Source organism: Quercus lobata, chromosome 2 (assembly GCF_001633185.2).
Source record: "Quercus lobata isolate SW786 chromosome 2, ValleyOak3.0 Primary Assembly, whole genome shotgun sequence".
Classification (NCBI taxonomy): Eukaryota; Viridiplantae; Streptophyta; class Magnoliopsida; order Fagales; family Fagaceae; genus Quercus; species Quercus lobata.
Window position 1 is genome coordinate 92,069,475 of NC_044905.1, and position 72,089 is coordinate 92,141,563.

Genomic DNA, 72,089 nt, shown 5'->3' on the forward strand with positions numbered 1-72,089 from the left:
CATTGATAGACATCGAATTTCTTTGGGATGGTATTGAGTTTCAAGCTTAACTGTCAAAAACAAACTTGTACGTATCTTACATGTTCAGCCTTTCAACGATTGATTTGCGGCGAAACAGAAATTAACCCAAAAGCCCATTGTCCCTTCGCCGTTCTTCAACATTCTACCCTATGTGCCATTTATCTTGGCCGATCTGTTGAGTTCCTGGCCAAATTCAGTGAGATCTCGACCAGATTCAAAGAGATCTAACAAGCATCCACTGAAAGTGAGATCTTGAATTGTGGAATTCCATGATCATTTCTATCAAAATGCCGTCCAACACACACATATACTCTATAAATACACCATGAGTGTAAATGTTGTGAAATAAGTCAAACAAATGCATCATGGACGGAGGTAGACTTGGACATTGTCCCCCTAATTTTTTTTTTTTTTAAATAAAAAATATTGGTGTGTGTCTATACATACATATATATATATATATATATAACTACTAATTTTAGCAATTTTGTTCTATAAAATTATTACACTTTGTCCCTCTTAATAATATCATTGATTATTTAAAAAGTAATGATATAGTCAAACTTTTCTACAACATTTTTACAAACTATTAAGGTAGTAAATTTTTATTGGTTTGCATCTAGACTCATCACTTATATCACTTTTTTACTTAGCAATAACCACTTAACACATTAGCAATTTGTAAAAAAAAATTGTAACTCTAGTATTTTCCTCTTTCTAAAGGCCATAAAAAAATTTATAGGTACAAGCTCAAAACTTTTTTGTACCTATAAAAAAATAAGAATTTTATAAGAATAAATCCTGCCTTCCTCTTTCTAAAGGCCATACAAAATTTTATAGTTACAAACCATAATGTGCTAAAAAAAACCCAACCCAACCCAACTTATCATAGGGTGGGTTGGACTAATGGGTTGAACAATTTTTTTTAATTACTATTATTATTATGGCGAAAAACAGATTTTCGTCCCTACATTTTAAGGTAATTCCCACTTTGGTCCCTATCTTTTATTTTCACCGCTTTTACTCCATATTTAGAAAAACGCATCTTGTTTTAGTCCTTTTCGTCAGTCCCTAACAGCAAAGTCCTACGTGGCAGACGAAACTATTAAAATAATAATAAAAAATTTTATTTTGGCATTAAAAAATGCCATGTTAGCATCTAAATTAAAAAAAAAATTAATTTATTAATTTTAACTAAATAAAAAAATTAAAAACAAAAATAAAAACAAAAAATCGCATGAATTAAGATCTAAGTGTGTCTTGAACAAGAACACAAATCCAGATCTAAGAACACAAAATTAAAATCCAAAAATCACAAATAACTCAAAAAATAAGATCACAAAATTAAACATAAGATCCACATCAGAATAAACATAAACAAGGAATTAAATAAGAACAAGATCAATATTCCAAGCTCAAAACAATCTTTCCCGAACTATTAACAGGGATCTAAGCATATAGAACAACACATGAACCCCCTAACAAAAGCAACAAAATATCAAACCCCAATAGAGCTGAGATTCATAAATCAAAGCAAAAGAGAGGGTGAGAGACGATGAGAGTTGAGAGAGCTGGAGAGAGGAGAGAGAGGCAGACCCACCACCACGCCACCATCACCAGACCACCTCCACAACCTAGCAACAACCCACACCACAAAACACCGAGGAGGAGATATAGTTGCATCGGCACTTCGGTTGACGCCATTTTCTACATGATCAGCAGACTCAAAATCGGCGGCACCACGGTTGGGATCGAACCTCCACAAGCCGCAGTGAACGCGAGCGAGCTTGATAGATTTATATGACGTGGTGGCACGCATGTGGCTCCGAAGCTGAGTCGTCCCGAGCAGAGTTTGCATCGTCACAACATGTTCCGCTGCTGGACACTTCTATGTCCTCGTGAGCCACGCCATGGAGCTCTCATTTAGAGAACAAAGTGGTTTTGGTTCAAGTAATGGGTTGCATCGACAACTTGTTGCGACGGAGTGGGAGGAGTTTGTGAGGTTTGAGAGAAGGGCTTGTGTTGGTGTATGATCCCATTGGTGGAGAGTGGAGTAGAGGACCAGATTTGCCTGAGGTTATACGACGCGTTGCTTAGATCTGAGGTTTGTGTTTGGTTTCTCAGAAAGTATAAGAAAATTTGGGTTTTAAGTTTTGAGTTTGGGGGTCGAAAATCTGGGTTTGAATTTAGTGTTTGGGGGCCGAAAATCTGGATTTGATTTTTTGTATTTGATGTTTTGGTGGTGTGGGGGTTTGAAATATGGGTTTGAATCTAGGTTTGAATTTAAATTTTTGAATCTAGGTTTGAATCTGGGTTTGAATTTAATTTTTTTTGGTTTTAAATTTGTTGGGTTTATGTTCTTGTTCAAATATTTAATGTGTTCATGTTTAATTTATCAATTTTATCTGGGTTTGTCAAGAATGTTGGCATGAATTCTAATTCTGGGTTTCGGCTCTGAGGTTCAAACTTTTTGGGTTTAAATTCTGTTTTCATGTTTAATTTCTTATTCATGTTTAATTTGATGTGGATCTATCGTTTAATTTGATGTTCTTATTTTCTAGGTTTGTGATTTTTGAATTTTAATTTTGTGTTCTTAGATCTGGGTTTGTGTTCTTGTTGTTCTTGTTCAAAACACACTTAGATCTCAATTCATGTAATTTTTTGTTTTTATTTCCGTTTTTAATTATTTTATTTAGTTAAAATTAATAAATTAATTTTTTAATGACATGGCATTTTTTAATGCCAAAATAAAATTTATTATTATTATTTTAATAGTTCCATCTGCCACGTAGGACTTTTCCGTTAGGGCACTGATAGAAAGGACTAAAACGAGATGCGTTTTTCTAAATAGGGAGTAAAAGTGGTGAAAATAAAAGATAGGGACCAAAGTGGGAATTTCCTGGGTTTGTACGGTTCGGGTACAGGCTTGAGGCCAAGGCCCACATAAGGTTGGTACAACTAACCCACTAACCCTAATCTAACCAGCTAACCCCTAAAGACTGATCCAACCTAGTAGGTTGGATTAGATTGGGTCGATTTTGATGAGTTTGCAGCGCACTTCTACAAGTAGTTTTGAATATTGGTGCGTTAATCAAGTCATGTGTTAACTTAAACCAATGGCAATCTTATTTCCTTTAAGCAAAATGTTGTTGTCTTTAACCAGGAGTGGCTTCCCTTTTAATGAGAAACGACAACGTTTTATATACAACTTTCTCGCTTATCATTAGACGCAGTCATTTTTCCTGTTCTTTCTTTTTCTTTGCTTAAATTACAACTCTTCATGTCTTCGCTCATTCTCTTCCGTTTTAACACCTTAACCTAAGGCCTTTCCATGTAATTGTTGTGCCTTCGCAAGTTTCATCCTTCTTTTCCTCACTCCAACGCAACATTAAATACTGAGTCAGCCATTGAGCTAAACCTTAATGGAGCCCATAAATATGTGTCGGTAAAAGGTGTTAAGCAATAACCATTACCCAATTCTCCTCTTAAAGCTAATTGCCACGTAAACGACCCTACATGCTAGTTGCTACAATTTTAAATCTTTCTCCTTATTTTACTTATCTTACTATTCTTCTGCATTTCCATCGTCTCCTTCAACATTATTCACGACAATTAGCGACAAAATGAGATATGAGACAGCCGTCAACAAGATAGACAATGTCGGCTTAATACAATTTAAGGCTTACCGGCAATGATTATAAGTGGAATTTTTAAATATAAATCAAATGATATTTATTTTATTTTTATATTATTATCGTTTTGTTTTTGTTTAAAAACCATTCCTTTTTTTTAGATGAAAGATTACTAATTTAGTTTTTGTATTTAGATTTTATTAACATCTCTTTTACATTTGATAATAACTAATCCACTCAATCAACACATTTATAATAATTCTCTTTAAATGAAACAATTTATGGGTTTCAATTAGTTTAGAATTCTTTCTCAAAAAAAAAAAAAAAAAGTTTAGAATTACATTTGTACAATATTTTGGGAGCCATCTTGGAGGTGTGAGAAAGAATCCAAAACCAACTCTTAAAAAAGAAAAAGAAAAAGAAATTAATTATCATCTTACAATATTTTGGGACCATTCTAAATTTTTTGGGGGTATAAGGGACCTTAAGCCTGGGCCAAAGTGGCCAAGGCCTTGAGCTGGCCCTAATAAGAGATGAGAATTAGAGAACCCATTATGCTAACATTTTTTAATAAAAACAACAACTCACTGTGATAATAATATAGAAAGACTTTTAATGCATCTGATTTCATATATAGTACAATTGGGTTAAGCATCGGAACTAACTAATGTCATAATTTTCAGATCCGAGTCATTCAATGAATTGTAAAAGGAAGGTTTAAGGTTTTTAAGATCAGATCAAGGTCAAACCGAAATCGAACCTTGATAATGTCATAATTAATTTAATATCTAATGATGCACGAAAATCAATAAGTTGAAATACTTTGGGCTACGGTAATGGTTATGAATCTTGAAAAGAAAGAAAGTACTGTCAAAGGTGACTGGTGTGACTCGGCCAAGGACCTTCCGACGGTTAAATCAGTTTTCTTTCTAGGACACAAGGAAAGAGAATAGTGAAATGGTTAGAACTTACCTTGGGTGAATGGAATTTACTCCTATTATAGAGAGTTAGACGTGCGTCTACTTGTTTGGATCCTCCACCATCATGGGTAATGTTGGTGGTTGACAAAGAAAATGGGTTACATGGGGTGTTGTATGTGGAATTTCTTCCACGTATCATGCAACGTGTCGTATTTTGCTCATGTGAATCTAATGGAGGATTTTCCACAAAATTCACTAAGTATGATTCACTCGTCTATATACATGTTGTCTGTAGATACACTCGTCTATGGAGAGCTTCCTTCATCGCATGACTTGGTAGTTCATGGACGAGCACCTTTATGTCTTTTGTTCTTGGACAAGCTGATGTAACTTCTTTGGTGTTTTGGACGATGGCACAAGGACGAGTAATACTTACTGTTTATCCCCATCAGTTGCCCCCTTGTCCTTGTGTTGTCTGCAAATTTTTTTTTTTTTTTTGAAATTTTGAAATTTTGAAATTTTTTACTCGATTGTCGACACGTGGTGTGATCTTGAAGTTTGTCTATCATGTTGTTTCATCCTTCGAGGAAAATGCCACGCGTTTCCTTTCAATTAGTCACGTTGTTTCCTATGACTAGCTTTGTTGCCTATAAATAGTAGAATTCCTCTCCTACCCTTTCACATTTCCAATATTTTCTTCTTTGACATTTGTCATCCAACACCTCGTCTAGAAGTCTTCTCGCATCCTTAGGCCTTCTTCATTTAGAGCCAAGTATCTTCTCCATCTCGTCTTTAGGTGTTCCTTCAATTTTCAAAATGTCTGAAATCATAGTATCATCGTCTAGTAATAGTGATAATAGGGAGATAGACGAGTATCACGATAGCACTAGTGATAGCGGTTCTAGTAGTAGTAACAGTAGAAGTAGTGACGGTGGTAGTAGTGGAGAGAATACTACGGACGAGTAATATACGTCCGGAGTTCCTAGGGTTCCTTTAGAAGTCCTTTAGGAGGAGTTAAGGATAAGGGTTGCTTCAGGGTCGCGTGCTAGTACCTCATCCAGTGCTCCTTCATCCATCACCCTAGAAGAGGTAGAAACTGTCTATAGTTGTGTTGTAGGTGTCTTTTCTAAGACGGTTGAAAGAAAACTTACCTCTCTTAGAAGTTGGTACCAAATTCTAGATGACTTTAACCCTAGATTACCCATCTGTGGTGAGTGTTGTTGTGATCCTCATCTTGGAGTAGGTATTTATAAGGCCTACCTTTTGGGGGGACTTAGGTTGCCTCTTAATGCCTTTACCAGAGAATCACTTATAGGTTAGGTTTAGGAATTTGTCAGCTTAACCCTAATGCATGGAGGCTTATCATCTCTATGCAGGTTTTGTGGAGAGAAGTGTTTGAAGGGGATCGTCCTTTTACTGTGAACGAGTTCCTTTATTGCTACAAACATTTTGAAATCAGTCAGTCCCTGGGTTTTTATCAATCTCAACCAGGGGTACAAATTGTAGATTGATTAAGTCCCTTCTCTCGTCCGATAGGAACTGGAAGATGGAGTTCTTCTTCATCTTTGGTTTTTGGGTTGGAAACCCTGTTGAAGTAGGTAGGGATGCATTTCTCCCATATATTGGAGAAATAGGGAGCCTTCATCTTGAAGGTATGCTTCTTTTCTACTCAATATTTTTTATCTTTTTTGTATTCGTCTAACCTCCCCCTTTTTTTTAACTGTTGGACGACCTTTTTTGAACAGGTTTTATCTTGAGTGCGTCCAGCAAGCTCGTCAATTCGCTGATAGAAGTTTTCATTCTTTAGTTACTCTTCAACGTCTTGCCACTTAGGGACTTGGGCCTGAGCCGTCTGCTGAAACTTTAGCTCACGAGCTCACTACTTGTAGATGTAAGCTTTTTACTTGAAACTTTTTTCTTATTTGTTTGAACCAAGTTTTAACATTCTTTTTCTTTACAGGGATAAAAACTAGGAAAGAAAACAAAGGAAAGGGCCCAGCGTACGAGGAGACCAAGCTAGAGACCCAATCTCAGCCTCGTCCAGTTGCTGGAGATAAGAGGAAGACCTTGTCCAAGACGATTGACTTGGGAGATCTTCCAAGTTGTCGAGGTCACAAGAAGGCGAAGCATGAGTTGTCCAAATCTAGGGTCTCCAAGCTAGGTCTTGTTGTCCCTCTTGCTTCTCAACAGCTGTCTATTCAAATACATGACTTGGATTCGTCCATCCCTGCTGGAGTCACTCTGTCCAAGCCTATTGTAACCAGCTCATCCCAACCTTCCAGAAGAGTTCCTGTGAACCTACTTGAGAATGAGGATCTTGCTTGGGAAATGTTTCAATAGGCTATGACTGATGAGGACATTACTGCTTGTTATGACATGTACTTGAAATAATTTGAACACTCTACTGTTCTTGATCTCTTCAAGGTATGTTTTGTTATTTTATTTTGATCATATTTCTCATTTATTCGTCTAATCACCTTTTGCAACTTATTTGTATATACAGGCCATGTCAAAGTTCATGGCAGCATCCTGGAAAGCTACTGAGATGGACCAAGAAAGAATTAGGTTCGAAGCAAGGGTTTATGAAGTGCAGGCTGACTGTAGGGGTAAAGCTGAGATAGCGGCTAAGGCTATGGATGAGGTGAAGGAGCTAAAGAACCTCGTCGAAGAGGGTGAATGCTATAGAAAAGGGTACTCGTCTTGATCACCTACAAAAGAGGAGTAACGAGCTTTGCATCCTTCTTGAGAAAGCCAAGGGAGAAGCCATCAAAGAATTTAGGACGTCTAGCGAGTTCACTAATCTTTTGGATAAGAACTACACTGCTGGTTTTGAGGACTTTCACATGGACGTCGTGGAACGCTTCCCTAAGGTTGCCATTAGCTCTATTAAGCTTAACATTGGCACTACAAGCTCTCTCCTCCAGATGAGTTCTGAGGACGTTAATATTGAGGTCGACATCACAACTCAGCCTGCTCAAGACGACCCGACCTCCGAAGAAAATCCCCCCCAGTAGTTGATGAAAGGATTTTGGAGCTTTTATTTATCTTGTTGTAGTATTTTTATTTTTTATTTATTTTATGTGTATGGTCCATTGTTTTGGATCATTTGAATTTGTTTAATTACATTTATCTCGTCCTTGCTTTTAGATGAGTCTTGATACATTTGCCTTCTTAAGCTTAACTTAAGGGTTTTTGGATGATAGTCGTCTACCCTTTATTTATGAATGTTTTATCCATACTGTTGATTTCCAAGTATTTTCCTTCTATGCTTCTCGTCTTTAGACTCATCTTTGGAAATTAACTTGGTTATGTTATCCATGATTTAGACTGGTTGGACGTGTCATCCATGAGAAATGTCGCATGCATGCTTTTCTTTGTCTTTGATCTTTTTTGGACGAGTTTCATTGGGAAATTTGTTCTTTCCCTTGTTTATTGTCTTTTATGACAACTTACTTCCTTTTTATAAAGGATAGCTTATGATGAGACATCCTCTACGTCCAGAGATTTTAAACGTCTATCATTTCATTTGGATGTTGATTTTACAAAATCATAAACACTTAAATTAGGAAATTAAAGCTGCTTTATATACAACTTTTTTACACAACATTGTCTGTGGACTTACAACATTTGTACACAGCATCGTCCATGGATGTTAAGGACATAGTATATAGCATCGTCCAAATAGCTTGTCCATGCTAATACTTAGTCCTTTTTTAGGGAATTTAAATTACTTTATATACAAAGGGACTTAGTTCATGACACCATCCATAACACATGCCAGTAGCTAGTGCTTTTTAGGGAATTCAAATACTTGAAAACATAATACACTGTTTTAAAACATAAACACTGAAAACATAATATAAACAAACTTCTTAATCTCATCCATGCTGACCTTCTTGACGAGTTGCTTTCACTGGTAGTACTTCATCAAATGCTCCACATTCCATGGGTGTTCCAGCTTCTATTTATCTAGAGCCTCCAAGTAGTATGATCCTCCCCTTGTGGAGTTAATAACTCTGTATGGTCCTTCCCAGCTAGGTCCCAGCTTTCCATGAGCAGGGTCCTTAATGGCTAAGGATGCCCTTTTTAGGACGAGGTCCCCAATATTGAACTGTCTCGGCTTTACCAACGCATCATGGTACTTAGTCATCAGGTTCTTATAACGCACCACCCTCTGCTCTGCATCCATCCTAACCTCATCAATGAGATCAAGGTTTAGACGGAGCTGTTTTTCATTTTCCTCCTCCTTATAATGGGCTACCCTATGGCTAGTTAATCCAACCTCCGCTAGTATCACCGCATCACTTCTATACGTTAGCTTAAAGGGAGTCTCATCAGTAGGAGTCCTTACTGTCATCCTATATGTCCAAAGGACACTAGGTAATTCATTTGGCCATATCCTTTTTGCCCCCTCAAGCCAAGTTTTAATGATCTTCAGCAATGATCGGTTTGCAACTTTAGCTTGTCTGTTGGCCTGTGGGTGGGCGGGTGAGGAGTAATGATTTTTGATTCCTAACTGCTCACAGAATTCCCTAAGAGGTGTTTTGTCAAATTGTCATCCATTATCTGAGACGAGTACCCCAGGGATCCCAAAACAGCAAATGATATTCTTTCAGACGAAGCTTCTGATATTTTGCTGAGTGATTTTCGCCAAGGGCTCTGCTTCCACCCATTTGGTGAAATAATCAATCCCTACCACTAAGAACTTCATTTGTCTCGTCCCCATGGGAAAGGGACTAAGGATATCGAGTCTCCACTTGGCAAAAGACCATAGAGCCACTATTGGGGTAAGATACTCTGATGGTCGTCTAGGGATGTTGTTGTAGCGTTGGCACTTATCACACACTTTGACATAAGCTTTGGCATCTACTTGCATGGTCAGCCAATAATATTCTGCACGGACTACCTTATGGACTAGTGATCTAGCCTTCGAATGATTTCCACAAGCTCTTTCATGGACGTCCCTCAGGCCCTAATGGGACTCGTCTGGAATCAAACACCTCAGGTAAGGTTGAGAAAAACCTCTTTTATATAACACCTCATCCATGAGGATAAACTTCGCAGCTCTTATTCATAACTTCCTTGCTTTTTCTGTGTCTTTAGGGAGTAGTCCGCCTTTGAGATAAGACACAATTGGGGTGGTCCAGTTGACAACTCCATCCATCTGATTTATTTTCATAACATCTATGCTCGGAACATATTAGACTTTAACCTGATCACCTACCATCTCATCCAAAGATGCCATTTTGGTTAAGACGTCAGCTTCTGTATTCTCTTCCCTTGGTATTTGTTGAAATTGGGCTGTTGTAAAGCCTTTGATGCATTGCTTAACTTTCTCCATGTATTTCTTCATTTGCTATTCTCTGGCTTCACACATCCCATTTACCTGTCCTATCACCAGTTGTGAATCTCCTTGGATAAGGATTGATTCTACCCCAAGTGATTTTGCCAATTCCAAATCCTGAAGGAAGGCTTCATACTCAGCTTCGTTATTGGTTGTTTGGAATTGTAGACAGACGGCATACTCCAAATAATCTCCTTCTGGTGATTATAAGATGATCCCAATTCCTCCTGCATGTTGTGTGGATGACCTATCAACATGGACAACCCACTACTTTGCCCCCTAATCTCCATCTTGCTGATCATTAGCAAGAGTAAATTCAGCAATGAAGTCTACAAGGACTTGTACTTTACTGCTTCTCTTGGCTTGTATTGCACATCGAACTCACTAAGTTCCATTGCCCATTGGATCAATCGTCCAACGGCTTCCAACTTATTCATACCTTTCTTTAACGGGTGATCTATCAGGACGTTGATTACATGAGCTTGGAAATAAGGTCTGAGCTTTCTTGCTGCTGTTACCAGTGAAAATGCTAACTTTTCCATTGGTGGATACCATCCTTCAGCTCCTCTCAAGGCTTTGTTAGTATAGTAGACGAGCTTCTGTATCTTTCCTTCTTCTCTAATCAAGGTTGAGCTTACTGCATGGGGGGACACTACTAGGTAGAGATACAACTCCTCTCTTGGTTTGGACGGGCTCAGTAGCGGGGTTGAAGTGAGATAAGTCTTCAAGTCTTCAAAGGCTTGTTGACACTCGTCCATCCATTTGAATGCCTTCCTTAATATTCTGAAAAATGGTAAACACTTGTCAGTGGCTTTTGAAACAAACCTGTTAAGGGTTGCCACTTGTCTAGTGAGGCTCTGGACGTCTTTAATATTCTTTGGAGGTTCCATGTTCAAGATTGCCTGGATCTTATCAGGATTTGCCTTAATCCCTCTTTATGAGACCATAAAATTGAGGAATTTCCTTGATGCAACTCCAAACACACACTTGCTTGGGTTCAGCTTCATCTTATATTGTCTAAGTGTATCAAAGGTCTCTTGAAGATCATCCAGATGTTGCCTCTCCTTCGCACTCTTCACCAGTATACCATCCACATATACTTCAACATTTCGTCCAATCTATGGACGAAACATGTGGTTGACCAACCTCTGGTAGGTAGCTCTTGCATTTTTCAACCCGAACAACATAACATTATAACAAAACAAATATTGGCTTTTGATGAAGGATGTTTTCTCTTGGTTCGCCTTGTCCATCTTGATCTGGTTATACCCCGAGAATGCATCCGTAAAACTCAACAATTGATGTCCAGCTATTAAATCTACCAACTAATCAATGCGTGGAAGAGAATAACTTTCTTTGGGGTATGTCTTGTTTAAATCTATGAAATCTACACACATCCTCCACTTGCTATTAGCATTCTTGACCATCACTACATTAGCTAGCTAATCAGGGTAGTATACTTCGCGAATGAATTCTACAGTGATTAACTTTTGGACTTTTTCTTTGATGGCATTACCACGTTCTGGGGCAAACACTCTCTTCTTCTGACAAATAGGCTTGTAAGATGGAGATTAGACGATGAGTAATCACACTTGGGTCAATCACAGGCATGTCTTTATGACTCCAAGCGAATACATCTATGCTTCGTCTAAGAAATTTAACAAGATCTTCTTCGTCTCTTCCTTCATAATTGTCCCAATCCTAGTAAACTTCTTTGGGTTGGACTCGTCTAGTGGCACATCTTCTAACACTTCAACTGGTTCAGCTAGCACTCTCATTTCTTCAATGTTCATTGTCTGTATTTGCTCGTCCATGGCAAGCATTGCTAAGTAACACTCTCTAACAGTTAACTGATCTCCTTGTACTTCTCTAATGCCATACTCTGTTGGGAACTTAACAGACAAGTGGTAAGTGGGCGTTGAGCTCTCCAACTATTTAGAGTTGGTCGTCCAATGATGGCATTATATGAAGATGAACAATCCATAACAAGGAAATTTACTTTCTTATTGATTTGTTGTGGATAAGAGCTAACCACGACTGGTAGGGAGATTGCACCTAATGGTAGAACCTTCATTCCTCCAAACCCGATCAATGGCACATTCACTAGACGAAGTGACTCCTTGTTAATCCTCATTTGTTGAAAGGTTGGATAATAAAGGATGTTTGTTGAACTCCCATTCTCTATTAACACTCTTTTGGTTGTATAATTCGCAATCGCTAAGGTGATGACAATCACATCGTAATGAAGATGGTACAATCGTCTGCCGTTTTTGTCCATGAAAACAATGTCTGGCTCGTCTTCTTTGATCATCCTTGGTGGTCATCTAGACAGTTGAACATTTTGGATGACCTGTAAGTAGGTTTTCTTAGCTTTGGACGAGCTTCCTATAGACATGCCCCCTACAATCATCTTTATTTCTCCAAATTGTGGACATACTAATTCCTCCACTTTGCCCTTCATTAGTTGTCTCTTGTCCTTATGATCTCGTCTAAGAAAATTTTTCAATTTTCCTTATTTGATGAGAACTTCAATCTATTCCTTCAAGTCATAACACTCGCCTGTATCATGCCCATGGTTATGAAGAAAGCAACAATACTTGCTTTTATTCCTCTTACTGGGATCTCCCTTCGGTCTTTCTAGCCACTTCAAGGATGGATCATCTTTTATCTGCATCAACATTTGATCAAGTGAAGTGTTCAGAAGAGTGTAGCTGGAATACCGTCCTGAGGACGACCCTGCCTTTTTGCTGTCCTGGTCTCTTTTCTCCCCCACTTTGACTTTCTTTGGACGAGGACCTTGCTCCGAGTGGTGCACATAACTGTTCTCTAGTTGTTCACCTTTCTTTTTCTTCTTGGCAATAATGGTTTCCTCTGCGTTCATGAAGTTTTGGGCTGAATGTATCAACTCAGCCATTTTCTATGGCTCTTGATCATACAGCTTATGAATGAACAAGTCCGAACTAAATCCATTGTAGAAAGTTGCCAAGAGGATCTTGTCGTTCATCATTTACTAATAAGGCTTCTCTGTTGAAGCAGATGATAAATGAACTCAAGCTTTTATTCTCTCCTTGCTCTATGCTCAATAGACTAGACAAGGAATGTTTTTGCCTTTGTCTATCTACAAAGTTATTAACAAACAACTTACTTAACTCCTGGAACGAAGTTATGGTGTTCGGTGGTAAATTTCCAAACCACACTCTGGCCGGTCCTTTCAAGGTCGTAGGAAAGGCTCTGCACATAATTTCATCTAAAACACCTTGTAGATGCATGGTTGTCTTGAATGTGGCAATGTGATCAAAGGGGTCATGCGTCCCGTCATATGAATCCAGAGTGGGCGTTTTGAACTGGGAAGGCAAGGGATGACTAGTGATGGACGCAGTAAAGGGGGAATCTGTCCTATGGAAGAGATCATCCACATGGTTAACTCTTCTTATGAAGTCTTTCATTTCTTTCGTAGCTTTCTTCATTTGATCCATTTCTCTATCCAAGTGTGGTACCCTACGAGTGACAGTACCTCTGGATTGGTCCCCTTTAGCATTATTCTCATCACCTTCACATCCTGAATTTTGGCCTCGTTCTCCACTATGTTGTTGACGTTGCTTGTTAACTTATCTAGTTAACTCTTGGTTCTATTGCGTCAGTTTTGCCATCGCTGCTGCCATACATTGCAATTGTTGCTGGATGGTCATGGGGGGGTGGTGGTGCGCAATTTGGGAGACTGGAGGCATTTCCACTCTCCTGGTGCCCTGGACTAGTAGCCATTGACCTAGTCCGAGCCATGCAGCATTTTTGTCTTGTGTTGGGAAATTTAGACCCCGGTTGATAGAATTAACACGTTTTAAACCCAAGTTGTTAATCAAATTTATTATGAATAAAACTTGTTAAAACAAACAAACATCAATATCATGTCAAACTCATACAACGAAAAAGTAAATAAGACAAGATATGATAACCTAGAAAAACTAATGAAACAAACTAGTTTCACAGTAAAAACCTTGGGGGAAAACCTTTCTGAAAAGCAATCCACTATAGTAAAGAGAAGTTTCAGATCTAGTAAAAAACCTTTGTCCCTAGACTCTATAATCTTCGTAGATGAACTTACAGTAGAAACCTTCTACCGCTTCAAAACCTCTGTACTCTTCAATATATGAACGCCACCCTTTTTGTACGGATCCAAGTATGTGACTAACCAATGATGCACGGCTCCCAATACGTGACTAACACACCAACTTGAAGAAGATTGTTGGTTGCAAAGTTCTTCACTTCATCAACAATGAATATCAAGAAGCACTTGGTTACAAAACCCTAATGCGCAAAGACGCAGTAGCTTCTTTCAGAGAGAATATGGCATTGGTCACCTTTGGCATGTGTTCACCTTGTATTCTCTTATATGACGGCCTTTAAAATAAGCCTTATATATATCTAAGGTTGTGAGAAAAGAAACCCTACACAAATACATAAGTATGGGTTGAAAATCAGATCTGGAAATCTAAATTTCGTAATTCTCGATAGATAGTATCTGTCGAGCAGTTGTCGAGATTCATTAAACCTTGATAGATACTATTTGTCGAGCAGCTGTTGAGACCTTGATAGATAGCTATTTGTTAGGAATCTATTCAATTTTAATGAACAACCCTTCTTCACTTGTTTCTTGGACATATTTGCATGGCTTCAATACTAGACTTGAACTCTTATTCTTTGAAGTATTAAACACATCCTAGATCTACCCAATTACAAGTAAAGTGCATTTTGTCAGCTAATTCTAAATTGACATATGTTCCTAACATCAAATCACATATGTCCTAACATCTTGGAAATCAGATAAGTTAATACTTAGAAACTTTTTCTTATCTTTTTCCCATTGACGACGCCAACTGATGATGTGTTAGGACATATGTGATTCAATATTAGGACATATGTGATTCAATGTTAGGAACATATGTCAACATTTTATGTAATTGGCTAATCCTTTGACAAAACACACTTTACTTGTAATTAGGTAGATCTAGGATGTGTTTAATGCTTCAAAAAATAAAGTTTCAAGTTCAAGTGTTAAAGCCATGCAAGTCTGTCCAAGAATCAAGTAATGAAGTGCTGGATTTTGAAACTCAACAGCTAGCATCTATCGAGGTTTAAAAGCTGCTGAAGCCCGTGGCTCGACAGTTATCTCGATAGATGGCTATCTATCGAGATTTATGAAACTCAGTTTTTCATCCAATCTGTGGGTATATGTTTGGGTTTTCTTTTCCCACAACCCTAAACATATATAATGATTATTTTAAGGACCTTCAAGGGTTACACAAGTTGCACTAGAGCACAATTCCACAAGTGTAAAGAAAAGTATGACCAGAAACTTAATTTGTTATAGTTCATCTTTCTCTTGAAGAAGTTGCTGTGTTTGTACACCGTAGGGTTTTGTGACCAAGGAGTTTCTTGATCTTCATCGTGTGATGAACTGAAGAATTTTGTAGCTAACATTCTTCTTAAGTTAGTGATTAATCGCGTACTAGGATCCGCACAATTGGTTAGTCATGTATTAGGAACCGTGTATTGAAAAGAAGAAATTGTCACTACAGAACAAGTCCAATTGGGTATTGGGGTAAGGGTTCAATTGTAGGTTGGTATAAGGTACTGAGATTCCTTTACTTGTAACCGCTTATTTTGATAATAGTGGATTTTCGGGAGTAGTGACCTTAAAATCATTCAGTGGGATTTTTGCCGTATAGGTTTTCTCCATTCGTAAACAAATATTCAACGTGTCAATTTATTTTTCGTTGCATATTTAGTTTAATTGGTGATTTATTTGTGCTACCACGCATCTTGCATGTTAATTTGATTAATTAATAAATTTGGCTAATTAATCAATTAATTCATCACAAGGGGTCAATATATTTTTGGCCTATCATGATGCACGAAAATCAATAAGTTGAAATACTTCGAACTACGGTAATGGTTGTGAATCCTGAAAAGAAAGAAAATACTATCAAAGGTGACTGGTGTGACCCGGCCAAGGACCCTCTAATGATTAAGTCAGTTTTCTCACTAGGATACAAGGAAAGAGAATGGTTAAATGTTTAGAACTTACCTTGAGTAAATGGAATTCACTCCTTTTATAGAGAGTTAGATGTGGGTCTACTTGTTTGGATCCACCACCATCATAGATAATGTTGGTGGTTGACAAAGAAAATGGGTTACATGAGACATTGTATGTGGAATTTCTTTAACGTATCATGCAACATGTCGTATTTTGCTCATGTGAATCTAATGGAGGATTTTCCACAAAATTCACTAAGTATGATTGACTCGTCTATATACATGTCGTCCGTAGATACACTCTTCCATGTAATTGTTGTGCCTTCGCAAGTTTCAATCTCCTTCTCCTCACTCCAACGCAACATTAAATACTGAGTCAGCCATTGAGCTAACCTTAATGGAGCCCATGTATATGTGTTGGTAAAAGGTGTTAAGCAATGGCCATTACCCAATTCTCCTCATAAAGCTAATTGCCACGTAAACAACCCTACATGCTAGTTGCTACAATTTTAAATCTTTCTCCTTATTTTACTTATCTTACTATTCTTCTGGATTTCCATTGTCTCCTTCAACATTATTCACGACAATTAGCGACAAAATGAGATATGAGACAGCCATCGATATGATAGACAATATCGGCTTAATACAATTTAAGGCTTACAGGCAATGATTATAAGTGGAATTTTTTTTAAATATTTAAATATAAATCAAATGATTTTATTTTATTTTATATTATTATCGTTTAAAAAAAAAAAAAAAAGAACCATTCCTTTTCTTTTTTAGATGAAAGTTTACTAATTTAGTTTTTGTATTTAGATTTTATTAACATCTCTTTTGCATTTAATAATAACTAATCCACTTAATCAACACATTTATAATAATTCTCTTTACATGAAACAATTTATGGGTTTCAATTGGTTTAGAATTCTTTCTCAAAAAAAAAAAAGGTTTAGAATTTCATTTATACAATATTTTGGGAGCCATCTTGGAGGTGTGAGAAAGAATCCAAAACCAACTCTTAAAAAATAAAAATAAAAGAATTTAATTATCATCTTACAATATTTTGGGACCATTCTAATTTTTTTGGGAGTATAAGAGTATCAGCATTAGGAAATGCTACTCTATTCTATTTTACCATCTCAAAAAGTCACTTTATTACTTATACCATACCATTTTACAATACTTCCAGCATTCCAAAACTATATTATTTTACCATTTTATTAAAATATTGTTTTTTAAGTCCAGAAGCAAACATAAAAAACAGTTTTTTGGTTTGATTGTGCTCGGTCTGTGCTCACTTCCTCTCTCTCTCTCTCTCTCTCTCTCTCTTTCTCTCTCCTTTGTCTCACTTCTTTGTTACTTATTTGGGTTTGATTGTGCTCCAGTTGTGGATCGCGGATCGTGAATTTGTTATATGGGTTTCGTCATGCTCCATGGTTGTGATCTGGTGGGTTTTTGGGTTTCGCCGTGCTCGATGGCGTCGCCGTGTTGGTTTCGTTGTGCTCAGCATCCGGTGGATTTTTGGGTTTCACCATGTTGGTTTTGATCTGGTTGTGATATGGGTTTTTTGGGTTTCGTCGTGCTCTATGGTGCTGGGTTAGCTATGCTGTGGGTTGTTGTGCTGTGGGTTAGCTGTGCTGGTAAAGCCTCAACGATGGCGTCGCCGTGTTGGTTTTGCTGTGCTCGATGGCGTCGCCTTGCTTAGCTTCTGGTGGGTTTTTGGTTTTCACCATGTTGGTTGTGATCTGGTTGTGATATGGGTTTTTTGGGTTTCGTCGTGCTCTGTGGTGTTGGGTTGGCTGTGTTGGGTTGATTGTGCTGTGGGTTGACTGTGTTGGTGAAGCTTTAGCAATGGAGAGACAGAGATGAGAGATGAGAGATAAAGATGAGAGAGACAGAGATAAATATATATTTATATATATATTACAATATTGCTACAGTGCAATTCTACATATAGAATTGCGCTATAGCAGTATTGCAAAAAAATTTGCAATACTTGGGTTTAGAATTGCCTGATGCAGAGCACTTTGGAGCACTTTGGGACTTGAAATACCAAATTCTCCTTACATTTGACATTAGCATTCCCCAATACTGATGCTTTAAGGGACCTTAAGCCTGGGCCAAAGTGGCCAAGGCCTTGAGCTAGCCCTAATAAGAGATGAGAATCAGAGAGCCCATTATGTTGACATTTTTTAATTCCAATAAATAAAAACAACAAATCATTGTGATAATAATATAGAAAGACTTTTAATGCATCTGATTCCATATATAGTACGATTGGGTTAAGCACCAGAATTAACTAATGTCATAATTTTTAGATCAGATCCGTTCAATGAATCGTAAAATAAATGTTTGTGGTTTTTAAGATCAGATTAAGGTCAAACCGAAATCGAACCGTGATGACGTCATAATTAATTTAATATCTATTTAAATATATTAAATTAATGAAAATACAAAATTGGACTAAAATTGACCCTAAATAAATATAAAAATCTATATTTCAAATGCATTTCTTATATCATAACTTTCATAAGATAAATAATAAAAGTTCAATTCAAAGAAAACATAATAAATAAACAAATTTATAATTAAATGCATAACAATGTCAAAGTTGATTTACTGATTTAAAAAAACGTAGTTGATTTAGTTAAATCACTAACCAAACCATATAGTAAACCATTGTTACCAATTTTAAATCTAATATAAAATATTATTAAAATATTAAAGAGTGCAGTTGATGAAACTTAAAGTTACTGTGGTAGTAGTAGTGCTATGGTGGGACACTGGTTCTGTTACTACTGTAATGCATGAATAGAATATCAACAAAACTAAAAACTAATTGCATAATAAATATATTAATCTCATAAAAAAATGAATAAATATATCAATAGATATGTGGATTTGATGTTTGTGGTACACGATAGGCGAGACAGTCAAGGCATTTTGTGGTACTAAAGCTTTATCAAACAAAACAAAGAGGTATTAGCCAAAAAAAAAGGAAAACAAAACAAAACAGGGAGAGGAAGGGAGAAAGTTTCAGAGTCAGAGCCACTGCCGTAACTACAACTGATTAGGAGAGATCAGATCGCCGGTCTTGACTGGAAGTTGCAACGGACGACAAGACTGACGGTTTTCAAACTTAGGCGGTTCAACTGCGGTTCGCACAGTAAACTTTTTTTTTTTTTTTTTTTTTTTTTTTTTTTTTTTTTACGTAAAACAGATTCTGGTTTAAGAAATCAGTACGGTAAAAAAACTGAAAAATGAACTAGTTATATCAAACCGATGGTTCCAGTGATATCATAAATATTTATTTTATAATTTTATAATTATAAAAATAAAAATATAATAAGTTTATTATTAATAATATATAAGTAAAAATTTGCAGAAAAATTATGGGAGTTTTTACATCTTATAATTAGAAAATAAAAATAGCAAAATGTAAAAACATAACATTTAATGATATTTTTCATTTAAATTTAATTATTTTTCTTCAAAATCGACCAACACATATCTTTAATTGAAATCTTAAAAATAAAACGTTTATTATTTATTTATATGTATATTTATATTAATGAATTAATGTCAAAGAAAAATTAAGTAACTTTTAAGTTTATTCACTTAATTAATTAAAAATATTATTTTTATCTCATCATAATTATCCTAAGAAGAAAACAAAAACTAAATTCAGCAAATATCTAAAACTATATCATAATTATCAGATTTATTACATTATAATGTTCTCGAGAGAAGTAGTGGTACAATATACAGGGTGCCTAGTAAAACAAAAACTAAAAAGTAAAGTTTTATCAAGGAATGCTAATATGTGGCTCTCATGGATTGCAAATTACAAACTAAAAAACAAAGGTGTGACTCTCATTGTTTTGTTGTGTATACAGCTAGCAGACCAGCAGAGCACAGTGTAAAAGTAGAGGTTCAGTTGTTTTGTTTATTAATCTCTCTCTCCCTTGTTCTGAAGAAGCAGTTCATTTCAAGAAATTTTCAACCTCTCTTTTTCTTTGAAAATCTAAAGTCCCTCATTCTTTGGGTGTGAACATCTGTGTTTCCACACATGGTATGGAATCTTGATTGCTTCAAGAGGCCAATCTCTGATGCCATGCTCTGGATATGTTTCACTGATTTAGCAAAACCGGTTCAACTATCCTTGTTTCCGGTTTTTTCTTAATTTCCGGTTTTACTGAATAACCAAACCGGATTAGTGTTCAGTTTTGGTTGAACCGGACAGTCTGGTTCGATTTTTAAAATTATAGTTTTTAAAAATAAAAGTTTGTGTTAGCATTAAAAATTAAAATTATTTTACTATTTAATTTATTTATGTTACTATTTATAATTTTATTATATTTTTGGCATTATATATTATATTTATTGTATTATTTTAATTAACTTTTACTTTTATTTATTTATTACACTTTCATTAATAATTTTTTAATTTTAACAAAATAGGCGGTTTCTAACAACAATAAAAACCATTTTGATGAACTGTCTGGGCCGAATTTCAAAACTATAAATTCAATGATAGTGACTTGTAATAAATAAGGTGTGAGAAAAATATTACCCTTACATTAATTCTGTTAACGTTAGATTTAATAGAAATTAATAATTTAAAAAATGTGTAAACTTTTTTTTGGACATACACGAACAGTCTTTTTATTATTTTTATATATATATTCTCTATAGTTTTTAAAGTTAAAAGTCTACATTTGTGTTTGGGTTAGGATTAAAAATTAAAATTATTTTATTATTTAATTTTTTTTTTGTTATTATTTGTAGTTCTATTATATTTTTGGCACTATATATGTGGCTCATTATACTATTTCAATTGACTTTTATTTTTATTTATTATACTTTCATCAATAATTTTTTAATTTCAATTAAATATACTGTATTTAAATAAAAAAACCATTTTGATGAGCTGTCTGGGCCGAATTTCAAAACTATAAATTCAATGATAGTGACTTGTAATGAATAAGGTGAGAGAAAAAAATTACCCTAACATTAATAGTCAATTATTTTTAATTATTAGATTTAATAGAAATTAATAATTTAAAAAATGTGTAAACATTTTTGGCCATACATGAACAGTCTCTTTTATTATTTATATATATATTCCCTGTGTATCTCTCTCTTTGGATTGAGTAAGGTTTATAGAAATGGGTTCCGGGGTTTATTTGGCATCTTTTGCTCTTTTTCATGCTGTGTTTCTTCATCTTCCTCTTCATCACAAAGCTGAAGCTGCAAGTGAGTGCGATTTGTTCGCAGGAAGATGGGTAGTGGACAAATCATACCCACTTTACAATACAGCCGCATGTCCTTTCATTGAGAGGGAGTTCGGTTGCCAGAAGAATGGCCGTCCCGATCTCGACTATACCAAGTATAGATGGATGCCCCTTCACTGCGATCTTGTTAGGTAACCACACCAACCATTCTTTCCTATCTTTTTCATACCTCTAAAATGTCATTTCTTGGAATGAATCTTCGTTGAGTGACCACAATGCACATTGAGAAACAACTTCAGTACCTTGCTTGAATAATAAATTTTGATCATTTCATAAATTTCATCCTTCTTTCTTTTTCTTTTCTTTTTTTTAAGAAATAAACATATAAAACCATTTATTTTATAGTTGGAATGGCTTTTTTTTTTTTTTTTTTGGTTGGTAGAAGTTGGAACGACTTTTGTGAATGTAAAGTAAAACCCAAAAGTTATATTGTGACTATCTGTAATTGCATTTGTTATTTAAATATCGTTTATTGGTTACATAACTTTTATAAACACTCTAGACACCCTTAATTTGTCTCTATGTTTCAAGTGCAATGGCCTTTCGCATTTATTTATTTATTTTAAATTCTCTCAAACTCAAAGCTATTAAAAAAGAAAAACTAAAATATAGAATAAATCTCGTTCTCCCACTCCATGGGCTAAGTTATATAATATATTATAATATTTCATGACTATCATGTGAACATAGATCACATGTGAATATAAAAGTCCGTCGCATGTGGCAACCAATTAGGTTGGGATTCGCATTAGCTTAAAAATTCAATTTTTTTACTGTTTAGTTTATTTTTGTTATTATTTATGAGTTTTATTATACTTTTTGATATTATTTATGAATTATAATGTTTTATTTCAATTATTTTTTAATTTTATTTACAGTATTTATAACAATTTTTTTTTAAATTTTAACTAAATAAATTGCTTCTAAATAGTATCCTCAGTCACATGATTTGCTGAAAAATGTTTGACGGCACAACCAAGCTCTAATTGGCTGTCGTGTCACTTTTTCACAAATCTTTAATTATTAGATTTAGAGGTGGGAAAAAGCTGGGCATTGTTTTGGTTTTTGGCACTGTGGTTATCTTTCTCATAATGACACACATTCTCTTTTAGCATGTGGGAAGCAAAGCTGTTCTTCACTCTAGTATTTTTTTTAAGAGAGTAGTGTATTTATGTTTTTTATTATACCAAAACTAAGTGGGAGAATGTATCATGTATGCTATATTATATTATATGCATTAATTGTCTTCCCAAAATTAGCATATAAAAAAATTATGAAAACTCTACTTTTGTTAGATTTAATGGCCAAGACTTTTTGGAAAGATTCCGAGGGAAAAGCATCATGTTTGTGGGAGACTCGCTAAGCAGAAACCAGTGGCAGTCATTGACATGCATGCTTGTCTCTGACGTTCCCAATGCTAAATACAATTTAACAAGAGAAGGAGATGTTTCCATATTTGCATTTACGGTATGAATATCAATTACTATTTTTTTTTTTTTTTTGCTGTTTTTATTTATTTGTTATCACTAGCTGTGGCCATTTTTGGTCTAATCTAAATACTTAAAATTAAAACCAACACCAAATAATCTTAACCTTGCTTTTTGCTTATGTTTGACCTTTGAAAATTAGATTCTTCTATAACGTTCTTAATTCATCTTTATAAAACAATTTAGTACAAATTTTGGAGTTATTATCGTACTAGTAAGTAGAAAAGGGTAAGGGTAGATTTGTAGAACTAGAATATTATTTTAATTTGATATACTAATTCTCTTCTAAGAATAATATATAAAATTTATGGCTAAAATGCAAATTGCACCTTCTAAGTTTGGCTAAAATTCGTTTTAGTTCTCTAATTATATTTTTGTTTAATTGAATCTTCTAAGTTTCAAATTTATTCAATTCAAGTTTTAAAAAAAAATAAAAAATAACTCTCACGTGAAAAATCTATAAAACATTTTTATTAATTTTATAAATTTTTTCATGTGAGAAAAACAATTTTTTAGTAGCAAAATTTTAACGAAATTGGACAAAATACCTTAATTGAATAAATTTGAAATTTAGAGGACTCAATTGAATGAAAGTAAAGTTAAATGACTAAGATTAATTTTAGTCAAATTTAAATGGTGCAATTTGCATTTTAGCAAAAAATTAATATTCAATGCTCCTGAGCATAATAGTATAGTTATTTACTTAAACTTCTCTCTTACATGGTAGTGAGTCCCACTAATTAAAAATGGAAGAGCATGCATTTATTGTCCTTTCTTAGCATTAATTAGCCCAATAAATGTGTTTAATTAATGAGATCCACAGATTATGTGAGAAGGGAGCAAACATTTATTCTATTCCCTCGATAATTAATTACACTACTTTTATGAGTAATTAATTATTCAATAAAGAGATAATTTTTATAAACATTGATGGTTTGGAAAATGAACTTCATCTATTTATATAATAAAATTATGAGAGAATATATAATTACTATTTATCAAAACTTTTAAACCTAATAGGCAATAGCTTAAGGTTAATGAAGGAATGTTTCGTAAAAAAAAAATGAAGAAATGAAAATTCTTAATCCAATACTTTATGTAGGGTCACGATTCGTGGCGGACCGTAACAGTGTCGGGTTCGCACGTAAAACGGCCCTAACAATATCATTTGTAGAGCGTGGGTTTGAAAGGCTAGGCCTTGATCGAGAGGCGATGGGTTTTTCATGGCGTTCATACAAGGTTAAACGATCGTCACCCCTAGAGTACTTCTCCTGGAGGTGGGCTGGGAGGCTCTCGTTTTTGGCCATTTTTTCCCAGCCCCTTCCCAAAGTTACTTAGTTTTCCTTTTATACTCTCCTGTGTTCATTATCCTTCATCCACGTGTAGGGTCAATCTTTACATGGCTGATACTTATCCCATCAGTCCATCCCCCAAAGTCGTTGAGGGTGGTTGTAAGAGCCAAAGAATGCAGCCCTGTCGGGTTCAGAACATTAAATGACAATAACAGCAGCTTTTCCTGGATATTTTAGATCTTTCTTCCATGTTCCAGTCCTATACCGTTTTTACCCTTCCCTCTGGGGGTACTGTGGGTCTGCCGAGGACTGAACTACCCTCGGCGGTACCCAAAGGCTATTTCGTTGAACTTGGGCCATAATCCTCCTCGGCTTGGGCCTTTGGACTCTCCCTGGGTAGATGGGCCTGACCCATAAATCATTTGTGCCCCACATTAGCCCCTCAAAACCCGGCTGTCCAACCTCTGGGCTGGACAGGGGGGTTTTGGTGACGCCAAACTTCTTCCTACGGCCCAATCCGTTCGGCCTATTAAACATGCTAGCGGCTCCTCATATGCCCAAGAGGTGCACCGGTCTACGAGACAGTTCTTAATTTCGCGCTTGATGCGTTCTTATCGCTTGGGGTATCCAAAACGCGCTTTGAATGATCACTATTTACGAGACTACTTTAATTCGACGGTTTATTTTGATGGGATGGAGAAACGGAACCGGCATGTTTGTGTTGACAGATCCCTTTGGAGATCTGAACCTATTAAATGCCTCCCGCTCCCCCCTCTATATAAGAAGGAAGAGAGGAGGTTATTGTTTTTATCAAGAATCCCTTTTCATCTCCCTGAGACTCTGAAATACTTAGCCTCCCTTAGGATTCGGTTTACCCACTGGTTTATACACTTAATCGTAAAACACTTTACCGTAACAACAAGAGATGCAAAAGCCCCACCCCTCCCAAAAATGCCACGTTCTGATAAAGCTCATCATGGCTCGATCGGGACAAGGATGACGAAGACTCAAAATCAACCTCATCCTTCTTTCAGTCAAAATTCGAAGCAGGGACTCGTCACGTCAAACTTTCGACGTGACTGAGTCGAGAACACCCAAGATCATTACCATCCGGCTCCTCACGAGCGTATCTAATATGACACCGGCGTGTTAGGAGTCAGGGCTGAGGCAGGGGCTAAGTGCTTCTGTTTTTCCCTCTTTTGCTCCCTGGTGCCCTCCCCCGCCCTCTCCTTATAGTCTTCCCAGCACCAGTTCCGACCTGGTGCTTTCTCTTCTCCCTCTTTTACTCATTTTTTTTCTTTTCATTTCTTCTCTCCTCTTCTCCTCCTTCTTTACTCATGTCTTCCATCTTTTTTATTCATCCCCTCCATCTTCGTCATTGATTTCTTTCTTACTATTTCCTTCTTCTTCATTCATTTTCTTTTTTAAAGTGAGTCCCTCTCTTAGTATGAGCAGCAATGAGGCGGAGATTGGAGAAATTTTGAAGACGAGTTTAAAAGACGCTTGACAGTTTACTTTTCTGTACTACAGATGTAATGGTTGTTTAGGCAGTTCACATTTTGTATAGACTCGTTTGAGCCCCTTTTTGTATGTTGTAGCAATTTTTCATATTAATAAAGATTGTTGTCTACCTTATTTCGCATATTATGTCTTTACGTTTTCATAAATTTGCAAGCACTGCTCGGCACAATGATATAGCATCTAAATCAATGGCGACTAAAACCAAAATACTTGATAATAAATAGATATCGCCATAACTTTGATAGAAGTGCTTAGCACAATAAGGCCGACCCGTAAAAAATAGTACTTACCCGGAACTAGCCGAGGAGAGAACCGAAGGCTTGATGCTGTGTGAGAAATAACCATCCGAGGACATATCATCTGCCAAATGAATAACCCTCGTATACGACTGAATGCTGGGGCGTTCCACCACCTTCCTTACACCCTTATTGGCCTTAACCTTCTATGGTGTTTAAGCCATGGACGAAGTGACTTGACGTTTTTATCAAGTAGCCCATCTTACTAAATTCAAACCTAGTTTTCCATCATCCACGTAGTTGGTTTCCCCAGAGGCTTGAGTTCGTGGACCATACAATACCTTGGTTCTGTCCAAAACCTAGTTTTCCATCATCCAGGTGGTTGGTTTCCCCAGAGGCTTGAGTCCGAGGACTATGCAATGCCTTGGTTCTGTCGTGTTTGGTTTCTCCATTGGCTTGGGTCCGAGGACCATACACGGCCTTGGTACTGTCCGACACTTGTAACTTTTATTTTTTGTACTTGGTTCCCCCATAGGCTTGAGTCCGAGGACCATGCAATGCCTTGGTTCTGTCCCTGGGCCCCTGTGCTGAATCGGGCTTGGGCCGCGAATCTATTGGGCCCACAAATTAGGGGGTATTTTCGTAATTTTAGGTCACGCGGTATTTTTCGGGCGTCCCGGTGTTCGAGGTGCGCCTTCTCGAGACTCCTTTATCTTCAGGGCTACAGACGACATTGGAAATCGTGCCAGAGACGTTTTGTCTGTAGCGTTCCTTGAGACGCTGCGTGAATTAAATGCCACCACCTTATCTTTTAACATAAATAGGAGAGAAAGTTGCTCTATCCACACACAAATCCTTCAGATTCCTCCCTTAGTTCATCATGCTTGAGGCAGGGCTTGGGAAAAAGGAGCTCCCTCCGCCACAAATGCGTCATGTCCCCCCGAGACTTAGAGTAGGGAGGTACGGGCCAAGGAGGTGCAAGTTCAAGGGAGCATTCCCTTTCTTCATAGGGGAGAGGGTCTTTTTCCCTCTTTTAGTCAAAATCCGAAGCAGGTTCTGGTCATGCCAGTTTTTCGGTATGTCCAAAGAAGGAATTTCCACCATCAGCACTGTCTGCCTTGTAGCAGGCAAATTTTTGTGGGGGCTTCCCAACCTCAAGCTCCTAGCACCTTTTCTGTAGATGGTGTTAGCCTGAGGTCAGGTTCTTTGGCTGCCTGAGTTATGGGCATGCAGAAGTGTCGATGAATAGTTTCCTTAGATAATAACTTGGCGCAGTAGCCAATCTCTCCTCTGAGCTGTCCCCACGACCTTATCTCCACTCGCTTGTATTTTCCTTTACTTATGTAGTCAGCTTTAGTGTAAGCTTGTTTCAGCTTTTCATTGTACACTGTACTGTTCCTTTGTCTTAATAAAATATGTGTCTATTTCTCCATACATATCTTTCTTCTCCGTAACAACTACTTTACGCATGAATATTAAATGCAAGCTTGCCCTTAAGGATATTCCAAGCAGAAAAAATGATTTAACACAGGTTCCTACTAATTTAAACTCACAAATATTATCAAGTATAACAATGGTAACTTTCAATAAATTAAATTCTTGGAACTAACCAGGATAAGCGCTGAGTACTACGCGATGCATGCTAGACCAATGTCCGAGAACGATAATCTCTAAATAATTCGTCTGAAAGGGTAGCCAAGTAGCGAGGGACTTTGGTTGCGCTTTTGGATAATTTGTTGCGCCGTATCGCATCAACCCCTTTGATATTGGGGGATCAGAGGGTAGACCGGGGAACCCACGCAATCAAGGTATTAACCCATCTGTTAATGCGGAGCTCTCTTCAGATGAATTTTGAGGTTTATGTGCCATAGTTTTTTTTTTTTTTAAATAGTGGGTTCCCCATCCAGGTAGTTGGTTTCCCCTGAGGCTTGGGTCCGAGGACCATGCAATGCCTTGGTTCTGTCCAAAACCTAGTTTTCATTACATCCAGGTAGTTGGTTTCCCCTGAAACTTGGGTCCGAGGACCATGCAATGCCTTGGTTCTGTCCAAAACCTAGTTTTCATTACATCCAGGTGGTTGGTTTCCCCAGAGGCTTGAGTCCGAGGACTATGCAATGCCTTGGTTCTGTCCAAAACCTAGTTTTCCATCATCCAGGTGGTTGGTTTCCCCAGAGGCTTGAGTCCGAGGACTATGCAATGCCTTGGTTCTATCCAAAACCTAGTTTTCCATCATCCAAGTAGTTGGTTTCCCCAGAGGACCATACAATGCCTTGGTTCTGTCCAAAACCTAGTTTTCCATCATCCAAGTAGTTGGTTTCCCCAGAGGCTTGAGTCCGAGGACCATACAATGCCTTGGTTCTGTCCAAAACCTAGTTTTCCATCATCCAGGTGGTTGGTTTCCCCAGAGGCTTGAGTCCGTGGACCATACAATGCCTTGGTTCTGTCCAAAACCTAGTTTTCCATCATCCAGGTGGTTGGTTTCCCCAGAGGCTTGAGTCCGTGGACCATACAATGCCTTGGTTCTGTCCAAAACCTAGTTTTCCATCATCCAGAGAGGCTTGAGTCCTGCAATGCCCTGGTTCTGTCCAAAACCTGGTAGTTGGTTTCCATTGAGTCACCAATGCCTTGGTTCTGTCCAAAACCTAGTTTTCCATCATCCAGTAGTTGGTTTCCCCAGAGGCTTGAGTCCGTGGACCATACAATGCCTTGGTTCTGTCCAAAACCTAGTTTTCCATCATCCAGGTGGTTGGTTTCCCCAGAGGCTTGAGTCCGTGGACCATGCAATGCCTTGGTTCTGTCCAAAACCTAGTTTTCCATCATCCAAGTAGTTGGTTTCCCCAGAGGCTTGAGTCCGTGGACCATACAATGCCTTGGTTCTGTCCAAAACCTAGTTTTCCATCATCCAAGTAGTTGGTTTCCCCAGAGGCTTGAGTCCGTGGACCATACAATGCCTTGGTTCTGTCCAAAACCTAGTTTTCTCTTTGCACGGGGCCTTGGTTGGCCTTTAGCTTTAGGAGAGTTAGCTACTCAGCCAAGCCCCTTGAGTTTATCTATACGGTTAACGTTACCAAGCGCCTAGTTTGTTCTTTACGAGGAGCTTTAGCTTTTAGGGGAATTAGCTCCTCAGCCAAGCCCCTCGTCAAGAAACGTAGCCCCTAGTGAGATTTTATACCTGAACTCTATAACCAACGGTTAGAAATAACAGAGGAACTGTTTCAACCTACCACCTGCGCCAACACGCAAGCCTTTCCCACAGACGGCGCCAATTGTAGGGTCACGATTCGTGGCGGACCGTAACAGTGTCGGGTTCGCACGTAAAACGGCCCTAACAATATCATTTGTAGAGCGTGGGTTTGAAAGGCTAGGCCTTGATCGATAGGCGATGGGTTTTTCATGGCGTTCATACAAGGTTAAACGATCGTCACCCCTAGAGTACTTCTCCTGGAGGTGGGCTGGGAGGCTCTCGTTTTTGGCCATTTTTTCCCAGCCCCTTCCCAAAGTTACTTAGTTTTCCTTTTATACTCGCCTGTGTTCATTATCCTTCATCCACGTGTAGGGTCAATCTTTACATGGCTGATACTTATCCCATCAGTCCATCCCCCAAAGTCGTTGGGGGTGGTTGTAAGAGCCAAAGAATGCGGCCCTGTCGGGTTCAGAACATTAAATGACAATAACAGCAGCTTTTCCTGGATATTTTAGATCTTTCTTCCATGTTCCAGTCCTATACCGTTTTTACCCTTCCCTTTGGGGGTACTGTGGGTCTGCCGAGGACTGAACTACCCTCGGCGGTACCCAAAGGCTATTTCGTTGAACTTGGGCCATAATCCTCCTCGGCTTGGGCCTTTGGACTCTCCCTGGGTAGATGGGCCTGGCCCATAAATCATTTGCGCCCCACACTTTATATATAAAATGCTTACAAAGGGGACTTTGGGTTCTTCAAACTTGATTAATTATGTGTTAAATTTCATATTTGAGTTTTATTTATTTATTTATTTATATATATATATATACACACACACTAGGGATTTGAGTTCTAATGTAGGTCTCTTTTTTTATAAACCATATTAGAAAAGATAGAACATAACTTGAATACAATATTATAAAAGATAAAACATCACTTTGATACAATATTAGAAAAGATAGGACATAGTTTGATACAATATTAGAAAATATAGAATATAACTTTAATAATATATTAGAAAAGATAAAACATAACTTTGATACTGCATTAGAAAAGATAAAACATAGCTATGATACTATATTAAAAAAGATCAAACATAACTTTGATACTAATTAAAAAAATTTAGAATGCAACTTTGGTACTATATAAGAAAATAGAAATAGCTCTGATACCCATATCAGAAAAGATAAAACATAACTCCCATACCATATTAGAATATTAGAAAAGGTAAAAAAATAACTTTAATATCATGTTAGAAAAGATAAGGCGAAAATGTACTTTTGGTCCCTACATTTTGGGCCTTGTTACAATTTGGTCCCTAAATTGATTTAGGTCCTAGGTCAGTCCCTGATTTTCAAAAATCGTTTTAAAATAGTCCCTACCGTCAACCTAGTTACGGAAAAAGCTGAGGTGGCAAACAGCGTGTTCTACTTGTTGACATGGCGCTGACGTAGATATTAAAATATTATTAAAAAACTTATTTGGCATTTTTGAAATGCCACGTCGGATTTAAATTAATAAAAAATTAAAACAAAATCCAGGTAAGAAATTTTAAAATAAATAAATAAATAAACATTAATTTAATAAATACATTAAAACAAAATAAATTAATTGAATGTCTTTTTTTTTTAAATTCCTTTCAGTATTTTTTCTAAAGGTCTTGTTCTTTGTTCTTCCCCGTAATCAATCTCCAGAGCAAAGAACCAAATCCCAAACCCAGATCTCAACCAAACCCTAAATCCATATCTCCAGCACAACACAGCACACTCGCCACCCAAATCGACTCACCACCCTAACCAACTCCACTGCCTCCATTGAGAGAGCTATTTTTGGATTCTTCAAGAAACCCAAAAACTCAGTGGCTCCAAACCTAAAAGCTTGACTGCTTTAAGAAATCCAGAAACTCAAAAACTCCCAAAAACCCAAAAACTCAGTTTCTCCAGGATTCGAATTCTCTAGGAAAGCCAAAAACTCGGTTTAAATTAAAAAAAAAAAAAAAGAAGCTTTTTCAGTTTAAATCTAGGTTTCCTTTGGATCTGTGATTGACCAAAGTTCCAGCGGTGTTGGCGTTTTGTTTGGGTCATCTTGCTTCAACGGAATCATCAATCGATTGGGTAGTGGTGGTGGCATGGCCATGGGTCTTCGTAGCATATGGGTTGCGGGTTGTGGGTTAGGTGTGTTATGGGTTTTGTAGCTGAGGTTTCTGCTAGGTTGTGGCGTGTTGGTGGCCCGATGGTTGTGGCGTGATGGTGGGTCATGGTAGCATGGAGGCTGTAAGCTATGGGTTTTGATCTAGATCGGCGGTTGTGGCAGAGAATTTGGGTGGAGGTGGTTTGCTTCGATGTGTTTGTGTGGGTAGGGATGAGTTTATTGTTTTCTCCGATGGGTTTGTGTAGGTAAGAATGGGTTTGTTATTTTGGATTTGTGGTGGGTGATTTGGATTTGTGGCAGATTCCAGTGGATTTATGGCTGTTACTTTTCCCAATTATCCCAAAAATTAGATTTAAGATTATAAAAAAAAAATTAGATTTAATTTTTTTTGGATAGGAACTCAATTTTTTAAACTAAAAAAGCTTTTTTTTCTTCTTTTTAATTTAATTAAATTAATGTTTATTTATTTATTTATTTTAAAATTTATGACTTGAATTTTTGTTTTAATTTTTTATTAATTTAAATCTGACGTGGTATGTCAAAAATGCCAAATAAGTTTTTTTAATATTATTTTAATATCCACGTCAGTGCCATGTCAGCAAGTAGGACACACCGTTTGCCACCTTAGCTTTTTCCGTAACTAGGTTGACAGTAGGGACTATTTTAAAAACGATTTTTGAAAATCAGAGACTGACCTAGGACCTAAATCAATTTAGGGACCAAATTGTAACAAGGCCCAAAATGTAGGGACCAAAAGTGTATTTTCGCCAAAAGATAAAACATGGGTTTGATATCATATTAAAAAAGATAAAACATAATTCTAATACTATATTATAAAAGAAAGAACATCACTTTGGTACCATATTAGAAAGAATAGAACATAGCTATGATACCATATTAAAAAGGATAAAACATCCTTCTCAAAAAAGAAAAAAAAAAACGAAAAAAAAAATATAAAACATAACTTTGATACCATATTAGAAAATAAATCATGACTTTAGTCAAAAAAAAAAAAAAATCATGACTCTAATACTATATTAGAAAAGATAAAACATAATTCTAATACCATATTACAAAAGGTAGAAAATAACTTCATTACCATATTGGAAAATATAAAACATAACTTTGATAACATATTAGTATTTAGAACATGGCCTTGATACCATGTTAAAGTTATTGAGATATTAAGAGAGATAATAGAGAAAAAACAAAAGTAAGAATTTAATGTGGTCTGGTGTAATGGCCTACTCTCGCAGGAAAAAAAAAAAAAAAAAAAGAAAAACCCATAATGATTACATCTTTTCTATTAAAATGTGTTGCATTGAATCCAACGTATAGTTTATTTAGTAGAAAATCCTGGGCTATAAATTAACCCTATAATTAGTTTTCTAACTCGGCAGGACATGAGTCTATAATAAATTTGAACCTCTTACACCATAATATCACTAACTATGTTTTCGTTTGGCAAAGATTATTTTTGCCAACTTATTTTACTATTCAGTTTATTTTTGCTACTATTCATGGGTTCCACTGCGCTTTTTGGTACTATTTATGAGTTTTACTGTACTATATCAACTAACTTTTACTTTTATCTACAGTACTTTCAGCAAAAAGTTTTCAATTTCAGCAAAATAAGTGGATTCCAAACGAACCCTATATGTATTAATAGATTAGCGATTATGTTAGTGCATGTTTGGTAAGAGTACTTAAATATAGTTTTTTGTTTTGCAATTCATAAAATGATGGGTCTTATACTTGAATCTATTGTTTGGTTGATATTCTCTAAATACTCTCAATTTTATGATAATTATTTTTATATTCTTTGGCTGATGTGTAGGAGGTGGGGGGCCAATCTTTACTCTTATGGGGGCTGGGTTTTAAATAAATTGTAGTGGGCTATACTTTTACAACCTGTTAGAAGGTTTTTAAGGGGGGCCAATGAATATAAAGTGAAATACTAAAGCTGAGATAGTTAATTTTTATCCTTTCTCAAATGGTTCGGTAATTCAAAAAATGTTTGGCACCGCTAAAGATCACTTTAAATATTACAGGATTATGGAGTGAAAGTAATGCTTGATCGGAATGTGTATTTGGTTGACATTGTCCGAGAACGAATTGGTAGGGTCTTGAAACTTGACTCAATTGTGGGAGGCAAGTTATGGAAAGGAATCGACATGCTCGTCTTCAATACATGGCATTGGTGGAACCGTAGGGGACCATCCCAACCGTACGGTTTCATACTATTACCATACCTTTTCTTATTTTCTCTTCTCTTCTCTTCTATTTAAGTTTAAAAATAGAAAATGTTTTAAACTAAATTATTATTATCAGGTTTAAAAGATAACCAATTGTTTTGATTTGTTAGATGGGATTACATCCAAATTGGAACACAGATTACGAAGGACATGGATCGTTTGCTTGCTTTTGAGATAGCACTTAAAACATGGGCCGGATGGGTGGATTCAAACATTGATCCTACCAAGACTAAGCTTTTTTTCCAAGGAATTTCCCCATCTCATTACAAGTAATCTCTTTTTTTCTATATTTTCTTTTTGAAAGAACATACAAGTAAACTCTTAATTAATCTTAATGTTTACTTTCATCATCAAAACCACATAGTTTCGTTCTCTTTTCATTTTTAATAATACAAAGTTAGAGAAATTATATTTTATCCTTAAACCTACACTCACTTTTTCACTTACCCCTTAAAGTATGAAAATCAAGGCAGCGCTACACTATATTCAGGAGACTCAAATAAATCCCCCGAGTTCAAAAAAAAAAAAAATATATATATATATATATATAAAATATATATTTTTTTAGTTTAATACTTCAATTTTTTCTTTAAAATATTTTTGCACACCTTGACTTAAATTTTGCACACCCTTATTACAAGTATTTCCAACTCTAAAAATAAAGTGTAAGTGTTTGTGAATTGTAAGTTACTCTTTTTTATAAATTTATATTATATGGATGAGTGTTTAATATTAATTGTGTGCATTACTTTTTGTTATAATGTTATCTGTGTAAATTATGACGTGTGTGGGTGTTTGTGTGTATAATATAAATATAATATAAATTTATATAATTTAATAATTAAGAAATAGAGATGGTTTATTACATGTTATCATGTTATAATAACTTTTTGTTATAAAGTTAGTAAAATTCAAGGAAAAAAAAATTGTAAAGTTGGTAATTATCCAAGCATTTGATTGGTTAAGTAGATATGTAATATATAATTTTATGTATAAATGAGTGTGGTTGTGTGTACCAATAATTAATAAAAAGACAATGAGTTTAGTTTAGTCATTTAATTTAAAATATTTTTATAAAAATAATAACAAATAGATAATAAAAACAACATAAAAATAAAAATGTTAGATAAACTTAACGAAATAAAATGGTCATAGGCACACAGCTACCCACATTGGCAATAGATACTTATAATGAACTATCATATAACAATTCAAAATTTGAAAACTTGTAGAAGGAAATTGTAAAACTTTATGTATTAATTTTTTTCTTTTTTTTTTTGGTCAGAACTTGATATATTCAAATTATTTTTTTATTAAAATTTTTTAATGACCACCCTAAACATAATTCCTAGAGTTGTCACTGATGAAAATGCACATTTACCCCTTAAACTATACCTTCTTTTACACTTGTCACCCTAAACTATGAGAATGCTTATTTACTTCCCTAAATTATTACTCATGGAATGTGGTACAAATTGTTACACAAGTACTAGTTTAGGGGGTAAATGTGCCCCTTCACAGTTTAGAGAAACAAATGTTACGTTGGTAATGACATAGGGGATAAGTGTGCACATTCTTATAGTTTTAGGAGGTAAGTGTAAAAGGGGTATAATTTAGGAGGTAAAGTGTAATTTTGCATAATATATATTTTTAAATATTAGGACAAAAGCTGATAATATCATAATAGTGACCATCAACATGAAGTGCAATGTCTATCACACATACACAACATTACATTTTTAGTTTTTGAACTAAAATCATGACTTGAAGTTATGATTTTAGTTTTAAAAATAAATTGTGTTTACAGTGTGTGAATTAGCAATTACCCCAACATGAATTCTGACCGCATTTTCATATTTCAACTGTAGTGGGAGCTTATGGAATGAACCAAGTGCAAAGAGCTGTATCGGGCAAAAGCAACCAGTGTTTGGCTCAACATATCCCGGAGGTTTGCCGCCAGCTGTTGCGGTGCTCAAGAGTGCATTGAGCAAGATTACAAAACCCGTCACATTGCTTGATATAACAACTCTCTCTCTGCTACGTAAAGATGGACATCCTTCCATCTATGGACTGGGGGGCCCAACCACAATGGACTGCAGCCATTGGTGTCTTGCTGGTGTTCCTGATACTTGGAACCAGATTCTTTACAATCTTATTCTTTGAAATCGATTCATGGAGATTAGCACTGAAAATTCAATACATTTTTTCGCAATAATAAGATCTTCGTTGCAAGCTAGTGAAATGAGTTGAATGTGACTTAATTAATATAATTGAGAGCATATTAATCTGTTGTGGACATATTCACTAGTCGGTCTTGGTACACCTTTTTTTTTTTTTTTTTTTTTTGGCTTGTGTCCCAAATTGAAGTAAGGTAGTATGTAGGGTTTTAATTAATCCATGATAGGTGGATGTTGATACGTAAAAATATTTGGAAAGAATGAAAGGAATAGCTAAATGTTGTTTCGAGGGAACTACTTTGGTATGTAATAATAATATAAGGGATAAGGGATGAAATTTGAATTTGATTGAGAAAATCCCAACCTCTGGAGTTCCATTGGGATAAAATTTTATGATCTTTTATTGATAATTCTCCCAAATTTGAATTTAATCATAGTTAGTGTAAGTAGTGTATTTAAGCTGTAACATGTGCTTGTTACAGCTCAAGAAGAATTGCATATTTAGGATTCTTGACACTTCCTCAACACATGATCAATTGATTGAGATCTCGAGACATGCCACTAATGTTGTTAATTGAGAATCGTGCTGATAGAATTCTGATGCCGCCCAATTAGCCGTCAATGGGATGTAGAACACACAACAAATATTTTCCTTGAACAGAGAGACCTCCATAATGAACCAAGCATTAGACTAGTTCATCTACTTCTGCTTCTTGGAACTGTCTTGGCAAGCGAAGGGACTTTAGCCCTCCAATGCTCTGAACCAATTTATTTAAAGTTCTAACCACCTGTAGTTCCAAATGCACTAAATAATTGTGCTCTACTCTATTCCTAAGCAGCCAAATCTGATCTAAGATCAAAGCTCCAAATTAAAGGAACTAAGCTTTCTATTCCTAATCAAGATTAAACAGATGCGGGTGGTCTAGAAGAGTCTCAGCAAGCTGAGAAGTAGATTGTAAATTAAGTATTCTATTCTCAGACTCCATTGGCTACCATACCAGATCGCTTTTGCTACTTGACACCAAGTAAACAAATGCAAGGATGACTCAAATTCATAATTGCATAATGAGCACTTTAGATCCGTATTTTGTGAAAATCTACTTACCTGATCCCTAATTGGGAGAAGGTTGGTTGCTATTCTCCTTAAATTCCTAAGTAACTTGTAAGTATGACATTCAATTTAAGTATATATAATATTATATATGTTGAAAATATACTTTATACATATTTGAGACTGGATTGCATACATTTGTAAATAAGTTCATAAATCATTATTTGTAATTTATTAATAACATAAATAATCCAATTCGTAGTAAGATATTGGTGAATCTATGTTTTATAATGTTCTTACACATTTAATATTTATTTCGGTTAGGCTTGTGTATGGTGGTACTTACTAGTTGCTACAATTTTTTAAGTCTTTCTCTGTATTTTATTGCTCTTCTGCACTTTCTTCGTCTCCATCAAGATTACTCATGAGAATTAGAGATATAATTGGATATGACGGGCATCAAATTCAGAGAAGATGAGAATCAAATACAGAGAGATAGAGAGCCTGTTATGCGACAATTGTTAGTTACTATTTGTTTTTAAACCCCTTAAAACCACAATCAAATTAGCCAAGTGATTACTTAGTCAAATTATCAAATCAAGGTTAACACACATATATCATATTATTGTAAAGTGTGGAAAATAAAGAACACAACAATATGATAACCTAGGAAAACCAAACCGATAATAAACCTGGGAAGGATTTAACCTAGCTATCCTTAAGGTAAAATTGAATCCACTATGAAAGAATTGAAGTTTACACAATAGCGACTTAGACCACTAACATCCTATTGCTACCTCGAGCAGAAAACTTACTACCACGACCCCATGATAGCTCCGAGTCCACAGACTATTTCTTTCTTGGATTCCAAGCAAGTACAAGCACTCCCGCTTGTGTATCTTTAAGCTCTTGAATCTGCAATTGAATTGATGACCAAGTTCTTGACATAATCTTGAATCTTGGAAACTCTAAATATGTGTAAAGGCAACAACCTCTTAATCTCACAGAAGATTTACACTCACAGCATAAAGAGCAACCTCAAAATGTGACTAGGGTTTTCCCTTTTATACTTAAGACAAAAAATAAAACCGTACACGTCAAGCGGGCTTGGGCTGAGTTGGAAATTCTGTAGAAAAAAAAAATTTGCACAACTTTCGATCGATCGAGCCAGGCAGATTTACACAATAAATCCCGCAGCAACTTGATTCCAACTTTACATAAAAAGCATATACTTTGAGCAAGTCTAAACAAGATTAAAACGTTTTTATCATGGTTTGCCAACATTACAAAATGAAGTTCTAATACATTAGTTCCTAATTCCTTAAAACCTAACAGTTACATTAAATTGAAAACAATAAGACAAAAATATAGAATGACTATCATTAGTGTATCTGATTCCATGGTAAGTTGGGGTTAAGTGAGAACCAGTGATTTTTAATAGAATAACTGAATGAGCATATATATCATTTCTAAGACAAAAAAGTACAATTTCCTCCCCTCCCCCCCCACCCCCCTTCCCAAAAAAAAAAAAATTGTATATATATTAGTCTCAAACCCACGCAATACATGGAATAGATAATTACTTTGTAATTTTGATATAAGTACAATTTGTTCTCCTAAATTTGTTGAAAATAATTTGTTCTCCCAAAAATTAAGAGAAATGTTATGTCAACAATAGTTTTACAACCCTTCCACAACAAATCATATGTAGCAGGTTGTTATTGGTTGGCAAAAAAGTAATTTCAATGATAGGTTTTAATTAGAACCAATAACAATTTATCAACTATAACTTGTTGTGAAAACGTTGTAAACATAGCATTTCTAAAATACTAAACAATTTCTAAATTTATTTTTCATCTTTCTATCTCTAAATATAAAAACCTCACTTTAGAGTGACTTTCCAACTTTGCAGAAGTGAGGTAAAGCAATTGCAAAATATATATAGACAACAACTTAGTAGATTTATTTTTATTTTTATTTTTTTGGAATTCTAATAGAGTGGCTATTGAACAAATTTCATAACTACTTGATTGGGGAGAGGGAGAATCATAGAGTTGAAGGAAATTTGATTATTATCAGATTGGGTTTGATGGAATAATAAATGGAAAGTTGAAAAGTTAGGATACGTTAATTAAGAAATGGAGTGTTTTTTTTTTTTTTTTTGGTTGATGTGATAGAGTAATAATTGTGAAAATGTTAATTTGCAAAAGGAAGGAAAAGAAAAAGAAAGTTAGCGGGACCGATAATGTGTGTTTGTTCCACAAAGACCTTCACATTTAGCGAGCAACCAATTCAGTGATTGTTAAATCATCAACCGAAAAAATTTCTTGCTGTAAAGCCTGTAATTTGGGGTCTTTTTCGTCGCCTTCATCTCTTTTCGTTGAAAAAGCAGGCTTTTTGGGATTTGTCACAACTAGAGTTTCATTTTTTAGCATTGAGGAAACTTCCAACATTGATGGCCTATCAATTGCATTTTCCTGAACGCATAAAAGAGCTATTTGCATGCATCGAATTAGTTTACATGATGAAGTTGTATCATCTAGAGTTGGATCCATAAATTCCATGCCTTTGCCTTCTTTCCATAGCTCATATGCCTGAAATATAGAATATTGACCATCATTTTGAAATGCAGAAATATATAATACACAACAAATGAAAACAAATTCAAGATTGGTTCTAGCAATTTTTGTTAAAGTAACTTACATACTCTAGGAGTTTTACATACTCATCCAAGCCGTGATAAAAAGCAGTCCTTTTACCACTTATGATTTGTAGAAGTAGAACTCCAAAGCTATAAACATCAGATTTAGTGGAGTATACACCTTTTCGGGCGTATTCAGGAGGAATATAACCACTACATTGTTGAATTATCAAACAGCATTGTTAATTACTTAATAAGAAATCATGGGCTATAAAGCTTTATTAAGTAGAGGTACTTACTATGTTCCAACAATCCGATCTGTGTTTGCTTCATGTTCATCTTTCTTGAAAATTCTAGCCATGCCAAAGTCTGAGATCTTTGGCTTCATCTCTTCATCTAGTAAAATATTACTAGATTTTAAGTCTCGGTGAATTATTATCATTCTTGAGTATTCTTGGAGATATAGAAGCCCTTGAGTTATTCCATCAATAATGTCAATACGTTTTTTCCAATCCAATATGTTCCGTCTGATAGGGTCTATGACAAATTCCATATTATAACAATCAGTTATATAATCATATTTGACCTAATAGAGCACTAGGATGTGAAAAATTGCATTAAACATATCTCAAATATTGTAATTGGAAACAAGAAAGATATCAAACCAAAGAGGTAGTAGTCCAAGCTTTTATTTGGCATGTACTCATAGATTAGCATTTTTTCATCACTTTCAATGCAAAATCCCAAAACTCGCACAAGATTTACATGTTGTAGTTTCGCGGTAAGCATAACCTCAGTCTTAAACTCCTCAAATCCTTGCGTAGATGTTTTTGAAAGTTTTTTCACTGCTATTTCCTTTCGATTTGGTAACACACCCTGATGAAATATACACACACACTTATGATTGGTATTATTCACCCAAAAAGATACTTCAAGACATTTTCTACCCATGCTGATAAGAGTATTGCTAGGGCACAACATTTTTCATAATTCCAAACATGACTTATAAAGTCTATAAATGCTTTTATTATACACAAATCACAACAAATCATATTAACAATTGTGAAAAATGTTGTGTCCCTAATCCTATTTGGCAATAAAATATGACATTGGAATTGTTTTATAGATAGATTCATGTTTCTGCTAATTGCTTGAGTGTAAAAGATGTAGTAACAATAGTTTACCTTGTAAACAGGGCCATAACCTCCCTCTCCGAGTTTATTTTCAAATGAAAATTTATTTGTAGCTGCCTCAATGTCAGCTAAACTAAATACTTGCAGATTAGGAACACTGCTATTTGAATCTCCAGCAGCTGCTATGTTCTTAGCTTTGGACTCTAATTTTTTAGCTATAACCACAATTCCAATATTGAAAAAATAAGAATAAAAAGAAAAGCAAAGCCTAAAAATATTAATTCTTAAATCATGGGAATAGTAAGTAATCCTTCTAACCATAGATGCGAATTGTAACACAAGTAATTGAAAAAAAAAAGTTACCTTTGGATCTGAGCTTTCTCGTCCGTAAGTAACACACTAAAAGGCATAGTAGGAGAGCAACGGTAGCGGTTGTGGTCAAAATGACCACTAATAATCGCCACTTGGGTCGTCCATTATTTTCTTCCTCTTGAGCTGACATGCAATTCATTAACATAACAAGAGATGAATATGTCATAGAAGATCTTGAAACAATGTCATTCAAATTTTGTCATTTATGACAACTTTAACAATGTGTTTGGAAATGCTGGAGGAGAGAGGAAGAGAAGAGAAATGAGAAGAAATGTAGTCATTTCCTTTTGGTCCACATATTTGCAATCTACCCATATTTGGCAGATTTGAAGGGAGAGAATGGATTTTTAAAAATGGGGCCCACAACGTAACATAATATAATATGAAGTTACATATTTGTCCATAAGTGCACTTGCACCAATAGGTGTAAAATAGAAAAAGTGCATAATTTTACATATTTTTGCTCAAAATTTACTCACATCAATTCATCTATATTACTGTACATATCCAATATTGCTATAGTAACTATGCAAATATACCCGGTTAAGCTTTCTAATATTTTCTCTCTGTTCCCCTACCTCTTTCTCCTTTACTTTCTCTTCAATCTAGCAACACCCTACCCTCTTCCTCCTCTACCTTCTCTTGAATCCAACAACATGCTATGCAAATCTATACAAATTATCAAACTCATTCTAAATCTAGATCCAAATTCATCAAACCCATATACAAATTCATATAAATAATCAAACCCAAATTGCAAAAGAAGGAGAAGAAGAAGATGCCAAAGAAGAAGTAGCAACAACAAATCTGCCCAGAATCACCACTTTCTCCGCCCAAAATCTTTGCTTTCTCCACCCAAAATCACTGCCCATAATCAAATCCAAATTGCAAAATAAGAAGAAGAAGAAAGAAGAAGGAGAACAAGAGTGAGAAGAAAGAGTCTTGAGTGTTCAGAGAAAAAAAGAGGGAGTGTTAGGTGGGGTAGGTGTGAAATAATAAAAAAAGTGAGGAAAAATATTATTTAAATAAAAGATTGTGTATAATAGATAAATTGATGTGGGTGTTTTTGTAAAGTACTTGTGTAAAATAGGGAAAAAAAAAAGTGCTTATGCTAAAATAAACAGAAAACTTTAGAAGAACTGATGCAAATGCTCTAACTTCTATGCATTTTTTACATTTATATGAGCATAAAGTAAAAAACCATATATTTTCTTTTCATTTCCTTTCATATTGCAAACCAAACAAAGGAAAAAGAAATATATTCCTCTCTTTTCTTTTCCCCTTCTTTCCCTATTTCCAAACATACACATGAGAATTGATTTCTTTTCTTTTCTTTTCTTTCTCACTTCCTTGCTATTAGTCATTTCTTTTCTCTTCTCTTCCCTCATTAATAACCAAACAAAGCCTAATTTTTAAAGGAATGGTATCTCATATAGTCTAGTTATGAGTTTAAAACTTTAAATTTGGTACAATTGTGGCCTTAAAAGAGGGGCTTTTACACCCTCCAATCCCAGCTTTCCACATCAGTATTTTACAAATTAAAGAATAAGTAGTGCCACACATAATCAATCCCCAACAACCCAAATCACAAATCTTCTCCTTTCATAGATTCAGCCAGCCCTCAGGTTCCACCCATCGTTGACTGTAGTCTCCAGCGTCCTTAGTACCAAGCTCAACCCATCACTAACCCCCATTCATCCCTTACCCTGAGTTAATGAGCTCTTCTAAAACTCTCTCTCTCTCTCTCTCTCTCTCTCTCTGTCTCTCTCTCTGTGTGTGTGTAAAAATTAAACCTCCATGGCCAGCCAAAGCTTTTTATGAGCTTTTACCACCGCCTACTAGTCATCACTGCCATATTATCTCTCTCTCTCTCTTCCCAACTTTTTCCTTCTCTCTTAACCCTCTCCCTTTCTTAGATTCATCCATCTCACTTTCACTTGATTTGGGTCTCTTTGTATCTTTGTTTGATTCATCTCGTAGTGAGCGCCACCACTCCATGGTGGTAATTTAGAGGTTCTAGGTGGTCATGTTTGGTGGATTTACAAATTGGTGGTCATGGTTGGGTGTTTTGAGAGGTGTTTGGTATTGGAATACTCTAGCCATGATTTGAAAGGCATGACAAAGCCTAGGGGATTGCGAATTGGTGGTGGTGAGCAGTGGCACACCTTAGTGCCAAGGAAGCTAGCCACTATTGGTGATGGGCAATGCTTGGTGGCTGGCCAAATCTGAAAGAGTATATTGTGATTTGGTGGGTTGATGAGGATTGAATATGAATGGCACTACCTATTCTTTATTTTGCAAAATGCTGACGTGGCAAGCTGGGATTAGTAAAACCCCTCATTTATGCCACAATCAAACTGAATTTAAACTCTTAGTTTATTAAAGCAATGCTTGATAATTTAATCTTATCAATGTCAAAAAGAAATCATTTGTGCCACCTTTTGTGTTCCACTTTATATTCTATCAAATATGATATTTCTTGCGTTTGATTTTTTTACTTTTACTGTTTTATAAGGAAAATAAAATAAATATATGGTAAGTTATGATTGCTAAAGTGTAAAGTTGAATACTGTTAGGGTCATATTTTGTTGTAATTGGCTAATTTTTTGACAAAATGTACTTTACTTGTAATTGGGTAGATCTAAGATGGGTTTAGTACTTTAAGAACCATGTTGTTCAAGTCAAGTATTAAGGACTTGGAGATTGGTTCAAGAAACAAGTGAAGAAAAATTGTTCATTAAGTCTCGACAAATAGCTTAACAGATACTATCAAGACTTAATGTGAAAATTAATAGATAACTCAATCTATCAAGAATTATGATTTCAGAATTTCTAGATCTGAAATTCAGCCCAATCTTGTATATTTGTTTGGAGTTTCTTTTCTCACAATCCTAGACATATATAAAGCTTATTTTAAAGGCCGTCACACACAAATACAGAGACCAGGAGACTTATTTTCTTTGTGTGAAACTAATGCATTTATACGCCATAGGGTTTTGTAACTGAGTGCTCTCAGAACTTCATTATTGATTAATTGAAGAACTTTGCAACCAACACCATCTATTCAAGTTGCTGGAGTTAGTCACGTACTTGGGATTCATGCAAAGGGTTAGTCACAAATTGGAGATTTATGCATAAAGGGAAAGAAGACTATAACAAGATCAAGTCCAATTGGGTATTGGAGGAAAGGTTCAACTATGCATTGGTATTTTGGGATAGGCCAGGGTAGTTGGTAAGATTCCTTATACTTGTAACCACTTGATTATTGATTAGTGGATTCTTGGAAGTGGTGACCTTAAAATCACCCGGTGGGGCTTTTGTTTTGCGAGGTTTTCCCCATTTGTCAAGAAATCATTGTGTTCAATTTATTTTTTACTGCATTTAGTTGTTTTTTTTTGGTGGTGATTTGTTAGTGCCTCCACGATTTGCATACAATTGAACCTAATTAATCAACTTTGGTAATTGAATTAATTAACCAGGGTCAAGCTATCTTAACCCAACAAATACACAAAATGGGACAGAGAATTTGAATTCGGTCAATGTTGTATTGCGTATGTCATGCCAATTAGGAACTGACATTTTGTGGAATAATTCTAGTACCACATAAAATGTCACAACTTTTAACACAATCATCTTATATGACAAATTGCTCATCACTTTAACATGGACCCGCCACTCACAGTTTGTCATGTGGTTGATTGTGGCAAAGTTGTAGTCCTATTTTTGTTTCGTTTCATGGTATACTACATAGCATCTTTCTATTGTAGTCCCTCTTTTGAGGATAACTAGCAATGAAGTCTCTATCTATTTCTAAGCTAATTGATGAAATACACGAAAAGCCAGATCTTGATGGCCTACCAAGTCATTAGAAAAAAAAATCATTTAAGAAGCTGGTTGCTTTACGGCTATGGAAGAAATTTTTACACCCTTTCACTTATATCTAAGCCCACCACAACAATACAGAGAAGGTTTGAAAATGTTGTGAACTATATCCGGTGCTTATAGACTTATTGCTAAACAAAAGGACAATAATCAAAGCTCATGTGTGACGCCTTTGGGTGCAATTTTGTAACGAGTGGCTAGGAGGAGAGAAAGATTTCAACATGATTATTTGAATGATGGGGAGGCCATCGAAATTGTTAGGTTCTAAGTATTTAGTCATAAATGTTTAGGTTCTAAATATGTTGTATGTTGACAAACCGAGAACCAAAACTTGTCTAGGATTACATCTTAGTATCTTTGAAGTGTTTTAGACATTACTAAAGTTACTACAAGTCAAGATTCAAGAATATACAAGCTGCTGAAAGAAAAATACAAAATTTGTCAAGCTTGACCGATTGAGAGAAGCCTTTGATTGATCAAATTGCGAATTTGCAAAATTTTAAATAAAACCCAACAGCCCACGAAATGTTTAGGATTTGAGTCAAACACGGTTAGGTATAAAAGAAAACCCTAAAACACGTTTTTTCAGGTCTTAGGAGTTACTCTTGTAAGATCTGTGAGGTTTTGTACCTTCCAACTCTATCAAACACCTACTGGATATCAAATCCATATTGCTAGAACTGGTGGAGTAAAGTTGCAACCAAGCCTTCAGCTATTAAGTGTATTGAAGAATAAGGCATGAACTAGTGGTTCATGTGAGAGTAGATCCAGATTAAAGAAGTCTGAGAAGTTTAGAGGCCAGTCTGGTAATTGTGTTAGATTTACTACGAATTGGTATTGTTAACTGTAAATCTCAATTTGATATAGTGGATTGTTCTCTTGGGATAGTTCCCCCCAAGTTTTTTACCTAGAAACAAGTTGTTTCATTGGTTTTCCTAGGTTATTATATCATTCTGTTATTTACTTTTCTACTGTGCATGATATGTTTGATTATTGTTTAAACTAGGACTGTATAATTAACCTAAGTAACTACTTGGCTAATCAATTAGGTTAAATATATTTTGTTTTCTAGGGGTCTAAAACTTTACAAGTGCTATCAGAGCAGGCTAGCTCTTGATTAGGTAGTCTTACCTAGAGTTGATCCTTGACCTCTGCTGTCATGGATTGTGGTCACTCACTAGTGATCCTTCCCTACTTTGATGGGAATAACTATGCATATTGGAAGGTGAGGATGAAAGCCTTCTTGAAATCTTAGGATGAGAAAGTTTGGTTATTTGTGGAAACTGCTTGGGAAAAACCTACCACTCCTGTGGCTCAATGGACTGGTGCCCAAAAGGTTGCGCTAGCTTTAATACCAAGGCAATAAATGTGATATTCAATGCTATTTCCCTAAAAGAATTCAAAAAGATATCTAATGTAAAGGTAGCACACACTGAATGGAATATCTTACAAACTGTGCATGAAGGAATTAAACCTATGAAAATAAATAAATTGCAATAGTTAACTTCTAGGATTGAGAGTATCAAAATGGCAGAAGATGAGACATTTGATGAGTTTTATACTAAACTTAATGACATAGTAAACTCTGCTTTTAACTCAGTTCAAGTTTATGAGGAACCTAAGATAGTTAGAAAAATCTTAAGATTCTTAACTAAAGAATTTAGGCCCCAAGTAACTGCCATTATTGAGAGTAAGGATGTGGACACAATCCCTATGGATGAACTAGTTGGATCCCTTCAAACTTATGAGTCTGATTTACCTAAGACCAGTAAATCCAAATCAATGGCCTTGAAATCAAAAGATGATGTTGATGAGAATGTGTTTGACAATGAGATTTCTTCTATTGAAAATGCTTATCTTGCCAAACAATTTAGGAACTTTTTGAAAAATAATAATAAAATGGTCTGAAATAAAAACTTTGCTAACCATAAGAATGTGAAGAAGAATGAACAACCTAAAGGTAATCCATCTGAAAAACCTAACTTTAACAAAGATAAGGTTGGTCAATCTTCTAGCAACTCTTTAGGCCAACAATGTTTTGGATGTCAAGGTTATGGACATGTTAGAGCTAAATGTCCTACATACTTAAGGTCTAAGGGTAAAGCTATGGCTGTCACTCTTAGTGATGATGAGGGATCTGATTATGAGTTAGGTAGTGATCAAGAAGGTAAGTTCACAGCCTTCACTGCTACTACTATAGTAGATGAATCTATTGAGTAAAATGTTGAGAGTCTTGATGAGGAACTCTCTAAGAATGCTAACTTAAAAGAAGCTTCCAATAAGCTAATTAAATTATAGCTAAGATGCCATTAATGCTGAACTTTTTTTGAAAAAGATTGACACTCTAGAACTTGAAAAGAAAAAACTTTTGGTCAAATTGTTTGATGCAAATGAATTGATTAATGCTGTTAAGATTGAGAACATGACTTTGATTAAAAAGGGACTAGAAACTAAGTTGAATGTTGCTAGAGAACAACTGGTAGGACTTCTAGTTCTAAGCTTGATAACATGTTGAGTGTTCAAAAATCATCATTTGATAAGACAAGATTAGGACATGTTGAGTGTGGTTCTTCTTCTATGTTGACTTAAACTAAGTTTGTTCCTCTAGTGTCTGTGCCTAAACCGGAAGTGAGGGTTAAAAAGGAAGAAATTCTAGCCACTAGGAAAATCAGGGTAGATTTAAGTGACACCAAACCTAAGTAGCCTGCTCATCCTGTTGCTAAGAAACAACACAAGCCTCAGTGGTTTTGCCATTTTTGTGGTGGAGCTGGGCATGCTTGCCCTAACTGCTTGCATGCTAGCAAGCAAGCAACTAAACAAAATGTGTATGTGCCCAAAGCATAAGATCCAATGACACTTATTCATGAGTTGGTAAAAGCTCTTAGCCTCTATTCCAATTCTGGAGTTGATTATCAATCTCATCTGTCTAAGAACTCCAATTTCAAGCATGCATCTAAAAAGATGTGGATGCAAAAGACTCATCATAAATGAGCTTGTTTGACATGGTCCTTATGCTTCGTTTCTTGATTCTTTGGACAAATTGTTTTGTTTAAGATTTTATTTTTTGCATTTCATTCTAGGATTGATTAGGATGTTTTGAAGTTTTTTTTTTTTTTTTTTTTTTTTTTAAATAATTGTATTACACCATTTAGTGTGCGTTTGGATACTGCTTATTTTGCTGAAAACTGAAAACAAAAAAAATCATATCTCGGTTACTGTTCACTCTTAAAATTACTGTTCATAAGCCTAAATGCACTGTTCATGTCCCATGAATAGTGCACCAGGCGCTGGAATTAAAAAAAAAAAAAAAAATCAGCCAAAAACTAATTAATTTGCGTGAAAACGCAGACGCAATCCAAACAAAGCTTTAGTGTGTGATTAAGGTTGGTCAATGAACCTTTGCATTCATGACTGTGTACCTTATTTAGCTTTGATAAGCTTTGTTTTTCATTCACTAGTTTGTGATACTTTATGCTTGATTGTGTGATTTGTATTTAGTCTTTAATCAAATGATCTTGATTTTGATATCACATATTTTGATCGTAAGTACTAAAAAAACCTAGGAAAAAGGCATAAATGACTATCTCACCACTATTACTTGCCAATCATAAACACCTGTGTGCAAATCATAAAAAATGTGCTCGGTAAAGTGAAGCACTTGCACAACAAGAAAAAGGTGTTTGTAAATATAAAGGGTATTTTCTTTTTTTTCTCTTATATACCCATACATGATATGCAAAATTGTGTTTGAAAGAGAAAAAAAATATATGGTCAAAAGAAAAAAAAAATACAAAAAGAATCAAAACGCTTTTAAAATTTGATTGCATGTATGTTTCTAGGAGATGTGAGAGTTATAGGATGTAACTCTTTAGGTGATAGTTGCTTTCAAACCAATGTAATTGATGATGTAGAAATTTGAGTAAATTCTATCTACATATCACCTGTTTAGTGTTTTGTACACTTACTAGTTGCATACACTACACGCAAATCATTGCTAAATCATGTACATGAGATTGTGTGTGTTGTCTAATCTGGCCACCTTTAATTGCATATGAAGTGATGTATAATACAACTTTCTTGAATTTGGGTGGAATTTGATGAAAAATGGTTTAGAAGTTTTAAATCGAGTGATTTTTACTTGTTTGATTTTAAGTGTAAAATGATTTTGAAATTTCTAGATGTGTTCATGTGCATTTCATATCATAAAAACTGCTTTTGAGTTGGTGTTTTGCAAAATTCAAAAATTTTCACTGATTTGATTAATTGAAATAGACTCTTAACCAATTGAAAATGTCTAGTTTTTAAGCCAAAACTCTATGCCTGGTTTGATCAATTGAAAATTCCTAGTTTGCCTATTCGATCGATGCCCAATTCCTCTCGACCAATTGAAATTTAAATTTTTTGAATTTTAAAGGCTTTTGATAGATCCGTTTTTGTCCTATCTCGCCATTTGTCTTTGACTCCTCTCGATCCCTCTTAGAACAAAAAAAAATTTTGTATCGAAAATTCCTGGTTTGCCTATTTGATTGATGCTCGATTCCTCTCGACCGATCGAAATTTGAATTTTTCGAATTTTAAAGGCTTTTGACAAATCAGTTTTTGTCCTATCTCACCATTTTTCTTCAACTCCTCTCGATCCCTCTTAGAACATAATTTTTTTTTTTGTCTTTTTCCAAGTCAAAGCTTTAAGGTTTTCTTCTACATCATTGGTAAGACTCTTTTACCTTTTATTTATTATTATTTTTTAATCAAATTACAACATAACATGCATGAATCATTCAAATTTCTTAAAAAAATTTTACTTAGAAAATTTGGGATTTTTGATATTTTTGGGTGTTTTGATTTGAAATGGTCAATGGGTTTTTGTCTATGCATGATATATACATGATTCCTATGCTTGAATTTCAAAATTTTCATGATTCTTGAAAATTTTCAAAATTGGGGTTCATGTGTTCTTGAGTAAATTGGGGATTTTGTTCAATTGGATAAAATTGGGTAACATTGATCTTTGTAGTTGATTGATTGAATGTTTATAACATGTTTTAAACCTGTTGTGATGATCAATTTGTGTTTTTTTGAAAAAGTAGGGTTTATGTTCTTCATAAATTGGGGATTTTTGATAAAACTTGATTTTCTTGATCAATTTTCAAAATTCTTTGATTTTGAACACCTCAATGCATTTGTTTCATGCATCATACGAGTATGTGCATCATACATCATGTAGATTTTCAAGATTGCATTCCTGTATTCTGTTTATCTCTCTAATGCAGTTTGCCCTTGTGTTTTCTTGTGTTTTTGTTTTTGTTTCTACTCCTTAGAACTTAGACATGGCTCCCCATGTACAAACTTAGTGTCTCCCCATGTAGCCATAATTAGAAAGTTCAACTCTAACTTGTCTATCCACTTTACCACTGTGGTCACTTCTTGACTACTTGGATAAGGGGTGATAAGTATCAAATCACTGAGTAGTGGCTGATGCTCTCACAATTCCTTTTGTACGTCGCCCTACTTATCTATACACTGACCCTCCCTCTCTTAGTGTTGTGTGGCAAACCAATGATATTGGAAGATGAGCCTCGACTTGAGTCTAGTGAACATATTGAGGAAAACTATCCTTTGTTTAGGATTGCATGTCATAGTATCTTTCGTATCTCTCATATACATACGATTACTATTAATCGTTGTATATTCTTCTATGCCCTTGAAACTAGTGCTTCCATGTGTATTCGTTCTCTTTTCATCCAAACCATTGTAGATGTCAACAGAAACACTTCCAAGAAACGGATCTCTTATTCCCTGTTTCAATCCTTAAGATCTTAGAACATCTAGTATTTGTGTGTACCTCCTCTTCTAAGCTTGACCATCAAATAGCACCTATTGGAGCAACCTTTCTGAAGCAAAGAAAGCTCAAAAGAAGACCCTAGCAACAAGCAAGGGAAGGGGAAAGCAACAAAGAGTGGATCCTCCCCAAGGAGATGTACAAATTGATCCTTTTGTGGATCCTATTGTTAAGGTTGAAGATAGGGATGAGGATACTTCTACTGCTGGTACTTCTAGAGTTGCACCATCCCTCCGCTCCATGCTAGAGAGAGTGCTCGAGACTCAGTTGTACACCACACCATGATGGAGACCTTTATGACGACTCAGGAAGCCCATGGACAACTTTTAGAATCATTGATTACAGATGTTGCTACTTTGAGAGTTGAGTTCAATGAGGATAGGAGTTCTTTTCCTCTACCTCCACCCTTGGATGATTGAGATGATTGCCTTTGGCAATACATAACAAAAAGGGGAAGTAGAATAGGTAGGGGGAAGAGTTCTTGTACTTAGGGGGAGTTTGTTTAGTTTGTTTAGTTTTGTTTAGCTTTGTTTAGCCTTTTCTTTCTCATTTATTGTTTTTATTATTTTGTTGTGTATTAACTTGTTTCACAAACTTGATGCTTTATGAGATATCTCGGTTTTCGTTGGTTTCCTTGTTATATTTTTGTTTTGTGATTCAAAGTTATGTTTATACTGTATTTTCCACACATGCTTTTTTGGTTTGTTTTCAGTATTTTAGGAATTTATAGGTTAATTCTTTCATTATGCTGCTGCCTATTATTGCAACTTATAGATAGTAGATTGTAATTGAATTGTGTTGGGCAAATTTCTTATAATTGGGTTAGTTCTTGAGTTGAGCAATACATTTTGTATATAAGTTTAGTCATTGATTACCAAAGGGAGAGATTGTTAGGTTCTAAATATTTAGTCATAAATGTTTAGGTTCTAAATGTGTTGTATGTTGGCAAACTGAGAACAAAAACTTGTCTAGGATTAGATCTTGGTGTCTTTGTAGTATTTTAGATATTGCTCAAGTTGATACAAGTCAAGATTCAAGAATGTACACATTGCAAAAAGAAGAATTCAAAATTTGTCAAGCTCGACTGATCGAGAGAAGTCTTCGATTGATCGAACTGCGAATTTGAAGAATTTTAAATAAAGCCCAACAACCTGCGAAATGTTTAGGGTTTCAGTCCAACACTACTAAGCATAAAAGAAAAACCTTAAAACACATTTTTCAAGTTTTGAGAGTTACTCTTGTTAGATTTGTGAGGTTTTGTATCTTCAAACTCTATCAAGAACCTACCGGAGATCAAATCCATATTGCTAGTACCATTGGAGTAAAGTTGCAACCAAGCCTTCAGCTATCACGTGTACTGAAGAATAAGGCATGAATTGGTGGTTCATGGAAGAGCAGATCCAGATCAAAGAAGTCTGAGGAGTTCAAAGCCTAGTTTGGTAATTGTGTTAGATTTACTACGAATTGGTATTTTTGACTATAATTCTCAATTTGATATAGTGGATTGTTCTCTTGGGATAGTTTCTCCCTAGGTTTTTTTACATTGAAACGAGTTGTTTCATTAGTTTTCCTAGGTCATCATATCATTATGTTATTTACTTTTCCACTGTGCATGATATGTTTGATTATTGTTTAACCTAGGATTGCATAATTAACCTAAATAACTACTTGGCTAATCAATTAAGTTAAATATATTATGTTTTCCAAGGGTTTAAAACTTTACAAACATTTTTACAAGCCTTAGCCAAAATTTGGCATTATAGCCCTATCAATGCACTAGATACAGAATCAGGCCTAATGAATCTTTTTTCCTTAATTAAACACATTGGGACATCCAAAATATTGGTTTCTTAATTATTTTGGCTAATACGATCATATTTCAAGTCATAATGATACTATTTGATAGACATGGCAAAACGGACCAAAATTTGCTGACCTGACCCAAACTCTCTTGTTTTGAACTTGCCTGAACTCAAATATTTTGGCCCAAATATAAATGGACCAACCCACGACCCGCTCGTTTTTTTTTTTTGTGGGCTAACCCGGTCTGACTCGACTAACCCGTGACCTGACCTGACCCATTTTAGACTACATGCCAAGGTGCATAGACATAAAGCACTACACTAACACTATTTAGCCATTTAGTAGCCTCCAATGGCAATGGCCATACTCCCATTTATTAAAAAAAAAGTTAATTAAAAGGAATAAAAATAGAAAAGGCAAAAGTATCTACAACTACACGTCTATACTACTAAACTTCTAACACTAAGTTAAATACTAAGTAGTTGAGGAAATAAATACAAAAGGAAAAAGCATTTACAACTACTCGTCTATACTACTAAATGTCTAACACGAATTAAATACTAAGTAGTAAAGAAAAAAAATACAAAAGGAAAAATCATTTACAACTACACTTCTACACTGCTAAACATGTAACACTAAGTTAAATACTAAGTAGTAGAGTTAAATACTAGGACTAAGTTACTAAAATAAGTCTAAATAGCATAAAACAAAACTAAAGTAAAAGAAAAAGTCCAAAAGCCCATATCATTAGTGAATTTTGAATTTGAAGTGTGTAAACTTAAAATATATAGTTTTTGTGCTCCTTGAAATCTATCTCCCTCTCAAGTTGTAAATTTGTAATTATAAGCATTATGCCTGTGAGTTATTAACATGGAAGATTTTGTTATTATGAGTGTAAAGAATTTTCTACATATATGCACAAAACTATCAGAATTGGAAGGATATGGAAAATTTTATGTTTTTGGTTTGTTTGTTTTTTTCCCTTCACATGTATAGTAGTAACACAAAGAGTCTAATAACAGTAGGTGCCCACTTAACGAAAAACAATAAAGGGTATTATGTACAATTTGTTTCCTTGATTGATTTGATTTATTCTCTCTAAAAATTTGGCATTTATTTATTTTATTTATTTATTTATTTTCCATGTGTAAATACAAGTTGGCCTGAACACGTCTAACCCGCCCACAACCTGATTAGCCCGACTCATTTTCAACCCGTTTAAAACAGTCAATTTTTGAACTTGACCCATTTAACTCGTAACCCGGTTAACCTGGCCCGATTCAACAGACTGCCATGTCCACTATTTGATTCTTTAAAAATGTGGGCAAACTGTTTTTTGAGGAAGCAAAAATGTGGGCAATTAAATTAACTTTCTGGCAAGAGAAAATTTAATTTAAAGAAATAGAATACCAAGAGTGCTGCATCTCTTCCGTACCTGCTAAAGAAAGTGCCCAATTATCATCATATGGGATTTGCCACACAACGTAACCAAGTAGCTTCTTCTCTCTGGCATAAGAAACCTTCATTCTGATAGCCTCAACATCATCAAAGCCAATCCAAGTCGATCCGACTGTGCAGTAATTTACTACATATGTAGCATTATACATTATAGCAGCCCCATAGCTCTGAACATAACTCTTGATTCGATAATACCTGATGGCTCCACCACCTTTAATTGCAATGGCGGCAGGACCTGTTGCTGGAGCACCTATTCCGTTTTCATTGGGGTTCTTTAGCCTCCATGCATAGCCATAGAAAGGCAATCCCAAAACCAACTTGCTAGCAGACAAGCCTCTACCAATCCATGCACCAATACCATAATCCGTGTTAGCGTTACTCGATGGGTCATATAAGGCTGCAGAAGCACCGGTATAGTTTGACCATTCGGGCGCATGGTATTCATAAGCATTAACATGGACCCAGTTCAAGTTACTCCGAATCGAGTCCACAGGGAAAGAAACTGAATTTAAATCTGGCGAGAAATGAACAGCAGCAGTCAAAATCAAGTCTTTCTGGCTAGAATTCTTTGCCTCAGAATTCACAGCCGCACGCCAATCTTGAAATAGCAATCCCATATTGGTCATGTCGGAGCTAGTGTTCGCGGAATCCCAACCAAAGTCTAGGCCTTGAAAGCCATAAAGTCTTGCTATCTTTATTGAAGAGTCTATGAAAGATTTTCTGTAAGAAGCCTTGCTGACCATATTTGAAAGGGTGGTGTGGTTTGCCCCTGCACCACCAATGGAAAGAAGAGTGGTGACTGATGGGTTCTTTTGTCTAACAGTGTCTGTGAAGGTGAAGAAGTATTGCTTATCACTGGATGATACAGAGAGCTCGTAGGAGGAATAGTTTACATCAGCAAAAGCGCAAATAAGGTGAGTAAAGAGGGCTGAGTTTATGTCTGAAATGGGAGACCCGGTGCGAGAGTACCAGTAACCTGATTTGACCCAAGTTTGGGCTTCTGAAGGCATCAATTCTGAATAGAGAAGGATATGGAAAAGCAGAATGACAATTTTGGACATCATGTATGAGGGTACTTGATTCTCAGGAGCAAATATAAGGTGCATACAGAAAAGTCACCAAATTAATTGACAGTATTTGTGCAAGGAGAGGATTTTGTGAAGTGCGAGTACATTTGACAGGTGAGATTTAAGAGGGAGAAGGAGAAGAGGCCAGAGGAGGAAGACGGTGACAAATTAGTAGGTCATTGAAGAATGGCGTGGCAACTAATGCTTCCACTGCATCCTGCATATGATAGAAGGCCAAAGGTGTAAGTATGAACATGACTTTTTTCTTCTTGTGATTATTCAATTATCAATTAAAGAAAATGAGTTTTGATAAGAAAGAAAGTAATGTTATAGTTAAACTTGGGATCTACCATAATGCCTACTCTCTATGAGAGTCCGGAGCAGTGCTCATGAACTAGGTAAGAATTGCCCACTGTTTGAGAGTACCAAGCAGACATACTTATTGCTGTGACCTTGCAATCACCTTAAAGTGGAGATATAACGCTCTCTTTTTCTACTGCCCCCACACCACGTGTAACTTTTTGTCTTTATCACGGATAGTCTTCATCTTTTTTCCTGTATTTTTGAGAAATATAGTACGTGGTGTCTTCTTTTGAGTTTTCTTTTCAAAGTCAAGAAACATGATGTGAAAAGGCTGGAGAATATTGATCAGTTGGAACCTAACTTTTGGTGGGGAATATTTACCAAGAAAATGTATTGGGTGGGTTGGTAAAAAAAGTTATTAGACCTGAAAATAGAGATGTAATATTGACAATATTTTTAAAATATTTTTATAATAAATTTTAGTAATAAGTTGTTAGTACTTCTAATCTAAACTCACTATTTAATTATCTTTTTTAGCTGCCTCACACCACATGTAACTTTTTGTCTTTATCACGGATAGTCTTCATCTTTTTTTCTTGTCTTTTTGAGAAACATAGTACGTGGTCTCTTGTTTTGAGTTTTCTTTTCAAAGTCAAGAAACATGATGTGAAAAGGCTGGAGAATATTGATCAGTTGGAACCTAACTTTGGGTGGGGAATATTTACCAAGAAAATGCATTGGGTGGGTCAGTAAAAAAAAAGTTATTAGACCTGAAAATAGAGAGAGAGAGAGGTCTAATGTCCACAATATTTTTAAAATATTTTTATAACAAATTCTAAGTGATAAGTTATTACTAGTTCTAATTTAAACTCACTATTAAAAGTACTTTTTTTTATTATTTTATTATTTTTCCTATTGGTAATAGCAAGTAATAATCTGTTACTTAAAATTTGTTGCGAAAATATTATGGACATAAAATTTTATAAAAAATGGAGGGGTTTGTGGTTGCAAATAGCTATGGGAAGAAATTTCTCTGTTCTAGCAGAACTTAATTGGAGATTTCAAGCAGGAAAAAAAAAAAAAAAGTTTTTGTCCTTAGGAAGAAATATTGCACTCAACAAAGATTAAATTCTATAAATAACAACCAACTTCCCTACTCTAAGGGTCTGTTTGGGATCAGTTTATTTTGTTGAAACTGAAATTTTTTTGTAGAAAGTATTGTAAATAAAGGTAAAAGTAAGCTGAAATAATATAATAGGACCCATGAATAGTACCAAAAAGTACAGATGGACCTATGAATAGTAGCAAAAATAAGCGAAATAGTAATATAAGTTGGCAAAATTAATCACGTCAAACGGACGCAAGTGTGGAAAGCTATGAAGAAGGGGTAGATACTTTCGAGAAGGGAGTAAAATGGGTTTTGGAACGTGATAGCAACCTTCAGTTTTGGGTTGACAGCTACGCAAATTATGGGTCGTTGCATAATCTTAGGTGAAGGTTGACTCTGGTTGAGTTTGCAAGGGGCCAAGGCCTTGGTAGGCATTTCATAGGCCCTTGCATATTACAAGATCTGGACCCTCCCTAAAATAGGTTCCTTGTCTATTTCTTTTAAATAACAACAATATAAAATTGTGTGATTATTAATTGGCAAGTGAGTTTACACAAAAGGTAAAAAATAAACTACTCCTTTAATAGGAAATGATAATTTTCCAAAAATTTTCAACCAAATTAAGGTTGTAACTTGTAAGTGAATCGAACTATTTATAAATAATTCAGGTTTGGTTCAGTGTTTAAGTATCTCCAACATTATCGGCAAACACAAAATCTTCTATATTTTAGAGAGTTAAACCATAAAATAGTGCTTCAATAGCCTCTCTAAAACTCAAAAAGTTTTTTGCTAATGAATAGCACTCTCTTTGCCTAAAGTGCTACTATTCATTGGCAGAAGAATAAAATGGAACAAAAAATTAACAAAACCGATTAAAATATTCAACGGTTATTTCAACAGATACAATTCAAACTCACCTCCTTTCTCTCTCTATCATCTCAAACTCAAGAGGGGGGAGGGGGGGGGGGTAGTTGTCCCCTAATTCCTCCTAAAAGTCCTTTAGGTACTTCAGTAGTTATGTTCTTTGCCCCTTATAGGTCCTAAGTCTCTCGATAGTAAGAAAAAAAGAAAACCAAATAAGCAAATTATCACCATAAACAAATCGAACCCCTGAGGCCTTAGCATGGAGAAAGAGATGAAGAAGTGTGCATTTGGCATGACTTAATTTTACGGGCTTATTTTACTATTAAGCTTATTTTCGATACTATTCATGAAACTTACTATACTTTTTGGTATTATTCATAAGTTTCACTGTATTATTTCGACTAACTTTGACTTTTATCTACAGTACTTTTAGCAAAAAAATTTTAGTTTCAACAAAATAAGCTGATTCCAAACAGACCCAAAAAATACATCTCCTACTTTAAACAAAAAACCTACATCGAAATAAATGCCACCTTTATTTTTGGCAAAACTTGTCACTCTTTTACCATAATTTACTCCACTTTCCCTTTTTTTAATTCACTTATCCTAAGTAAATTATTTCTTTTCTCACAATAAATCAGGAACTCAAATTTTACAAATTAAAAAGAAAAAAAAATCACTTTTAGGCCCTCAAGCAGTATAGCCTCCATTATTGTATTTTTCTCCACCATCTCCTATGTTTCAATGTTTCAAACTTTTAGCTTAACCCAAAATTTAAATACTTAGAGCAACCACATTAGTTCGTGTATTATACACACTCATTTTTACACTAAAGACTTACTTGTTCTATTTTACATATTCATTTTTATAAAACACCCACATCAGTTCATCTATTCTACCATCTTATTTATTTAAATAATCATTTTCTTACTTTTCCTAATATTATTTTATCTCAAACCCTCTGTCTCCACTCTCCACTCACGGGCCTCTCTCTCCACTCACGAGACTCTGTTCTAGAGTTTCTCTGAAACTCCTCTTTATTCCAAGATTTTCATTCCTCTCTATTCTAAAAATTCTGAACTTTCGATCCAAGCAAGGAGCACGACGCCGAGAAGAACTCCGATCCAAGCACGACGAGAAGAACGCCAATCCAAGCACTCCGATCCAAGCACGCCGATCCGCCACAAGCGCCGATCCACTCTCTCTGTCTCCGATCCAGGCACGGCGAGAAGAACTCTGATCCAAGCACGGCGAGAAGAACGCCGATCTAAGCACTCCGATCCAAGCACGCCGATCCGCCACAAGCGCCGATCCACTCTCTCTATCTCCGATCCAAGCACGGCGAGAAGAACGCCGATCCAAGCACTCCGATCCAAGCACGCTGATCTGCCACAAGTTCCGATCCACTCTCTCTGTCTCCGTTGGTGTGTCCGTGTGTGGGTGTGTTTGGTTTTGTGGTGTTTCTGGGTGATTTTGTTGTTGATTTTGTGGTTGATTTTTTATTTTTGTGGTTGATTTTTGATTTTGACTGTGGGAGTGTGTGTATCAGAGGAAGAAGCAGATGATGATGAAGGTGTTGGTTGTGCAGATGGAGAAGAGAGAGAAAAAAACGAGCGAAATTAGAAATTATTATAATAATGTATAGACGAGTTACAGTAACCGTGTATATATGCACGGTTACTGTAGCTTATGAAAATTTTTAGAAGATTTTACACAGGTTTACATGAGCTGATGTGGGGGGTTTTTTGACCAAAATGTGTAAAATGATGAAGTTTTTATATTATAGAAGAGTATCCACCAACTGTTGTGGATGCTCTTAGAGCACTCACAGCAGTGGTGCTATATTACTATAATGCTATAATTTAGCTCCATTGATACTAAAATTACGCTCCAGCAGTGGAGCTATATCCATATTTTTTAGCTCCACATGAACAGTACACATCTATAAATAGATGTGTACTGTTCATCTAAGCTAAACAAAAATAATATTATTTAATTCTTACCGGGATTAAAATAATACTGTTCCCTTTTATTTATTATTATTTTTTTCTTTCATCTCTTTCTCACTTTGTGCCTCTCTCTCTCACTCTTCTGAATTCTCTTCCTCTCCCCAGAACTCCCTCAAGCTCTCATCCTCTCTGTCACTGTGCAATCTCGCCGTTCCGACCAGCCGTTCTTAAGATTTCATCCTCTTTCTCACTCCGGCCCGACCAGCTATCCTCAAGCTCTCATCTTCTTTCTCACTTCGGCCCGACCAGCCGTCCCGATCAGCTCTCAAAACTCACCGTCACTCTCCTCTCTCACCATCACTCTCTCAAGATCCCTCATTCCCCGCCGCCGGCCCAACCCAACCGTCCCAAGCCGCCGATCTCAGACCCACGCCGCCAATCGCAGACCCACGCCGCCGATCGCCTATTACAGAGATTTGGGTTTTTTTTTTTTTTTTTTTTTTTTTTTTTTTTTTTTTTTTTTTTTTCTGCTGGTGGTGGTGGTGGTTGTGGTTGTGGCGGTGGCTGAGGAAAAAGATTTGAGATTTGGGTTTATTTATTTATTCATCTTTTTCCTACTGTGGATTGGTGGGGGGGTGGTGGTGGTTGTGGTTGGCTGTGGTTGGTATTGTGAATGTTTTTTTTTAGTAGAATATATTATTTTATTGTAGTGATTATAATATTTTATTGTGATATTTATATTATTTTATTGTGTTGAAAGCTAAAATAGATCTACTGCTGCAGCGTGTGTATGCATATGTATAGGTAAAATAGATAAAGTAAGTTTTAGTAGAGCTAAATTGCTAAATATTTAGCACCCAATCTTCCATATGCCATATGTTGGCCCATTACCCGATCTTCCAATTCTTAAAAAATTTACAATTGTGCTTTATGATGGTACTGTAGCACCATTCTAAACATACAAATTATATTTTATTCCCAAATATCTTCTTCATTTTTTTTCTTCTTTTTTTTTCTCTCTTAGTCTCTCATCTCCTCTCTCTTTCATTCCATCTCTCTCCCTTCTCTTGCTTGTTTTGCTCTCTCATCTTTGCAAAGCCACCATGGTTGGACTGACCATCACCATGCCAGGCTAGAGCCACTCACCATTCCCTGATCCAAGTCCTCAAAAATTTCAACAAAATTCACTTCCTTCCAATTGAGCTTCCCAGCGGTGAATCAAGTATCAAGGACGGGATTTTGCTTAACTAGCATGCCTATTTTGGCTCCACCCTCAACAATTATGTCATTCTCGGCTCCAAAACGGTTCTTCACTCCCCTACTAGCGCCTCTGATTTTGGGTATTTGTTGTGTTTCTGGGTGAAGATTGTGTGGGTTAGTGGTGGAGATTATAGTCCTCTCTCTCTAGTTGAAGGCGACAGTTGCATGGGTTTTGCCGCTATTGGTAGGTTGCTCTCTTCTCTCTCAACCCCTCTCTCACAGACTCTCAATCTTGGTGGATCGATATGGATGGGTTATGATTTGCCATCGTATGTCAGTTTTTGATGGGTTGTGATTTGTGTGGGAGTGGGTTTCGGGTCGGTGGGTGGCGGCAGCGCGATGTGGTGGTTGCTACGGTGGGGTTTGGATTTTGTTTGGGTTTGAGTTTGGGTTTGGGGTTTGTTATATTTTTTGGGTTGATTTGGGTAGTGCAGCAGTGGTGGGGTGGTGGTTGTGTTGTTGATGATGGTGGTGGCAGGTGGTGCAGCAATGGTGTTGTTGATGATGGTGGTGGGAGGTTTTGTTGTTGCTGTTGTTGATGGTGGTGGTGGCAGGTTGTGTTGTTGGTGTTGTTGATGATGGTGGTGGCAAGTTGTGTTGTTGATGATTGGTAGGTGGTGGGATGGTTGGGTTTGGATGGTGGTTGTGTTGGGTTTTGGATTTGTTCACAGTGGAGAGAGAGAGGTTGAGACAGAGGGGGAGGAAGATAGACAAAAATTAGAGAGAGGAGAGAGATGGCATTGGATTATATATTTTATTGTGTAAATATATTATTTTAATGTATTGTACAGGAAAATAAAAGTTGAAATGTCGAGTGTGTTGTAAAATTGTATGGTATAATAGATAAAGTAACTTTTAAGATAGTAAAATAGGAGAATATGAAGATACCAGATGCTAATACTCTTAACCGTGGAACTATATAAGGCCAAACCACGTCCGCATCTTCTACAATTCTCCATTGTTTTCTCTAATTTTTACATGGTATTAGAGCCACTTCTCTGTGACCATTGATTGCTTCTTTCTATTCAAAATTTTTGTCCTTCTGTTCCTCCAAAAGCACAAATAAAAAATCCTTCATTGCCTCCAGATCATGGTAATAACCAGGCCATTGAAGACACATGCAATAAACTGATTTTTCTCAAAAGGTTCGCAAATTGACCAAAAAAAGAAAAAAAATTGATTTTTCTCATGGTAAGCCACCTCGTGGTGAACATGCTTTGCTTTGTGTTAAGGCTTGCAATATTTGCACTTGCTATGGTATTTAATCCTGGATTAAGGCTATGCCTGTGCCTGTGCCTATTATGGTTTTTAAATCTGAACCAAACCGTTCAGTCTGACTCGATTAACCGGAAACCTTTCACTATTATGGTTCTTTTAACCTTAAAAACCGTTCTTGGTGAGAAAAGTAGGGGAACGTTCAAGCTGCAGTTGAACCACCAAGGTTTGAAAACCGTGGACGGTTTCCACGGTTCAAGTCAAAGCTATTTTTATTAAAAATAAAAATAAAAATATTACAGACTCACAACACCAAATCACTATTGTTGAAGCTTCAACCATAAGATTTTGTCAAACGTTGAACTCACATCAATTTTCCGGTCAGTTTCGGGCAAAAATTTCTTCTCGGTAGTGAGTGCTTTTATGAGATTTTTTTTACCAAAAAAGAAGAAGAAGAAGAAGAAGAAAGGAGCAACCATTGCACGGTGATGATGCAATGCTCTACAAGTGTTTTTGACAAAAAAAACAACCATGATTGTTTCCGTGAGTGAGACTGAGAAGGAGGCAGAGGAAGAGTTTTGTGAGGAGATTTGTGAAGAATAAAGAGAGAAGAGGGAATACCTGGAGAAACTAGTAGGCATTGGAAAAGTAAAAGAGGCATTGGGAAGTAAAATTTTTAAATGGGTGGATGAGAAAAATTTAAGATACTCTTAAAAAAAAAAGAAAAAAAGAAAAAAAGAGAAAGAGATAAAGATGTAGAATTAAAAACGGTGGAGGAGATAAATCAATCAATCAAATGGTGGAGAAGAAGGGAAGAAAAAAAAAAGAAATAGAAAAAGGAAAAATGGATTGGACTTACGCAATTTGAAAAGTATAAGAAATTAAAAAGACCCATTCTCACGTCACTTCCTCTTTACTCTTTAGTAGTTATCATTGACTAATTTTTTTATTAATTATAAAATGGGCTAAGTCTTATTGGATCATGTATAACTTATAATTGAGGATTAAAAATATATGGAATTTTTGATAATTTATAGAAATTTTTTCCAAATAATTAAATTTATATACATAAAAATAATATATATTCTCAGTGTTTTACTAATTTAATTATTTATTTATATTTTAAATAATTATTAATTTAATTATGACATCATCATAGTTTAACTTCGATTCGATCTCGGTCTGACCTCAAAAATCTTGAACTTCTACTTTGTCCGGTTCTTTGAACTGTCGGAGTTTTAAAATAATGGTGCCTGTGCCTGTGCTTATGCCTGTGGTTCAACCACATATCCTAGTCATCATGGGCCTGCCACTTTATGGAAGAACACGGCAATTGAAAAGTCCAAGTGATAATAGGATTGGAGGTCCTGCAATTGTAATTGGGCTTGGCCTTAATGGTGAACCAATGTATGATAAGCGGACTGTATCGATGTATTCATATACTGGAACCAATTGGATTGGGTACGAAAGGTTGAGTTTGCGAGGGAACAAAGCCTTCGTATATATTTCTTATGGGCCCTTTGATTTGACAAGAACTGGACCCTCCCAGAGAAATAGGTACGTTTCTTTGGATTGGAGTTCCTCGTCTATTTGTTTTAAACAACAACAATATAAAATTGTGTGATTATTAATTGGCAAGTGAGTTTAGGCTAAAGGAAAAAAGAAAAATAAACTACTCCTTTCATAGGAATTATAATTTTCGAAAATTTATTAAACAAACAACTTTTAAAAATTCTCAAAAATTAATAATTAAGCTCTCAAATTCCTACAAATAACTTGCATTTAACTTTTTCTGTGTTTTATGAAACAAGTTAGTTTGCTATGTTCAACAAAGGGATATTTGCTAATTTAATAAGTTGTGAAAAAACAATTTAAATTTTTTATTATTATTATTATAGGATTTTGACAGTTTTCATTTCATTACGATTGCTCTTATCATTAGACTAAGACATAAATTAGTTTTTAGTATGGGTAGAATTTAAACTTCAAATTTTTTATTTGACGACAAGAGACTTTACCAGTTGAGCTAATTAAAACCTACGAAAAAAAACATTGTATTTGTGACATTATTCTTGTTAATTAAATGTTTCAATTAAATCAATGGGATAAAATAATGCTGCTTATACTAGTCTTGCAATGAGTTGCATGTGATTGTGACCATACGTGCAATGGGACTGCAATGAGCTAGCTGTAACTGTGACTAGGCAATGGGGGCATATATATATATATATATATGTATGTATGTATATATAGTTCATGGTTGGACTTGGATCCAAGTAGAGACAAATTTTGCACCGGAAGGCACGTTGTGGTAGTTTGGTTTTCTTAAGGACTGAGTTAGAGACAACTGAAGGCGGCTGGTCATGATTGCCGGAGAGAACAAATACTTATATTATGACCGGCAGGGTTATTTGGTAAAATATAATCGAACCCGTTGAAATTAGTTTCTTTTTGTTCCTTATATTTTGACCTCTTTCTGCATGTTGTTATAAACTTTGAATATGAATTGAGGATGTTGTATAAAAAATTAAGAGTATTGCATTTGCGTATGAGGGTGAGACGAACCATTAACCTAACTTGATTGATAATTAGAAAGAGGTTAGTTGCTTTCAACTTTTTATTTTTATTTATTTAAAAGAATACTGTAAATTTCATCAAGAAGAAGAAGAGAAATTCAATACTTCATGAACCAAAGCAGGCTCAATCATATTAGAGTTTTTCACTATTCATATTACATAGCTAGTAACACCCTTTGCATTTTGAGCCAATAGTATTAAGGTTTTCAAACCCGGACTATTCATTGAACCATAAAAGGAAGAGGTTCAAGATTTTTGAGGTCGAACCGGAGTTGAATCGGGGTTAAACAGTGATAATGTCATAATTAATTTAACAATTATTTAAAAAATAAATAAATATATTAAATTAGTAAAAATTAAAAATTTAACTAAAATAATCTAAATAAATATAAAGAACTATATTTCAAATAATTTTTTTTTATGTCATAAGTTTCATAATGTAAATAAAAATATTAAATTCTAAGCAAACATAATTATGCAAATAAAATATATTAAATTCTAAGCATAATACAATCTAATTTTTTTTTCTTTTATGCCAATTTGAACAGTCAACCATTTGTGAATTAAAAAAAAAAAAAAATACAAAAGTAGGTGGGCAGACGTTGGTTTGTCCACCAATAAAAAATGGGTTTAATAAAAATCATGTTCCCATCAAATTAAGAAGTGCTTGACAGCAGGATCCGGATCCTCTCCATTTCCCTTTGAAATGGAGAGGCTCCAGTTTACGGTGGGGATTTTTTTAAAAATGATCAATGCTCAAAATTGAGCCACGTCATTTAAATGTTAACACCACACTTAAACCAAAGGATTTGTTTAACTCAACCGGACAAAAAAAAAAAAAAACGTTTTTGGAAGGAAATGGAGAAACAGAGGTAGAGGTATATCAGTGCACTGGAAAACAAAAAAAACCTTTTAGAGGGAAAAGTGAAACAGAGTAGCCCACGTTCAAAGCTTCAAAGATTTTAACCAAAAAAAAAAAAAGCTTCACAGAAGTATATCCGTGCACTGGAAAACCAAAAAAAAAAACCTTTTAGAGGGAGAAGTGAAACAGAGGTAGCCCACATTCAAAGCTTCACAGATTTTAACCAAAAAAAAAAAAAACCTTTACAGAAGGTTCAGAGAAGACATCTCTGTTTCTATCTTGCAAAACAGAGGTATATCCGTAAAGAACATGTTTATTACTGTTTTTTTTTTTTTTAATCTTGCCAAATAGAAGGTTCACAGATTTTTTGAGATAATGTTTATTTTCTATCTTGCAATTTTAGTTGGATTAGTGGTCTTGGAGTATCAATTTATTCTTGTGGTCTTACTGACCAACAAACATCACATGGACAGCACTGGTGCAACTCTTTATATTGCCCACAAAAATGCACAAATTATCTTGGTTAGAATTCTCTCATCTTCACAAGCTAATGACAAATTAATTAGGCCACCAATAAAAGCTACACACAGAGAAACAAGCTTACGTGGGCCTAACATAAGAAAATGATCTTACACAAAGGAGATAGTAGAGAAGACAAAGGATTTCGAGATTTCTTCAATCCAGATTCAGATAGTCCATTGAAGGACCATAGCCTAGTCCATTCCATCGACAACGTTACAATAGAAGGCAATCAAGGCTATGGTTGTGGTGAGACGAGTGAAGGAGTGAGGGATTGGAGATGCGAGACGAGTGAGGGAGTGAGGGAGTGAGGGATCGGATTCTGGGTTGTGCAGTGGTTGATGGTTGCGGATGTGCAATGGCTGGAGGCTGTGGTTGATTTTGGGTCACAGTGGTAATGGTGGTGTTTGAGGTTTTATGGGTTTTTTTTTTTCCCCAGTGGTGGTGGTTTTGGTGGATGTTTGTGGTGGTTGTTTGGGATTTATGTAGGCTTGTGGTGGTTGGTTGTGGGTTTGTGGAGGTGGCCGGATGGGTCTGTGGGTTTGAACCTTATGCCTCTCTTTCCCACTCTGATCCAAAAGCTTCAGTTCAAAAAGCGCTCTCACATCAGCGCCTTCGCTCGCCATTCTCGCCATCCGGGTAAAAATAGATTGCCTAAGAGTATCCGCCGGAGGTGAAAGTATCGGGTGGGGAGAGAAATTTCAGATGGGCCGGTGAGAGAGAGAGTTTGAACTTTGAAATTTGAGAGAGAGAGAGAGAGAGAGTGAACTGCTGGTGAGAGAAAAGGGTCCGGTTAGTTTAACTACAGTTGAATTTGTTGAGTCAGTATGTGATAACATTTTAAATGACGTGGCTCAATTTTGAGCGTTGATCATTTAAAAAAAAAAATCCACACCGTAAACTGGAGCCTCTCCATTTCAAAGGGAAATGGAGAGGATCCGGATCCTTGACAGCAAGCATAAGTGGGTACAATAAAGCAAGCCTTCTGTGGTTGAGAGTAAAGCAAGGCAGTACGCCAGTGCACCAAGAAGAAGACTCCAGAGGCAAAAATGCAAATACACACCATCTGGAAAACCGCAGAGAGAGAGCGATCGAGACATAGAAGATGTGAATCTTTTTTTTTTTTTTTTCTTCTCTTCCCACTCAATCTGTTTACTTTTCTTTCTAGCACCTACTTCTCAAATTTGAAATTTTGTGTCTTGCTCTCCCTAGTACTTCTCAATCTTTCATCTTTGATCTTCCTCAATTCTCAAGCAAATTATAACAGATCTGAAGGTAAGACTCTCTTTCATAGCTTCATCCTTTACTCACTCTCCCACTTTGGCTCTTTCTATTCCCGTCTCACTCGTTCTTCCCTAAAGAACATATCCGGCCAACCTGAAATTGCTCTTCACGAAGAAATTTTCTGAGGAGGAAACTGGAAAACCCGTGTCCGGTTCAGAAAACCGTGCGGTTTAACCGCAGTTCAAGAGGTTCACAGCAAAAATATAATTTCTGGTTTTTTGTGATTAAAGAACCGTTTTAAGAAGCGTTTCCCGGTTAACCTGGTTAGACGGTACGGTCCGGTCTAGGTTTCAAAACCTATTAGTAAATGTGTTGGTCAATTCTCTTGCCGCTTCACATGGCATACTTGTACCATTTTGAACTCTCGCATCTTTTGCTGGATTCCCAAAATAATATTAGCGATAGTAGGGGTGTTAATGTTTGACGCAATCTGCGAACACGACACGAACCCGATACGGGTTTTTTGGGGTTAGAGTTGGGTTTTAATGGGTTTGGGTCATAAACGGGTCGACCCGAAAGTGACATGATAAGAAACTTGTCATAAGCGGGTCAACCCGTGTAACCAGTAATAAACACGTTTTACACGTCAATTTATTTGTGTCAACTCGAAATGATCTACTTAACATAACCCGTTTAACTCGTATAATAAATAAATATTTATTTTATTTTAAATTTGTCAAATACCTTTTATATCTAACATATATTTTAAATTAAAAAAAAAGTGAATAATTACAAAAATTTACAAGGGATATAATTGGAAATTGAAACTTTACAAACCCTAGAACTACTAATACCTTTTTTTTTTTGGCATAGAACTTGCTCAAATGAAATTGGATGAGCTTGTGGAAGATGTTATGAATTTGGACATCAACAAAAAATCTATGGATGATAATTGTAGTCATAGTCAAGATTAGTTTACTGTTTGCTCAAATTTTTTCAATATTGATACTTAGCATTTGGCGAGTTCCATCAACAAAAAATCTATGGATGATAATTGAGGTCATAGTCACAATTAGTTTACTGTTTGCTCAAATTTTTTCAATATTGATACTTAGCATTTGGCGAGTTCCAAGGATATCATATTTTTATTGAACTATGTTATTTTATTTTTATTAAAATTTGTTATTTTGAATTTGGATTGAAGTGTATGCACTTCTTTTGAAGTGTGAAGAACTTATTTCTAGATGAATGTTATATTTTTGTTGAACTATATTATTTTAAATGTAGGTTGAAAACTTGAAGTGTATGCATTACTTTTTGGGATATAAAAAAAAAAAAAATTCTAGATGGATGTTATATTTAATATTATGAAGGTTGAAATAGGTTATGTTATATTCGTATCAACCTAACATGACTCGTTTATTAAGCGTGTCAAATGGGTGGGGTCATGTCAACCCACCTTATTAATAGGTCGGGTTAGGGTTGAAAGATCATGACACGATTATTAAATGGGTCAGATTAGGGTTGAACTATTTAGTAGAATGCCCCTATCTCAACATAACATGAACCCGACACGTTAACCCGAATCGACATCCCTAAGCTATAGTAATCTGAGGCTCACCTATATTATTTACGGTGTCAGACACAATTTTTGAATCACATTTAAACACTGTCTCTTGAATGCTCACATCCATGCAAAAAAGATACTCTCTTCCAAAGCCTTCGCTTCTGCCTCAAGAGGTACCAAAGGTTGGTGGAAATTCTTGCTCATCGCTGCTTCCACTTATCCTTCACTTGACAATAGTTGTTTTTCCGAATAAGAAAAAAACAAAACAGAAGTCATCTGGGCTCTGGTCCATTCCCTACTTGGAGAATGTATGATCAGTATGATACACAATTAAGATTTTTTTTTTTTTTTGAATCACAAATAAGTTAAGAAATAAACTAAAAAAATATTATTTGTTTACCTAAAAAAATTGTGTATAACAATTTTTTAAAATTGAAAATATCTAAAAACATTTTAAAATGAAACATTGAAAAAAAAGATATATATAAATAAATATATATATATGGTGCCCATTAATTAAGAAACACTTTTACGTCAATTTGTTTTGCTTTATATCATAATTTTTATTAACTTTATAGGGTGTAGAACCAATAAAGCTAACTTTCTAAGTTTCACTTGTAACTTCAGTACTATTTTCAATTATCTTATTAATTGGATTCAACAATAAATCATCTTTAACGTGCATCTTACTGTAGCAGTTGACATACATATATATATATATATATATATATATATGTATAGGGTTGTGTTAACAACTTTTGACTTTTATTATAATTTTTTTGTCTTTTTTGCAGCTTTATATATATTTTTTTAATTTTATAAGTACTTTATTTTTTTATTACATAGAACCCACATTAAGAAAACCTTAAAAAGTACTGCACGGTGCTTGTTAACATTTCCGATAGATATATATATATATATATATATATATATATGTGGGTTGGATTAAAGTTACACTTGGTGTAACTTTAAGTAATATTACACTACTTAATATTTTTTAATTGGATGCGAATTTTGAGAAATTCGCCGTTGGATTACATTATCTTTATATATTCTCCATGCTTGCAAAATTTTGAGGTAATAAAAAATTAATAGTTATGTCATCAGTCAATTGTTTAAATTCAAATTTTTGTAGTTTAAAATAATGCGTAAAAGATGAGTTTATGGATTAAATTATAAATAACATCCAATTGACATAAAAATTTGTATGAATGTTAAGAACATATAGAACATATAATTCAACGATGAAATTTTCAAAATATGAATTCTATAACATATTATTGGGTGGTATAACATTGCTTAAAAGTTACACTAGGTATAACTTGAACTCAATTCTCTCTCTCTCTCTCTCTCTCTCTCTCTCTCTCTCTCTCTCTCTCTCTCTCTCTCTCTCTCTCTCTCTCTCTCTCTCTCTCTCTGACTTATGACGCGTAACATCCAATTCTGCTTAGGATGTAGTTTTTATATAATGAAGAGTTTGAGTCAGCATGCAAGGCAATGATCTTGACTTTATTAGGTGGAAAACGCCGAGTCCTTTTGTCCTTTTTTGGTTGTTGAGGTGTACTAGTTACTAGCTAGTTGAACTTGTTGTCTTAATAATAATAATAATAATATTTGCTAGTTGAACTCCCTTCAAAACCTGGATATTTTTCCGTTAACAAGGTTATGAACTTGGCGTGCAAGACATGAAATCATCAAAGGCCTGTCAATTTGAGAATCAAATATTGCAGACACATTATATTGAAAAAATATATATATATATATATATATATATATTAGTTTGATTTTGTACACTTATCTATACATTTTTTTTTATTAAGAAGAAAACATATCCTAAATAAGCTAGTTAATAAGATTGGTCATGAAACATTTTAATTCAAAACAGCAGTATGTCTAAGAATGTATACTAATCAAACATTGAAAAGAAAGGTTTTTTTTTTTTTTTTTTTTTTTTTTTTTTGTGTGTGCAGTTCATAACAAATAGGAATTAAAAACTGTCACTCTCCGCCGGCCTTACCATCAGATTTAACCTAGATGTTGTATAATTGTATTATATATCCCTGTTAAAACCTAGTACTGTGAAAAGAAATAAGATATAAAAATCTAGAAAATGATGAATTTATTGTTTAATGTGACATTAGTTATCAATGCATGTGACAAAATTATTATCATGTATAATCCTATTTTCCACAGCTTGGCAAAGTTTGTGTAAAGGACCCATGAGTAAAATTTACTTTTGAAAACCGACTTACACTACAAAAAACGCGGTCTGCAGCCGCGTTTTTGGAAAACGCGGCTACAGCCTTTTCTTTGAGCCGCGTTTTCCAAGAACGCGGCTCAAAGGAAAGGCTGGAGCCGCGTTTTCCAAGAATGCGGCTCAAAGGTAAGGCTGGAGCCGCGTTTTCCAAAAATGCGGCTCAATAACGCGGCTTCAGGCCCGTCCGGCTAAATTTTTTTTTAATCGTAGCTTGAGCTGCGTTTAAAAAACGCAGCTTCAGAAATGCTTGAAACGGACTGTACAAGTCTGGAGCTGCGTTTAAAACGCAGCTTCAAGTTTCAGTATAAAAAAAAAAAGAAAAAAAAAGAAACGTGGAATCCCTCACCATCGAAACAAAAAACTTGCTCTTTGATCGCACAAAACCCTCACCGATCGCCCACACTCCCCTCACCGATCGCACAGTCCCCTCACCGCTCGAACATCCCCTCACCGATCGCAGACAACTCTCACCGCTCCAACACACTCCCCTCACCGATCTCAGACAACTCTCACCGATCTCACATTTCCCTCAACGATCTCAGCCCACTCTCACCGATCTCAAGCTACCTCACTTCCACCCTATGTGAATCCCCTTCCTCCCTCCGCTCTTCCTCCTCTTCATTTCCTTCTCATCGATCGCTGGCACACACCCATTCTCGCAAGGCCGACTAGCAGTAAGTTTTTCAAAATTTTTTGTTTTGATTCCTGTTTTGGGGTTCCTATTTTTGCTTTACGGTTTCGATTTTAGGTTTAGGGTTTCGGCCGTCGATCTAGGGTTTTGATTTTGGGTATAAATGTTCAATTTCAATATTTGGTTTTATATTTCAATATTTCAATATTTGGTTTTGGAGATGTTTGATCGATGAATTCATATTGGGTTTATTCATGTTTGTCATTTTTGCTTGGTGGGTTTTTGATATCTATGTGGTTGGAATGGTTTTTGGAAAATGTTTTCTGGGAATTCTTGTTTTTGTTCTTTTTAAAGAGCATTGTCATAATTTCCATATGATTCTGTGAATTTTTGTTTCTAAATGTGATTTTCATTGATAATGTGTGAATGTGTGTTTCTGTGCACAAATTTTAGTCATAATGTATCATTGAGGTGCATTTGTAATTGCAGGTTAGAGTTTCTTAATGAAATTGGGTTTTTTAATGAAATTGCAGTTTATAAAAAAAAAAAGGGTGGTGTTCAACCTTATTGTATTAAAGCTTTGATTGTATTAAAGCTTTTGTTCTTTTGTTCAAATTTCATGCTTCCCATATACAGGGCTTTCTTTCAGATTTTGTGTGTGTGGTGCTGCTGTGTGTGTGTGTATGTTGCTGTTGCTGCTGCTGCTGCTCTGTGTGTGTGTGTGTGTGTGTGTTGTTGCTGTTGCTGCTTTGTGTGTGTGTGTTGTTACTGGTGCTGCTCTGTGTTTGTGTGTGTGCTGCTGCTATGTGTGTGTGTGTTGCTGTGTGCTGCTGTGTGTGTGTGTGTGTTGTTGGTGCTGCTCTGTGTGTGGGTATGTGTGTTGCTGCTGCTGCTGCTGCTGCTGTGTGTGTGTGCTGTTGCTCTGTGTGTGTGTGTGTGTGTGTTGCTTGTGCTGCTGCTCTGT

General features: G+C 35.4%; 2 protein-coding genes across 2 annotated transcripts; one reads left to right on the top strand and one right to left on the bottom strand.

The window, feature by feature from the left end:
• The first annotated feature begins 21,074 nt into the window (after positions 1–21,074).
• Positions 21,075–35,603, top strand: LOC115977207 (protein trichome birefringence-like 41). Its single transcript, XM_031098920.1, has 5 exons — positions 21,075–21,375; positions 22,540–22,711; positions 33,164–33,339; positions 33,478–33,636; positions 35,236–35,603. The coding sequence occupies exons 1-5, from the start codon at positions 21,119–21,121 to the stop codon at positions 35,528–35,530; spliced, it is 1,059 nt and encodes a 352-aa protein (XP_030954780.1). The 5' UTR covers positions 21,075–21,118; the 3' UTR covers positions 35,531–35,603.
• Positions 35,604–38,871: 3,268 nt separating this feature from the next.
• On the bottom strand, positions 38,872–54,867 carry LOC115973835 (G-type lectin S-receptor-like serine/threonine-protein kinase RKS1). The gene is made up of 7 exons (XM_031094077.1): positions 53,701–54,867; positions 40,733–40,864; positions 40,421–40,584; positions 39,902–40,112; positions 39,536–39,773; positions 39,299–39,449; positions 38,872–39,189 (listed from the first exon to the last, which is right to left on the bottom strand). Exons 1-7 carry the CDS (start codon positions 54,827–54,829, stop codon positions 38,872–38,874), a joined length of 2,343 nt encoding a protein of 780 aa, XP_030949937.1. The 5' UTR covers positions 54,830–54,867.
• Positions 54,868–72,089: the final 17,222 nt, after the last annotated feature.

Excerpts from the sequence above, each read along its gene's own strand:
- LOC115977207 (XM_031098920.1), top strand. The coding sequence starts at position 21,119 with ATGGGTTCCGGGGTTTATTTGGCATCTTTTGCTCTTTTTCATGCTGTG. Across the intron at positions 21,376-22,539 it reads CTTCACTGCGATCTTGTTAG|ATTTAATGGCCAAGACTTTT; the intron begins GTAACCACACCA and ends TACTTTTGTTAG. Across the intron at positions 33,340-33,477 it reads CGTAGGGGACCATCCCAACC|ATGGGATTACATCCAAATTG; the intron begins GTACGGTTTCAT and ends TTGATTTGTTAG.
- LOC115973835 (XM_031094077.1), bottom strand. The coding sequence starts at position 54,829 with ATGCACCTTATATTTGCTCCTGAGAATCAAGTACCCTCATACATGATG. Across the intron at positions 40,865-53,700 it reads TTGGGCACTTTCTTTAGCAG|CTCAAGAGGAAGAAAATAAT; the intron begins GTACGGAAGAGA and ends ATTGCATGTCAG. Across the intron at positions 40,113-40,420 it reads GTTATGGCCCTGTTTACAAG|GGTGTGTTACCAAATCGAAA; the intron begins GTAAACTATTGT and ends ATATTTCATCAG.